The sequence below is a fragment of the Ranitomeya imitator genome, chromosome 3, assembly GCF_032444005.1.
Source record: "Ranitomeya imitator isolate aRanImi1 chromosome 3, aRanImi1.pri, whole genome shotgun sequence".
NCBI lineage: Eukaryota > Metazoa > Chordata > Amphibia > Anura > Dendrobatidae > Ranitomeya > Ranitomeya imitator.
In genome coordinates this window covers 478,699,232-478,753,376 of record NC_091284.1, presented here as the reverse complement: position 1 = coordinate 478,753,376, position 54,145 = coordinate 478,699,232, and the positions used below count along the sequence as shown (strand labels likewise).

Genomic DNA, 54,145 nt, shown 5'->3' with positions numbered 1-54,145 from the left:
GCGCTTGCGCCTGCGCAGTCTATAAAGGCTTCGGACAGAGTGACACTCCCAGCGTTATATTATAGATACATGTGTGTCATCTCCCCTGTATATAGTATATATGTGTGTGCGTCATCTCCCCCTGTATATAGTATATGCCTGTGTCATCCCCTCCTGTATATAGTATATACCTGTGTGTCATCTCCTCCTGTATATAGTATATACCTGTGTGTCATCTCTCCTGTATATAGTATATACCTATGTGTCATCTCCCCTGTATATAGTATATATCTGTATGTCATCTCCTCCTGTATTAGACCTCGTTCACACGTTATTTGCTCAGTATTTTTACCTCAGAATTTGTAAGCTAAATTGGCAGCCTGATAAATCCCCAGCCAACAGGAAGCCCTCCCCCCTGGCAGTATATATTAGCTCACACATACACATAATAGACAAGTCATGTGACTGACAGCTGCCGTATTTCCTATATGGTACATTTGTTCCTCTTGTAGTTTGTCTGCTTATTAATCAGATTTTTATTTTTGAACGATAATACCCGACTTGTGTGTGTTTTAGGGCGAGTTTCATGTGTCAAGTTGTGTGTGTTGAGTTGCATGTGGCTACATGCATGTAGCGACATTTGTGAGATGAGTTTTCTGTGGCGACATGCGTGTAGCGACTTTTTGTGTCGAGTTGCATGTGACAGGTTAGTGTAGCAAGTTGTGTGCAGCAAGTTTTGCGCATGGTGAGTTTTGCGCGTGGCGAGTTTTATGTGTGGTGCGTTTTGAGTATGTGCAAGTTTTGTGTGAGGCAACTTTTGCATGTGTTGCAACTTTTGTGCATGTGGCAATTTTTCTGCGTGTGCAAATTTTGCGTGTGGCGAGTTTTCAATTAGGTGAGTTTTGCACGTGTGGTGAGTTTTGCATGAGCCTAGTTTTGCATGTGGCAAGTTTTGCGTGTGGCGAGTTTTGAGCGGCGACTTTTGTGTTTCGACTTTTATGTGGCGAGGTTGGTGTATGTGTGGTGAAATGTGTGCTGAGGGTGGTATATGTGTTCAAGCACGTGGTAGTGTGTGGCGCATTATGTGTGTGTGTTCATATCCCGGTATGTGGTGAGTATCCCATGTCGGGGCCCCACCTTAGCAACTGTACAGTATATACTCTTTGGCGCCATCGCTCTCACTCTTTAAGTCCCCCTTGTTCACATCTCGCAGCTGTCAATTTGCCTCCAACACTTTTCCTTTCACTTTTTCCCCATTATGTAGATAGGGGCAAAATTGTTTGGTGAATTGGAACGCGCGGGGTTAAAATTTCGCCTCACAACATAGCCTATGACGCTCTCGGGGTCCACACGTGTGCAGATGCCAATCCCGGACATACACACATACACACACACACATTCAGCTTTATATATTAGATGGTGTATCTCTGAATTTATAAACATCCAAGTAAATATGCAAATTGCCTTTTCTGAGGAAAAGAGGACTTAAACTCTATAGCGCCATCTGTTGGAAGTAGCGATTCTACAAGTCACAATCAACTCTTTAACGAGTCGTGCGACTCCAGCCTCATGCACACGTATGTGTGCACAACATACAATACAGTGTGTAAATAGTGTGTGCCTCCTAATCAATTTGGCACAATTTTCAGCTTATATGCACAACCAACAGATGTCCTACGCACAGAACTACACAGAGAGCAGTGCTGTGAAGTCATGGGGTTCATCAGCTATGAACTGCGGTGGCCTTTCTCATAGGAGCTCAGCGCTACACACTTCAGGAGTGTGCTTACGTTCCTGTCACAGTGTGAGTCAGCTGGCATCGCATCGCTGAGTGCTATCCAAATCATCTGGATCTTCGTGGGACTGATATGGATTATTTTCACATCGGACAGGTGAGGGATATGTTGTTTATTTTTCTTCTTTTCCAGGGGACATGGGCATCGGTGGATTAGGCGTAAAGGTGAGTGTTATGGTTGTTTATTATTTTCTATCTTTTACTAGTGACATGGGCTTCAGTGGATTAGATGTAAAGGTGAGTATAACTGCTTTTTTATTTCAAATAAAGGAGTCTGTGTCATAATTTCAGTTAAAGGATTTTAATCTGGCTGTGTGTCTTTTTTTCTTACAATCTAACTATGGGGTTAGTAATGGGGGCGTCTTATAGACGCCTCTCCATTACTAACCTCTGGACTTGATGTCAGCCGCCATAAAACAGCTGACATCAACTCCAATTGCCACCACACCAGAGCAAGTGGGAAGAGCCGGTCAAAGTGCCAGAATTGGCGCATCAAATAGATGCATCTTTTCTGGGGCGACTGCGAGCTGCTATCTTTTGGTTGGGGTGGCAATATCCATGGCCCCTTACCAGTCTGAGAATACCAGCTCCCAGCTGTCTGGTTTAGCTTGGCTGGTTGTAAAAAAAAAAAAAAAAATCGGGGGAACCCCACGCATTGTTTAAATAAATTAAATAATTTTTAAAAAGTGCCCTGGGACACCTCTATTCTTTATAGCCAACATGATAAAGCTGATAGCTGAGAGTTGCAACCTGCAGCTGGCGGTTTTGCCTGCGTGAGAATCGCAGCCCTCTGGCGGTAACTAACCCCAATCAGAGCCATCGGTGTTTCTTGCGCTGTCACACAGATGGCAGCATGGGAAACAGCTGATATTCGGAGTGACAAACTCTATCAGTACCGCAGACTTTGTGGAGAAGTCCATGTTAGGGGTCCGTGCACGGACACTAGGGTTCGCCCATCTCTACTTAGCAGCAATTTTCATTTTTCCCCAAAAATTTACTAAATCTTTTATTTCCCAATCTGTCAGAAAAAAACAAAAGTGATATAATTTTTAAAACTGCACCCCTTGCAATATTCAAAACCGCTTTCAGGAAATTTGTTAACCATTCAGGTGCTTCACAAAAATGCAAATTTGAATGAAAAAATGACATTCTTTCTACTAAAATGTTATTTTAGCCCCACTTTTTTTTAACCCTCACAACCAGTAATTAGAGAGAAAGCAGTGGTGAATGTGTGAGGCTTTTTTTTACATTTGCGGTTGAGTCCGCAACCGCATGCAAACGCAACGTTTTTTATCCGCATCAGCTTACGCATGCTGGGAAAAAATGCTGCTTTTGCGCTTTTTATGCACATGCGTTCGATAGGAAAAAGATTTTCCAGGAGAATTTTGACACAAGCCTTGCCAAATAGGCGTGTCTCATGGGATTTCCTGTTTAATCAGAAAACGCATGCGTACGCAAGCGAATGCATGTCCTTGCGTTCCTATGTGTTCCCATAGATTGTAAGGCATTTTGACGCACTCCTTGCGCAAGCGTCCGCATGCGTATGGCGGCGGAAGTTTGACGCCTCAAAAATTGCAATCGGATGTATGCATCAGTAATGCTGCGGACACAACCGCAAATGTGAAACCGGCCTAAAGCAATTTCTACTGAACGTGCTAATACCTATTATGTGATGAAAATATACTGTTTGGGCACACTGCATTGCACTGATGGGAAGGATCACTATTTGGCTGCAATTGATTCTGGACAATATGTCAAATTTGCTGAGATCCGAAGGTGCCAAAGTTCCTTAGTTGATGTAAAAAGAGATAAATCCATGCGACACATTTACATCAACTAAGGACTTGCCCCTCAGACTATGAAGGGTCATCACAATAGAACCAGACCCAAATAAAACAATCCTTATCTAAGAACTGGCCCAATATTTATGGACTTAACTGTTTATCACTCATGGTAATTCTGCTTCATGTCACCTGTCTTATCCATGGTTTTTCCCTTTTTTTCTATGCTATGTTGTGCATAAATATGTGATTCTTCAGAATTTCTTCTAGTTTTTGCCTGATGAAGAGACCTGTGTAGTCTCGAAAGCTTGCAATTTGTTACCATCTTTTCAGTTAGCCATTAAAAGGTATCAACCACTGAGGACTCTCAATTCTAAATATTTTTCTTGCACACTCTTGGCATTCTCTTGATGAGCTTCAAGAGGTAGTCACCAAGAATGGTTTTCACTTCACAGTTGTGCCCTGTCAGGTTTAATAAGTTTCATTTTATGCCTTATAAATGGTGTTGGGACCATCAGTTGTGTTGTGTAGAAGTCTGGTGGCTACACAGCTGATAGTCCTACTGAATAGACTGTTAGAATTTTTATTACGGCAAGAAAAAAGCAGCTAAGTAAATAAAAACGAGTGGCCATCATTACTTTAAGAAATGAAGGGCAGTCAGTCCGAAAAATTGGGCAAACTTTGAAAGTGTCCCCAAGTGCACTGGCAAAAACCATCAAGCAAAGAAACTGGCTCACATGAGGACCGCCCCAGGAAAGGAAGACCAAGAGTCACCTCTGCTTCTGATGATAAGTTTATCCGAGTCACCAGCCTCAGAAATCGCAGGTTAACAGCAGCTCAGATTAGAGACCAGGTCAATGCCACACAGAGTTCTAGCAGCAGACCATGATTTTCTGGTGGGTCCAAGGTGCTCCAATCCGACGCTGGATATGCTTTACCTTCCAATTAGCAGTGCAAGTTTTTCCTTTTTTTTTTTTAATCTTGCTCTGTTATTGCAAGGGTTAATTAGTTCTGTTTATCTCCTGTAGCTTTCATCCTGAATTGTCCTAGCTGTTCTGTGTTTGCCACTCCCCACTGGTATACATGCTCACTACTTGCACTAGGGAGCTGCCAGTGATAGCTTACACTACCTGGTTTGGAGATGAAGGAAAGTTCTGAATTAGTAGCAGTCAGTTGGAGTTGTTTTCAGGAGATTTCTGTGTGGATTTAGTTTGTGTGTTTCTCCTTATCCTCTTCCTATTTGGTTTGTCCCTCTTACTGTTCCTTTAATTTCCACTTGGTTGTTTTCTGAGTGTATTTGTATGATTGTGGTTTTCTTTTATCCTTGTCTGTTTCCCGTGTCAGCTTTGTGCTATTCTATACACTTCAGTCCCATACTTCCCTGGGTGGGGGAGGGGAAGTTAAGAGTGCATATAGGAGCATAGTGAGGTACATGACCCCTGCATCCCCACTATCAAGGGTAATCTGGGGAACAGAATAAGCCTAGGGTACTCCTAGCTTGAGGGATATGGAAGGAACCAATTGCCTCAGGAATTCCTTCTACAGTATCGTGACATTATCACTGGCCCATGCCATTCTGCATCAACTACTGATCCTCTGGCTGCTCTGCCTGTACAGTTTCAAACACTTAGCCTTTAAATGGCAGACTTACACACAGTTGCCTTGCAGTGCCCATTGACTTCAGGTTTGGGCTCCGCTGCTTTCGGGCAACTCCTTTTTGAACCCAAGACAGCCTTGATGGATAGGTTTTCTGGGTGTTGGGATAAGTTTGTGGTTTTAAGGGAGACCTGCAAACTATATTTTAGGTTACGTCCCAATTTCTCAAGTACCAAGGAACAGCGGGTGAGGATTGTAATCTCTCTTCTCCAGGGTGCCCCCCAAACTTTGGGCATTTTCTTTCCCGCTTGATTGCCAGTCAGTTCAGATGGTCAAGAAATTTTTAATGCTCTGGGTCTAATTCATGACTATTTCTCTCTGGCTCAGTCTAAATTACGTTGGCTTCAGAAGGGAGACCGGCAAGCGGATGAGTATTGCTACGAATTCTGTAGGTGATTAACCGATACTAGGTGGAACCATCCGGCGCTCCTTAGCCAGTTTTGTCAGGGCCTCTATGAGAAGGTGAAAGATCCCTTTGTTCTATATGTGACCCCTGTCTCTCTGGAGGCTGCCATGTCTCTAGCAATCCGAGAAGACTGTGAGGGAGAAAAAATGAGACACCTCATTCTTGAGAGGGTGTGGGTTAGGTATCAATGGAATCTAGAACTGAGTCAACAGAGAAACCTATGTAGTTGGGTGGGACGACCCATTGCACTGGTCCTCCTGCAGTTGACGCAAAAAGGGAATATGTTCCTTTTGTGGCAAGAAGGGTAATTTTGTGGGCACCTGTCCATCCTTACATAGTCGCAAACAGCAGCTGGAAGACTAAGAGGCCTGGGTGGTGGGGAGGTTGCCAACCTGGGTGTACATATTTCCTCTGAGGGCAGGTTACAAATCTTTTTACTGACTAAGATCCATTTAGGCGAAAGGTCATTATTTCAGGCTTTTTGGATAGTGGGGCGAGGTTTAATTTGGTTGATGCTCAGTTCGTCCAGGACCAGGGTCTCAATCCTCATAAATTGTCTAGGCCTACAACCTATAATAGCTATTGATTCTGCACCCTTAAGCCAGAGGTGTTTTACTCAGTTTATTCGAGATATAGGTTTGCAGGTAGGGGCCATGCACTCGGAATCTATCGATTGTTATGTGCTAGAGGGCTTGCCCTCCCATGTGGTTCTTAGACTACCTTGGCTGACTTTACGCAATCCCGTGGTGGACTTGAGAAGTAAGGTGAAGCGAGTACTGTCAAAGACACTGCATGTGTATGCAGCGCCCCAGAGACCTGGTCGTTGCAGTATGGCACTCTGCCGCTAAGGGGAGTAACGGTACGTCTGATAGCACTAAGGAGTTCTCCTGACCAGGTATCACCAGAACACATTACACTTCACACTCCGGCCACTAGGGGGAGAAAAAGGCTTTATTTATTGGGCCACTCCTCACACTGGTAAAACTAGGGGCTGGGGAGGAAGTTAGTCAGAAGCTGACTGGGTTGGATCCAGGTAACATCCCGTGGCAGGCGGTGTTGCAGGGAGAAGGCACAGGGGGGTCCCTGTCAGGCGTGGGAACCTGGCAGGTGCCTAGCGAACAGAACGTTACGGAACCACGCCTGCACACCCTGCGGCGGTATCCTAAGAAAGAGACACGAAGGGAAGGATATTGTGGAACCGTGTAAACGAGATCAAGCACAAAGGAGAGCCAGTAAGAGTCGTGCCGAGAGAGAGGCAACATCTTACTGAGGCGCGTAGTCGGTGGCCGGAACACCGTAGGAGTAACTGACTTCAGGCCTTACTTCAAACTCCGCTGGACAGTTAATCATAGGTTGGCTGTCTACCTTACTACACCTACGAAGACATAGGAGGCAACATTGGGAGAGGGGCGTCTCTAGGGTCCCGGAAGACCTCCAAGCCTTCCCGTCACACGGGTGGCATCCTAGCCATAATATACCTGGGGGACGTTAGAAACTAGTAACATCTGGAACCAAAGAACGAGAGAGAGCTGTAGAGAACGAACGAACGAGAACAGCAGTTGTGAGGACTATTCCGAATGCTCAGCAGGGTAGGACTACAACACACAGGCGCTAGTGGTAGGCAACGATTTCCATCTGCGAAGGAAACTCTGAATGTGCCCATCGGACCGGCCGGTCTCTGAGAGCCCTGCTAAACGTACTCTGGATTGAGGATCCTGAAGTCTTCAGTAAAGAGGTAAAGAGACTGCAACCTTGTGTCCTCATTATTGACTGTACCTCACACCATCACCATCTACCTTACTGGGAAGCCCTGGGGACATACTTCACCTGTGGGAAGGTATACCATCCAGCTGCCATTCCATCACCCCACTGGACCCCACAGCAGCGTCGGTCACCCTGACCGAACACCACAGGTGGCGTCACGAACCACTGACAGACTGTTTCACCACTTTCATTGGACGCCCCTTAGCAGGGTCGCGGACCGGGTCTAGCCACCGTGACAGCCTCAGAACCGAACCAGAGAGGCCCGGTACCGAAACGCGTGGCCCTGTGTCTTTGGGCGATCCAACTTGGCGTCACGAACAGGATCGTACTTAAGCCTGAAGAATTGGGTCATGTGTGCCTTGGAACTGTGATTGAAAAGTGTTGGACTGTGATTTATTGCAATGACTGTGAATTGCTATCTACCGCAAGATTCCCGCCAAAACCGCCGCCATTGTAGCGCCACGAGGGGTGCAGGAGAAGAAGAAGGGCGTGGAAGTGGGCATGAGTAAGCTGGAGAGCGCGAAAGATAATGGCCGCCCAGTCTAAATATTTCTGCACCTTGAGGACGTGTCCGTCAGCAGCAGAGATCCGCCTCCTGATCCTCAATGGGGGTCGGAGGAACAAGAGACGAAACCGCCCACGAAGGAGAGAGCGGGAAAGAGACCAGGAAGCGACCCACGTGGAGGACGTCATGGCTGACCGCTCAGACCCAGACTGCGGGGTCGAAGCAGAGGGCTCCCCCAGCTACCCGGATGAGCATCACAGCCAAGGCCTCACCTCCGGGACCGGTCTCCTACAGGGCGAGATGGAGGATCTTGTGGAGCAGCTTCTCCAGTGGCGGCTTGAGACCGAGGCCTCATGCAAAGAGATACCCACAGAGGAACTCCTGACTCTGGAATCTTCATCACCGTTGAAGTCGGCCGCACCGGAGGAAGCCGCATTGACTGGTGAGTCCACCGATCCCACCCCGGCCGCGAAAGACCTGCTGATAGGCCCGGTCGCGGCGCCCCCTCTCCCTGGGACCCATAAACTCCAGCGCCTTCCACAATGGGACCAAACCACGGGCATGGAGCACTTCCTCAAGGCCCCGATCTCGCCGCTTACCATGCCAGGTGAGGTCTACGCAGAGCGTACGGTGTGCCGCTGGGTGAACCCGGAGTCGAACATCATGGGGTTCCCCGGGGTGCAGACACAGGAGGGAGAGATGGTGGAGGCCCTTAGCTGGGAGCAGTACCAGGCCCAGCTGGATCGGCAGTGGGAGGAGACTGAGAGACAGCACCAGGCCCAGCGGGAAGCCCACTACCGGCGTGACCTTAAAGTGAAGGACCGGGCCCGCAAAGACCGTTCCACCCACCAGGCCCCGCGCAGGCAGGGCACCGTTGTTGAGTTCCGGCTCCGTGGAGGATGGGGCTTCATCAAGGAGCCGGATCTATATTCCGAGGTTTTCGTAAACCGGAGGGATGTGGAGTCCCATCTCAAGTAAGGCCACCCGGACCGGGATCTGTACAAGGGCGACGAAGTCACCTACACCCGGCACTTCGGGGAGAGGGGTTGGTTCACCCTGAATGTGCGCAAGCGACCAGCCTCCATGACATCATCGACCAAAGCGGCGGCGAAGCCGTCCCCCATAGCGAGGGTGCCCCCTTGTGACCGGACCACGACCGTCACCAAGACCACGGTGGTGACCCCTACATGCACTGTTGTGAAAACCACCACTTGTACTGTGGACACTGTTACTACGGTGGTGGCGGAGAGCTCGACCTCGGGAGTGGTTGGCGCCTCGGTTGTTGCGAGGTCCAGGACAATCGCCACACAGACCCCTGACTGGAGCCCGGGGTCTCCTGTGACCACACCGAGTGCCCGCGAGTACCCGGCGGGGTGGCCCCGCCCACTGCTGCCGGTGGAGTTGTCGCAGCCACTAACGCCAAGGAAATAAACCTCAGAGAACCGAATATGTACATAGTTATTTAACGATTTCCTGCTGCTTTAAACCCGACCAGGGTTAACTCCTAGGGATCCCTTTGCTTACCCGGGATCCCTAATGTTTTCTATTTCTTTTCTACGTTTGCACAAGTTATCACTGTTTAAAAGACTGCCAGATCATGGACGGTGAATGAATCCAAAACTGTTTTTGTATATAGTTTGCACCTTCTTAAAGGTGCTCCCTACTGGTTTTACAAGCGAGAGAAGACTTTGCGAAGATGATGCTTCCAGATATGACGCAGAGGGTCTTGCTTTCGGTGGACTGGCAGAGATAGAATCTGCACTAGAGACTTGGGTCCCTCTTAAAGGGAATGTTTACATGATGGCTTTAATAAAAGTTGAAACGTTAATAATGTTAAAATTTAGAAAGTTTGATAATGTTAATAAAGATTGAGGACAGGAAAGCTTGAAGTGAACCCGTAGGGGTTAGAGAGAGAGTCCTCCTGAGAGATGTAGAAAGATGGTCGGCACAATGGCAGTAGGCCCAGCCAAGGAGCTAGGCGGTCCTGCATTGAAGTTAGAACGGAAAGAGAAGTTGAGTTATATAGCATTTTATGGTAGGCCTTTAGTAGGTTCAGCGTATACGCCCTTAAAGGAAAAGTTAACTTATTGTTCAGAGTTTGCACTTAGTAGAATACCCGGCTGGGTACTGAGAGTTATTTATAGTCAAAAATGTTATTTAAAAGTATTAATCCTGTTTTTGTTTGTAACATTCAAGTGTCCTTACCTCCCATAAAGGGAAGCACCTTTCCTATTTACTTGTTCTAAGCATTTCAAAAATTTGTATGTCTTTTGCTGTATTATATTGTTGTTCTTCTTCCCAGTCCAGGAGTACTGGATTTAACCGGGGGGGAGTGCAGCGCCCCAGAGACCTGGTCGTTGCAGTATGGCACTCTGCCGCTAAGGGGAGTAACGGTACGTCTGATGGCACTAAGGAGTTCTCCTGACCAGGTATCACCAGAACACATTACACTTCACACTCCGGCCACTAGGGGGAGAAAAAGGCTTTATTTATTGGGCCACTCCTCACACTGGTAAAACTAGGGGCTGGGGAGGAAGTTAGTCAGAAGCTGACTGGGTTGGATCCAGGCAACATCCCGTGGCAGGGGGTGTTCCAGGGAGAAGGCACAGGGGGGTCCCTGTCAGGCGTGGGAACCTGGCAGGTGCCTAGCGAACAGAACAGAACGTTACGGAACCGCGCCTGCACACCCTGCGGCGGTATCCTAAGAAAGAGACACGAAGGGAAGGATATTGTGGAACCGTGTAAACGAGATCAAGCACAAAGGAGAGCCAGTAAGAGTCGTGCCGAGAGAGAGGCAACATCTTACTGAGGCGCGTAGTCGGTGGCCGGAACACCGTAGGAGTAACTGACTTCAGGCCTTACTTCAAACTCCGCTGGACAGTTAATCATAGGTTGGCTGTCTACCTTACTACACCTACGAAGACATAGGAGGCAACATTGGGAGAGGGGCGTCTCTAGGGTCCCGGAAGACCTCCAAGCCTTCCCGTCACACGGGTGGCATCCTAGCCATAATATACCTGGGGGACGTTAGAAACTAGTAACATCTGGAACCAAAGAACGAGAGAGAGCTGTAGAGAACGAACGAACGAGAACAGCAGTTGTGAGGACTATTCCGAATGCTCAGCAGGGTAGGACTACAACACACAGGCGCTAGTGGTAGGCAACGATTTCCATCTGCAAAGGAAACTCTGAATGTGCCCATCGGACTGGCCGGTCTCTGAGAGCCCTGTTAAACGTACTCTGGATTGAGAATCCTGAAGTCTTCAGTAAAGAGACTGCAACCTTGTGTCCTCATTATTGACTGTACCTCACACCATCACCATCCACCTTACTGGGAAGCCCTGGGGACATACTTCACCTGTGGGAAGGTATACCATCCAGCTGCCATTCCATCACCCCACTGGACCCCACAGCAGCGTCGGTCACCCTGACCGAACACCACAGGTGGCGTCACGAACCACTGACAGACTGTTTCACCACTTTCATTGGACGCCCCTTAGCAGGGTCGCAGACCGGGTCTAGCCACCATGACAGCCTCAGAACCGAACCAGAGAGGCCCGGTACCGAAACGCGTGGCCCTGTGTCTGGGGGCGATCCATGTACTCACCCGGTCTCTGCTGGAACACCTGTCTGATTTTGAGGATGTGTTCTTAGAACAGGGGTGTCAAGAACTTCCACATCATTGACCATATGATTGATCCATTAATTTAATTTCTGGGACCAAGTGTCCTAAGGGCAGGTTATATAATGTTTCAGGTCCGGAGAGGCAGGCCAGGAAGGACTGTATCAGAGAGTCTGCCTAAGGGTCATATCAGATCCTCCTCATCTTCCGTTCCAACAGGTTTTCTTTGTTAGGAAAAAAGATGGGGGAGGGGTTACGCCACTGCTTAGATTTCCGAGAACTAAATAGAATCACGGCTCCATACCCTCTCTCTGTGAGGAGCTGGCCACGGACTAAAGACTATTGGATCAATGTATGTAGAGCGGAGTCCACAGCTCTAAGGGACACAGACTTTTTCCAGCATGAAGCACCAGTTATGTCAATCTTCTTGTTGTGTTTTATTACAGATTTGCTTGCTTGTCAGTTTAAAGTGCAGAAATCTCTCCTGTAAATTGTTCAGCCTCAGGAATCAATGTTTCCATTAAGTGACAGTAAGCAGAGGAAGATGGGCAGGCTGGATCGCATGTATTCATTAGGAATACATTTGGATTTCTGTCCTGCATCTGGTGGGGGTATGTGTGTCTTTGTTCCTCTCTGCAGTTGGCATCCCTAATACACAACCTTATAGGCGGGAGACCGTGCTTCTGGAACAATCTTCTTCTTTTAAGCTACCAGTAGCAAATATTTAAGGGGGTGAGGGGTTTATATCTCAGCCCAACAGAGGGCGAATCCGAGGAGAGGTAGAACAATAAGCCACATTTTTAGTGAGTTGGTGTACTGATGTCGAGGGCAGAGGATCTGTTGCAGAGGCTAGGTCCGGGTACTCGTGTATGGATGGACTATGGAGATTAGAGGTCAGTTGCCGTTTGGAGCTGGATACACATGCTACAGTTGTGGTGTCTGTCGTATGTATGTATTTGATCAACTATCCTAAGGACTGTTGTTGCTGGCTGAAGCTGGATACATGTGCTACGGTCAGGGTATCTGTCGCCTGGATTTAAGGAACTATCCTAAGAACTGTTGTTACTGGCTGGTGCTGGATACATGTGCTACGGTTGTGGCATCTGTCGCCTGGATTTGAGGAACTATCCTAAGGACTGTTGTTGTCGGTGAGAGCTGGATATACGTGCTACGGTTGTGGTGTTTATCATCTGGATGTGAAGAACTATGCAAGAACTGTTTTCGGCTGGAGCTGACTACACGTGCTACGGTGCTATTGGATGAGCATAGGTTGTGACTGCAGACTATACTGGTGGGAGAAACAAAAGCTGTGGCCCACGGCTGGCAACCTGCCTGAAGAATGCAGCGCAGGTGCTACGGCTGCCACCTGACTGAAGAACGGGTTTGTTCATTATGTAAACTAGGGGGCAGGTCACTGAGGGATCAGAAGCCATACTGGTGAATACCTAAGCAGAGCACCACATAAAGACCCCCACACACAGGCCACCCTGGAGTATGGGCATATCATTCATTCAAAACTGAAAATAAAGATTAAACAACAACCACAAGACAGATTTCATCAACCAAGTTATCATTTTTTCAGTATAACAGCGCCGACCTGACACTGTCTGTAAGTTACTGTGCACAATCCTGCTCACAGGTTCCCTTTAATACTGTAGTGCCATTTGGGGGTACATGAAATTTTTTTAGTAGCAATAAACTTGGCACTCAGGATAGTTTGAACGTAAAACAGATTTATTTGGTAATCCACAAATTTCTGTTTAGACCTTCATCAGAACTGATTGCCGTGTGGGAACTGTCAGAGAACAGCGCTGAAAAGGGCGATCCCATTTGCTGTAGAAAGGTGCTGTACAGCATGTACTGTAGTAACAGCTGAATATAGTGTTATGGACAATGATGCTAAGAGGCACGCATCTGCCTTCTCGCTGATCACATTATTCAAGTATCTTGTGAGACAAGGCTTAGGATCAATATCAATTACATTTATCAGGCAATGCAGTTAGGTTATTTCTCACAGAGAGGGCATCCAGCACTCTATATTTCACACAGATGGAGGAAATGATACTCTCATACATGGTAAATATTAATATATAGTAGAATTGTGACGTAGGGCTAGTGAGAGCGATTTAGAAGGATTCTTTCATATTAAATGGAGTGGTATTTCAGACATTGATCCAAATTTTATTGAAATACATACTTAACATAATTGTATCCTTTGCTCCATTTACTGTAGTTCAACTTAAAAACTATAATAGTAGCACAAATTTCAGATCTTGTTAGAAGGTGCCATGGATCTCAATGGGCTGTATAATGTATGCAAGTCATACATGACAATTCAGCAAAGGTTGAAATCCCCTTCCTTCATTTATGGTCGCAGCCTGTAGACAGTGATATGACAGGTGGTCATCTGAACTTTGCATCCTGTAGTGGCCTGCTGCCACTCTGGAGGTCAGATTTCAGCTATTGATAGTAGCAAATGACTCAATGGCTGGTGTACATATACTGTATCACATGGGAAATCAGTTCATCTTACCTTACAAAAATGCCAGTTAGACGGGTACAGATGACCCATAACTGGTGCATTAAAAACGCTCACATTGTCCTGGTTTCTTATTCCGACACACGCAGGCTGTCACAGACAATTGTTCTGCGAGTTTTAAAGAAACTAGACTACTCAGGATTTGCAGTCTTTACGGGACAATGTCCTTTCTTATTTTATTCATCGATAACAATTCCTGTACAACGTGACTCGATATTTGAGGTTCCTCTAATGTGTGACAGCTTGGAGTCTGGTGCTTGAGTCTTCATATGGTATTCCTAAGTGGTTTGGAACTTTTTTTTTTTTTTGAGTGTGTATTTTTTATTGTCATACTCTCCATTCCCTCTATATCAATTTTGCCAAAAACAGGCCCTGAAAGATCTGCTTTGGAAATATTTTTTTTCCAGTTTGAAAGTATCTTAAGTCTTCCTTTGCCTTCAGTGGAGCCAAGGTCGATCTTAAAGAGCTGTCTCTGTGGATTTGTTCACGTTCAGTATTTGGTGAGTTTTTTTTTACCCCAGCATTTGTAAGCGAAAACCAGGAGTGGGTGATAAATACAGAAGTGGTGCATATGTTTCTAATAAACTTTTCCTCTGATTGTTCCACTCCTGGTTTTGGCTTACAAATACTGATGTAAAAAACTCACCAAATGCTGAACGTGTGAATGTCGCCTTACATAGATGGCCATTTGTGTGAATGGCAGTCATGCAATACTACATTTCTCTCCTTTAGTAACTCCTGCAGAGGAAATATGCCACTAGCCTTTGCTTCTCCATGCAAAAAGGTGCTGTTTGACAGGAGTGCTTAGGAGAAAGCCCTTTTAAAGGTACCTAACATCTGTAATTCTAATATAATATTCCAACTATATGATAAGAAACCAAGAGATAAAATCACTCTAAACACACATGAACGACTTCATTACCTTTTTTCTTTCAATTTTACAATTTTTGCCCTAAAATGCAAGATAAAAAAATACATAAAAGGCTCAGTCATTGTACAAAACATTTATTTGTACAAATAAGACGTTTTCATAGTGTTAGTCTCATTGTATTTTTCCACGAACAGATGATGTGTTGCACAAATAAGCCATAGAAAACCCTCTGAAGGACTAAAATCCATCAAATATACAAAAATAAAATAATGCATAGGAAATTAAGGTACAAAACTCTTATTAGCAATTGATTACTTCTGACAGAATTAAACATATTAGTTAACACATATACATTATAATAAGACTACATGAGTCTAAGGATACATTATAACGACAAGCACTACAATTTCTCATATACCGTCACATATTACAAAACCAAATGTAGAAACAAATTAACATCACATTTGTAACCTTACAGAATTTGTATTCAAATGATTGTACAACGAATACCTGTATCCTCCATATGTGAAGATGTAAGGAGAGGTCACTACTGCAGCGCTCACCCCGATATAGGAGTGGGTGTCACTAAAATGAATGACCCTCACATGTAATGTACAGCTCAGAAGAACACGGTTATTTAATGCCAACGTATAAATTCATAGTACTTCTTTAGACACAGAAATTTGGGGAACATAATTCTGATGTGAAAATATAATAGGACTCCACCTAATAAATGGGATTTGATGTTACCAATATACCGTATGATACTTTGTGGAAGGTACTGCTAATTCCACCATTGGTAAAGCTGCCTATATCATTAAATGTTAAACTACAATTTACTGTAATTCACATCTGTAAAAAAGAAAAAAATATAAGGCATTTTTTACAGCTTGGTGTACAGTAGGTAATTGAGTCATGTGTCATTTGACCTGGTATAGTGGCAACATAGTTAGGTCTTCACTATGCATCTAAGGCATGGGTTATACTTCTTAGGGCTCATTTCCACTTGCGATCCATTTGGATGAGTGCAATCTGATTAAAAAAAAAAAAATCGGATTGTACTCGCCCCAATCTTCCTCTATGGGGCAGTTCACATCTGAAATTATTTTCTCATGCCAATTCAGCATGCAGAAACAATTGGAGCATGCTCTGATTGCACCTGAGAATCAGATTGCACACACCCAGATAATTCAATGTGTGATTGTGAAACATCGCCCTGCAATCGGACAACACCCGGGCGCCGTGCAACTCCCGATGATGCCGGCAGCAGAGGAGATGAAGAAATTACTTTTCTCCATCTCCTCCGCACATGTGCCGGCATTCTCTCATGTGAGAGGATCAGAGCACAGGGCACTGACACTTGGCTCACACTCGCGGCAGATCGCATCCAATACGCTAATGCAGAGGTCCCCAACGTTTCTGACCTTCAGAGCCACATTCAGCTCAGAGAGGGTCGCGAGCCACATTTAGTTCCTGCCCCCTAACAATAGTGGCAACCAAACCCCCATTACAGGCATAATGGTTAGACCAAAGCTTTTCCACAAAAATCACGCCAAAGTAGTATACTAAAATCCAGGGGTTCTCACAATACCCCCATTCAGTATTCTCCTATAAGCACTCCCAAGACACTGCCACATCCAGCTTCATACCTCTGACAGGTGGTGTCATCTTGTCTCCAGCGTACCATACTTAAATCATCTCAAAACCCCTGAGACCAGTATATGTGCGTCCAAATCTGCTCTTCTGTGCAGGGCTGCTCACAAAATTCACCATTTTCAGATTTGCTCTTCATACCCGTTTGCTAGAACTGGAGCTAATTCACCAAGCTGGCAGACAGCCGCGAGCCACAATTCATGGGACCGCGAGCCACATGTGGCTCCTGAGCTACAGGTTGGGGACCCCTGCGCTAATGGGACCATGGCCTTAGGATATGTGCAAATAGCATCCTTTTAAAGCAGAATCTGCCTAGAATCTACCTGATAAAGTAAAAATAATGAATATATGCACAATAGTGATGAGTGAGTGTGCTCAGATAACGTCTTTTCTGAGCATGCTTGGGTGTTATACGAGTACCCCCAAGATACTTGGATATTATGTTCGAGTCCACACGGCTGCATGATTTGCGGCTGTTCGACAGCCTCAACACATGTGGGGATTGTACGTTTGTTAGGGAATACCCATGTGTTCAGGTTGTCTAACAAACATGCAATCCCCACATTTGTTGAGCCGCAAATCATGAAGCCGCAGGGACTCGAACATAATATATGAGCACTCCCAAGATACTCAGATAACACCCAAGCATGCTCGGATTAGACGTCGTCCGAGAACGTTGGCTCATCACTAATGCACAATAATGTATCAATATCAAAATGACTTGATTTGCATATGTTATGTCTTTTCTAAAAGAAGAGACCTTACCATTCTGCATACTAGCCGCCACTATCTTAAATATTAAAAAAAAAAAAAAAAAACAAGATGCGGACGGCTGCAAAAATGTCAAAAGATGCCAAAGAAGAAGTTTCAGGATAAAAAAGCCAGCATTCTCCTGAAGCATTTTCTGCTGGTGGGTACACTGAGGTCTATAAGATGCCATGTGCACTTACTCTTAGGTTGCGTTCAGGAGGCTAAAAGGGGTACACAAAGTCCTTGCAGCACCATATTGTGTTCTGTGGAATGCAAATTATGGGGTTACTCCCTCTTCCGTAAATGCAAGTCTTTTTGAGGAAAATTCCATGGTGGATCAGTGGTTAGCACTGTTGCTTTGCAGTGCTCTGGTTCTGAGTTCAAATCCCACCAATGACAACATCAGCAAGGAGTTTGTATGTTCTCCCTGTGTCTGCGTGGGTTTCCTCCCACACTCCAAAGACATACTGATAGGGAATCTACAGTATATTGTGAGCCCCAATGGGGACAGTACTGATAATGTCTGTAAAGTGCTGTGGAACTAATGGCGCTATATAAGTAAGTAAAATAAATACCATCATCTATGAAAAAAAATTACTTATATCTCTGTATGAAATCAAAATGACTCTGAGGAATGGCATGGCCCTTACAGATGTCAAGTCAGAGGCAGACATAGCATTGGTGAAACAGGTACAGGTAGGTATATTATTGTGGTTTTTTATTGTACATTGTATATTTTTTTATTTTACTGTTTTCCTCTGGGGCAAGAGAGTACTGAAAAGTACTAGGATAACATGATCTATGTTATTCCAAAATCCCTCTGTTTAGTAATCATATATAACTATGATCTATCAACATGATTACCATTAAATCATTCTTACTAGTGAATTACATATCGAGTAATGCTTGGAGGATACAGATGATATTCTCCCAGCCTCCTGCTTTCCACCATCTTACAGTTGGATGCATCATGACATTATACTCTAGTGTCTCATGATTTCACAGGAACAGTACAGACTCCCTGAGCTCTCTGCCTAATGGTAAGCTAAATCACTGATGAAACGTATTGCCTGATTATAGAAAGGACTGTGCAGTTACAGCAGCACAGTTATAGCTCCACAGTCCCTTTCCATCAGCTCAGTTCACTCATTTTTATCATTAGTGCAGAGGAAAAATATGAAGCTGAACAATTCTCTTTCTTCTCTAGTGTTAGCTATCCCTCGTAGATTTGCAACACCTGCAACTTAGATTTGTTTACCTTTAGTTCCCTTATCTAGATCATTTATAAAAATGTTGAACAGCACTGGAGCCAGGACAGAGCCTTGTGGTACCCCATGTGAAACACTCTTCCAATTGGATGTGCAACCATTTATTACCACACTTTGAATACGATCACTGAACCAGTTATGAATCCATCTAACTGTAACCTTGTGAATCCCATACTTAGTCATTTTTTCAATAAGGATAGTATGAGATACTTTATCAAATGCTTCGCTGAAGTCATGATCTACCGCATGTCCCTGATCCACCCAGTCAGTGATTCCATCATAGAAGAAAATTAGGTTAGTCTTGCATGACTTGTTTTCTACACACCCATGCTGGCTCTGGTTAATTACTGTGTTCTTATCCAAGTAGTTACAAACATGCTGTTGAATATTTTGTTCAAAGATCTTTCCTTGTATAGCAGTAGAGTGCAGGCGGGCTATGGGGGCCTCATACTGTGTGGGAAGACTGTCTGGGCAATATTACTTTGTGGATGACTGTATCAGGGTTATCCTATTGTGTGTGGAAGACTTAGTGGGCCATCATACTATGTGTGGGAAACTGTGAGGAAGTCACTGGGGGTATCATACTTTGTGAGTAGTACTGCAGGGTCATCATACTGTGAGTGTGGAGTGTATTGTGGAGAAATTCACTGTGGAGCTATCATACTGTGTTAGGTGGGCACTTTTGTTAGCATATTTTATGGGGGTCATGAAAGGGGTGTTATTATTTGGGAAGACTAAGGGGCTTCAAAAGAAGATAAAGTACAAAGTAAGGTCTGCAAAGATGCGAGTTATGCTCTTCTTTGAGCATTTTGTGTGAGAGAGGGTGCAGGTTAGAGAAGAGGGCCTATGTAAGCATTCTGTGAGAGAGAAGTTTGTATAATAGACTGCCTCCCATGATCTCTCTGTGTGAAAAGGGGAGCAGTCTGTGTGATAGAGGACGGTATAGTAAGACGTTTATGTGAGAAAAGGCAAGAGAATGTACATGTAAAGACCCTGTTGTAATCTACAGCTTTTGTACCTGCACCATTCACCCTAAATACCTGCCCTGTTCAGTAGGGACATAACAGGAGAGGAGAGTTCTAGTAAAGACAGAACAGAGATTTGGAAAATGCAATGCAGGATGGAAAATCTAGTCCTTTCATGAAGCTTTGAGGACAGCAATGTGAACAAACAGTATGCAAGAGTATGCTTAGTTATTGGTAATTATCTTCTCTTTTTGGGGAGGGGCAGGGGTGGGGGAATGTAGTTCCTATTAATAGGAATACAACGTATTGCACATTTACATAAGTGATGTAATGTTTGACATCAATAAAAACAAATTGTTCCAGGATTGAAGATCATCAGGATTGTATGTGTAGTGATCCATATATCAGTGGGAACAAAAGTCTCTAAAATAGCTCACCACACCAGCCATTAGCCATCCACAGGATAAGAGAAAATGCCAGAGAAGAAATCTTTTACTGTATTGAAAGAGATAATTTAACCACCAGAGGAGGGAATTGTAAAATACTGCTTTTACCAGTGTCAGAATGAATCCTTGCTGTTCAAGGGACTCTTTCACTAGGTTTTTGCTATGTTACCAGAGACCAACATAATGTAGGGAAAGAGACCCTGATTCCAGCAATGTGTCACTTGCTGGTTTGCTCCGAATGTTGAACCTCGTATAACCCAGCCACCGGCACTGATTGGAAGCTTCCTGTGTACACTGTGCATAGGCAGAAAGCTGCTAATCAATGGTGGGGCAGGGTTTCAACAGAGCAGGAGGACCTGGAGGCACCAATCACCTAATATTGTAGTGATTATCTGCTGATAAAACACTGATAATATTGGTAAAACACCACACAGTCCAGTAAGTGACACAACCCAGGAATCAGGGTATCTGTCCTACATCATGCTTCTCTTGGAATACATTGCAAAAAACGGCTGACAGATTCTCTAACAAAAATGGAAGGTGAAATACATGTGAACCAGGCTCGGACTGGCCCATATGGGAACAGATGAATCCCCTAATGGGTCCTTGTGCAGGAATGGGATCGACCACTTACCCTTTATGTGAGGAGTATTTGGTGCAATACACTTGATTCACCATGTACAGACAGAAGCACACTGCCCAGTGTATCTATAATATAACGCTGGGAGCGTCACTCTGTCCGAAGCCTTTATAGACTGCGCAAGCGCCGGCGCAGTCTGGGCCTCATAGAGTGACGCTCCCAGGAGATCGCGGTATGCGTAAACACTGAACGCACAACGCGATCTCCAACAGAGAAGCAGGGACCGCCAGAAGGGTAAGTATGAGCTATATTCACCTGGCCCCGTTCCACCGCTGCGCGCCGCCATCTTCCCGGTCCTCGGCCTGTGACCTTCAGTTCAGAGGGCGCGATGACGCGCTTAATGCGCGCCGGCGCCGCCCTCTGACTGACCAGTCACAGCCAGAGGACCGGGAAGATGGCGGCGCAGAGCGGTGGAACGGGGCCAGGTGAATATAGTAAGTGCTGGGGGGCCTGAGCTGGCGGCGATACCGGCACCTGACCCCCACAGCGCGCCGGTATCTCCGCCTGCTCAGGCCCCCCAGCACTCGGTGCCCAGCGACCATAGGTGAGTATGGTATTTTTTTTATATATATATTGCAGCAGCATACGGGGCATATACAATGGAGCATATTATGGGGCCATAAACCATAATGGAGCATCTTATGGGGCCATAAACCATAATGGAGCAGTGTACGGGGCATATAGTATGGAGCATCTTATGGGGGCCATAAACCATAATGGAGCAGTGTACGGGGGCATATACAATGGAGCATCTTATGGGTCCATAAACCATAATGGAGCAGTGTACGGGGCATATCCTATGGAGCATCTTATGGGGGCCATCAACCTTTATGGAACAGCGTACGGGGCATACACTATGGAGCATCTTATGGGGGCCATAAACCATAATGGAGCAGTGTACGGGGCATATACCATGGAGAATCTTATGGGGGCCATAAACCTTTATGGAACAGCGTACGGGGCATACACTATGGAGCATCTTATGGGGGCCATAAACCATAATGGAGCAGTGTACGGGGCATATCCTATGGAGCATCTTATGGGGGCCATAAACCATAATGGAACAGCGTACGGGGCATACACTATGGAGCATCTTATGGGGGCCATCAACCTTTATGGAGCAGTGTACGGGGCATATACTATGGAGCATTGTATGGGGCCATAAACCTTTATGGAGCAGCGTATGGGGCATATGGATGGGAGCAGCAAATTAAAGAACGGTGGCGCAGGATGGGAGCAGCACATGACAGAACGGGGGCGCAGGATGGGAGCAGCACATGACAGAATGGGGAAGCAGGATGGGAGCAGCACATGACAGGATGGGGACGCAGGATGGGTGCAGCACATGTCAGAATGGAGGCGCAGGATGGGAGCAGCACATGTCAGAATGGGGGCGCCGGATGGGAGCAGTGTTATAATACGGTGGTTTAGGAGCAACATGGAGCGAGCTCTGAAGGAAGTGGTAACTGTACTGACCGCAGTCCCTAAGCTCAACACAACACTAGAAGTAGCCGTGGGATGCTCCTAACTCTCCCTAGGCACCTCGTCACCGCCTAAGAGCTAACTACCCCTAAAGATAGAAGCAGGAAAACTATCTTGCCTCAGAGAAAATCCCCAAAGGATAGATTAGCCCCCCACAAATAATGACTGTGAGTGGAGAGGGAAAAGACATACACAGAATGAAACCAGGATGAGCACAGGAGGCCAGTCTAGCTTGATAGATAGGACAGGATGGAATACTGTGCGGTCAGTATAAAACACTACAAAAATCCACGCAGAGTTTACTAAAAATCTCCACACCTGACTAAAGGTGTGGAGGGTAAATCTGCTTAAGAGAGCAAACAAAGGGGAGAAGCCAGCGCAGCCTAAGGTTAAGACGCAATACATAAAGTGCAAATGCACATATTAATTTCTAACTGTATTTTCAAAATGAGACATTTAGCAAACAATTGATCAATTCTTTGAGCCACCCCGCCTCTTCACTGCAATCTCATATTGGGGCAGTCCACCACTGTTGCCGTGCGCCGCGCCTGGTTATGGGGAGGTTAAAGCAGTTGTCTGGCGTAAAAGTCTGCGATCACTCTATGTGACTTGCGGTCACTTGTGATATGCATACTCCTGGCCACATTCCGACTAGATAAGCGGGGCCTCGCTCAATGGAAGTGTATTGAGAAAGGCCGGAAACAGTGAGTCAGAACGTGGCCAGGAGTATGCCGTACATAACAGTGCTAAAACCAGAGAATCCACACAGCACACAGCAACACCTTTAAATTCCCATGTTGAATTTTTGAGAACATAGCTGTCCAGAAAACAACCTTCATAGGACATCAACTCCATATAGTCATACAGCCTTGTGCATAAGCTGTGCAGCAACAGTTGGTACTTTATTATGAGCACCAACTAGTTCTTTGTCTCATTCTCATTTTGTCCATTCCGATAAGGCTTCTTTTGCACTTGCCGTGATATTGCAGCCCCAATAGATTTCTATGGGGCCGCAAAAACGGGCCGCAATAATTTCATAGTGCGCCATATTTACGGCCGTGAAAAAAGATCGCGCCTGCTCTATATTTATCATGGCTTACAGACATGACCCCCATTGTAAATCAATGGGGCCGCAAAAACAATGGAGGTTGTTTTTGCAGTGCACCGTGACTTCCAGTTTTGCGGACCGCCATTTTTTCCCCAATACTTTTGCTATAGTATTGGGAACATGAAAAACGGCAATCCGCAAGTTTTTTGCGGTCCGTTATTGTGGCAGACCGTAACAATTGTGGCAATACAGCCTGCAAAAAACACGTTAAGTGTAAAAGAAGCCTAAGGCTACGTAATTTTGGCCCATGTACATTCCGTATGGAAAACGGACACCACAAGGACCCAATCTTGGCTCATGTGCCCATGCACATGGGCTGTTTTCATGTGATTTACAGACCAGAGTAGGGCAGGTAAATAGCAAGCAGCTCCAGTATACATATATATATATACATATACACACACACTAATGAAAATGAGTCATTTCTCTTGAATTGTGGTTCAGTAGAAACATTTAAAAAACAAACTAATATTGATGGCCTGGAAAAAATGATGCGCAGTTCCAGCGTTGTTGGCACTCGCGTTCCCAGGACTCACATGAGGTAGTCATGTCACATGAGTGCTGCGCCCAATCAGCGCCGGCTTCACTGTGCCGGCCTTCGGATGTATTGAACATCAACAGAAAGTTAGGGCTGCGGCTGCTCTCTTACTTCCTCTTGATGTTTTATTTGTCAGAAGGCCGGCACAGTGACGCGAGCGCTGATAGGGCATAGGGCTCACATCACAAAACCTCACCTGATCCCCAGGAACGCGAGTACTGACACCACCGGAACAGCGCTGGCACTGGAAGTGAGTATAGATGTTTTTACATTAACATAAGGAATGAGATGGGGTTGTCTAAATAGTGGACAACCCCTTTAACTCTTTTTTTTGCACAACCATTTCAGGAAATCACTTCAAACAAATGATTTCTGTAACTCTGAAAGAGACTTCATCTGTTGGAGGAGCACATTTCACTCCAGAATGTCTTGATAGCCTTGAGATTTGACTGTACCCTGCACAGCTTCACGATACCCTGTGCCAGATGCAGCAAAGTAAATTCCAGTTTAGCTTTTTTTCGGATTTGCTTTCAACAGTGGCTTCCTCATCGATCATCTTCCATGAAATACACTTTGGCCAGATGGTGCAATCTGACATGGATGTACCTTGATCTTGGAGTTTACCTCTAATATCTTTGCAAGTTGTTCTGGACTATTTCGTTATGTGTCCCTTCAATTAGGCATCAATTTTCCTGTTGCAGCCACATCCAGGGAGGTTGGCTACAGTCCCATAGACCCTAAACTTCCGAATAATATGGGAAACTGTAGTACCAGAAACATCAAGGTGTTTGGTGATGGCCTTATAGCCTTTATCTTTAACATGTTTTTCTACAATGTTCTTTCGAATCTCCTGAGACAACTCTCTCCTTTCTTGCTTTCTTTGATCCATGTTCAGTGTGGTACATACCATGATTCCAAACAGAACAGTGACTACTTTTCAGCCTTTAAAGTTGCAGACTTGTTGATTACAAGTTTGGAGACATCAGAGATGCTAATTACGGGACACACCTTAGTTGACCATGTACCTATAGTCAAATTATTTTCAATCTATTCTAATGATACCATCATTTTTGTCCAAGCCATTTTTGAATAGTTTGTTCTTATTATTTTAAACTTTCTGTTGAACCATATTTCAAAAGCAATGTCTGATTTTCATTAGGTGATATTCAGCAATTTTATATTAAAAATTACTGTAGTACTCAAGTTACCTCGGTGACTGTCGTGGGTTGTTTTTACTTGAACAGGTTGAACAGAATCGTACCAAAAATTTTGTCCACATCTGTATGTGTGTGTATGAATTTAGCCCAAGGTTATATATATATATATATATATATATATATATATATATGTTTCAAAGTACATGTCTGGACCACTGCAGATCTTCTAACCTGAGCTTTACAGCTCATTTATGACTGCAAGGCTGTAATGTTCTGGTCATGCGACCTGCTTCCAGTCTGTGCATTGTGGTCTATATGTGGGCCGCAAACATGGAAGTGTGAATACGTCCTTAGTTGTAATTTCCAGCACTGTGCTACATGTTAGGAAACGGAGATCTGACTTGTTTCCCAATTCTAATTATCTAATATTTTATACACTGTCCCATGTCTGTTACTCACTACAGGCCTAACAACCCTCAGCTCCAACTTGTAATACCATTTACTAAATGATTTCTCATTCGCCTCCTTAGGTTACACAAAGCAGTTGCTGCACAAAGTTACGTGACTATTCCACTTCTATGAATTGGGTCTCGCAGAACTGCATGTGCTGTCTGTCAAAACAGCCCGATTTATATGAATGTAGCCAAGGTGCAGTGGCAGAAATGTTTGCTTGAAATCCTGCTTTATGTGAATGTATTCTTATCCATCCCAATGATCGGAAATCAGCAACGTCTGCATAACAAACGCTTAACTTAAAATATCCTACTGCTCATTAGAGATTGTATTGGTGTTATATGCTGACCTGAATTATTAAGACAACATGAAATATATACCCAATATATTTATTTAATACAGTTATAGATCTAATTATACATGATGGTCTATGACTATACTGCATTTCTGTCCCACTGAAGACTTAGCTCATTTGTTCCATGTTTCTTTAGTTTAGTTCTGGTCTTTGGTTTGTGTGTCCATGTGCCATTTCAGAGACTGTACCTACAACTTAAAGATTAATTGTTGCTTTAATTTTCATTTACTAAATCAATAGTACACATGAAAATAAGCAACTTTGCAACATATCTTTAAAGAAAAATGTGCTTCTTTCATTTGTGCATCTCTTGGCAGGAAAAGTGCAATGGCAAAATTGTGCGCACATTTTTGCAGTGTTTTTGGTGCAGATTTTTCCCCACTCATTAGTATGGGTGAAATCTGCAGTAAAAACGCTGAAAGGATTGACATTCTGCAGATTTAAATCCATCACAAATAAACAACGTGTGCACGAGACTTCAAGATACTCACTCACTTATCGGGCATAAGGAAACTCTTCAGGTTTTGTGACAAATCTGCATTGAAAAAAAATGCAGCAAAAACGCAAAGTGTGCACACAACCAAAAAGTTAAGTTTTATTTAAAGTCTCTGAAATAAACATATTGCTGAAGGTAAAAAAAAAAAAACTTATGTCAATTGTTCATCCACACAGACTGTAGAATAGTGTTTTGCTAGTATGCATGTGCTATTTAACCCCTCATATGTCTAGTGTTATTGGGGCACTTATTGCTCTCTTATACTTTGTGATTGTCTTGACTGCAGTTATGAAGTTAATAAAATATAGGTAAATGTTTGTTGAGTGAGTCTTTTTTATTTACCATACTGGTCCATTATTTTATGGAATGAAATAATGCCATCGTGTTGTATGTCAGGACAATAGCTTTTACACAGTATATTCACAAAAGTGGACGACCTTCTTTGATTTTCAGCACATAGACTCCCTTGGAAATATAAATGCTAATGTAATTTAGGAGAACCTGAATAACACTTCTGCAAGGACTTACACAAAGACACTGAAAAGTGGAAACTCTGCCTGGTTTGGCTGCAGTAAATCAACCAGAAAGCAGACTGTCCCTGACAAACCTTCATAGAGACTGTAAAGGCTTTCAATAGTGCATGATCCCATTCTGAATTCCTCTGAAGACAGAAATTCTGCAAATCTAGAGAGAGAAATATACAGAATTACTAAGCCTAAATAGGAACAATTTCTTATACTGGTGTAGAGTTTAGTATCTGAGCATTAGTGTAGCATGCACTGCGAGCCTGACCATATAATACAGGAACAGCCAGAGAATTAAAGCCCCTTATACATTAGATAACTGTCAGCCAGACAGTTGTTCAGCCGACTGCTTTCTCTTTCAACTCTCTGTTACATAAGAACCTTCAGCTCGGCCAAATATTAATTTGTGTTCAAAGAGTAGAGTGAAGAAAACCTCCGCCAAACAGCTCTGGGAGCAGCTTATTTCATGAATAGCAAAAAGGGTCAGGTATTAAATTTCAAACTGTTGGTCACTTACCGTATCTCCCACCCACCATTTTGCAGGAGAGGGTCAGGAGGCTGATTAGACTTTTTTTTTTTGGCCGTATAAGAGTCTTAACCTATCCTGTGAATTGCAGGGTTAAAAAAATTCAAACTAAGCCTACAGTTGTGCTCAAAAGTTTCCATACCCCGGCAGAATTTTTGCTCTCTTGGCCCTTTCAGAGAATATGAATGATACAGTGCCTTGCGAAAGTATTCGGCCCCTTGGAACTTTTCAACCTTTTCCCACGTATCATGCCTCAAACATGAAGATACCAAATGTAAATTTTTGGTGAAGAATCAACAACAAGCGGAACACAATTGTGATGTTGAACGACATTTATTGGTTATTTTAAATTTTTGTGGAAATTCAAAAACTGAAAAGTGGGGCGTGCAATATTATTCGGCCCCTTTAACTTACTACTTTGTTGCGCCACCATTTGCTGCGATTACAGCTGCAAGTCGTTTGGGGTAAGTCTCTATCAGTTTTGTACATCGAGAGACTGAAATTCTTGCCCATTCTACCTTCTTAAACAGCTCGAGCTCAGTGAGGTTTGATGGAGATCATTTGTGATTCTTGATTGGATTGAGGTCTGGACTTTGACTTGGCCAATCTAACACCTGGATACGTTTATTTGTGAACCATTCCATTGTCGATTTTGCTTTATGTTTGGAATCGTTGTCTTGTTGGAAGACAAATATCCGTCCCAGTCTCAGGTCTTTTGCAGACCAAACAGGTTTTCTTCAAGAATGGTCCAGTATTTGGCTTTATCCATGTTCCCGTCAATTTTAAATCGTTTGGCATAGTTGCCAAAAAGTTCAATTTTGGTTTCATCTGACCAGAGCACCTTCTTCCACATGTTTGGTGTGTCTCCCAGGTGGCTTGTTGCAAACTTTAAACAACACTTTTTATGGATATCTTTGAGAAATGTCTTTCTTTATGACACTCTCCATAAAGGCCAGATTTGTGCAGTGATTGCTGTCCTATGGACAGACTGTCCCACCTCAGCCATAGATCTCTGCAGTTCATCCAAAGTGATTATGGGCCTCTTGGCTGCATCTCTGATCAGTCCTCTCCTTGTTTGAGATGAAAGTTTAGAGGGACGGCCGGGTCTTGGTAGATTTGCAGTGGTATGATACTTCTTCCATTTCAATATGATCGCTTGCACAGTGCTCCTTGGGATGTTTAAAGTTTTGGAAATCATTTTGTATCCAAATCCGGCTTTAAACATCTCCACAACAGTATCACGGACCTGCCTGTTGTGTTCCTTGGTCTTCATGATGCTCTCTGTGCTTCAAACAGAACCCTGAGACTATCACAGAGCAGGTGCATATATACGGAGACTTGATTACACACAGGTGGATTATATTTATCATCATTAGGCATTTAGGACAACATTGGATCATTCAGAGATCCACAATGAACTTCTGGAGTGAGTTTGCTGCACTGAAAGTAAAGGGGCCGAATAATATTGCACGCCCCACTTTTCAGTTTTTGAATTTCCACAAAAATTTAAAATAACTGATAAATTTCGTTCAACTTCACAATTGTGTTCCACTTGTTGATTCTTCACCAAAAATTTACGTTTGGTATCTTTATGTTTGAAGCATGGTATGTGGGAAAAGGTTGAAAAGTTCCAGGGGGGCGAATACTTTTGCAAGGCACTGTAACACCAAAACTTTTTCTAAACTCATGGTTAGTGGTTTGATGAAGTCCTTTATTATCAATCTACTGTGTTTTCTCTTTTTAAATCATAATGACAACCCAAAACATCCAAATGACCCTGATCAAAAGTTCATATACCCCATTTCTTAATACCGTGTATTGCCCCCTCTAACATTAATGACAGCTTGAAGTCTTTTGTGGTAGTTGTGGGTGAGGTTCTTTATTTTCTCCAATGGTTTCCTGTGCTTTTGTAGCTCACACATCCCCAAAACATCAGCGATTCGCCTCTGTACTTTACCGTAGGAATGGTATTCCTTTCATCATAGGTCTTGTTGACCCCTTTCCAAATGTAACATTTATGGTTGTGGCCAAAAAGTTCAATTTTGGTCTCTTCACTCCAAATTACCTTGTTCCAGAAGTTTTGAGGCTGGTCTGTGTGCTGTTTTGTGTATTGTAGAGATACTTTGTGGCAATTGCGCAGTAATGGCTTTCTTCTGGCGACTCGACCATGCAGCCCATTTTTTCTTCAAGTGCCTCTTTTATTGTGCATATTGAAACAACCACATTGCTAGTTTTCAGAGAGTCCTGTATTTCAGCTGATGTCATTTGTGGGTTTTTCTTTACATCCCAAACAGTTTTCCTGGCATTTATGGATGACATTTTTGTTGGTCTACCTGACCGTGGTTTTGTTTTTACAGAGCCCCTGATTTTCCATTTGTTAATCACAGTTTGATCGCTGCTGACTGGCATTATCAATTCCTTGGATATCTTTTTGTATCCCTTTCCTGTTTTATACAGTTCAACTAGCTTTTCCCGTAGATCCTTTGACAAGCATTTTGCTTTCCCCAGGACTCACAATCCAGAAACGTCAATGGCTGGATGAATGATGCAAGAGTCTGTCTGGATCCCAGAAACTTACTCAGATTTTATACACGCACACGGATTACAAGCAAACAGGTCACAGGTGAGGATGTTACCTTTAGTAGCCATTCAAACCCATTTGTGTCAACTTCTGTGCATGTTTTCAGGCCAAAATCACCAGGGCATATGAACTTTTGAACAGGGTCATTTGGATGTTTTGGGTTGTCATTATGATTTAAACAGAGAAAACACAGTAGTTTGACAATAAATGGCTTCACCCAACCACTAGCCATGAGTGGAGAAAAAATTTTGGTGTTATCATTGCTATTCTCTAAAAAAGGCCAAGAAAGCAAAAATTCTGCCTTGTATGTAAACTTTTGAACACAACTGTATTTTTTGACCTAATACAAGGCCTTCTTATATACCTAATTATAGCAATAAAGAGCATAGAGGGATCTATATACTCTATGGATTAAATATATCTCTATTCCCTTTCATGCCTTCTGCCCCAAATTCAAATAAATCGAATTTCCAAAATGATTAATTTCACACAAAGTCAAGGAAATCACAAAAATGAACTGCCATGTCACTAACCTCTGGGCTCTGTAGATGTACGTGGAGTTGCCTGTAAGTCTGTAAAGTAGGAGAAACACATAGGCACTGCCAGCAACTCCATGACAGATCCCAGGTCCTTTCTTCAGCAGGCCCTTCTGCCAGGTCAGCTCTCCACAGCGGATACAAGTGTCCAGGTAGCATGGCTTCTTTGACAGTAAATATGCTTTTGCAAAAAGATAGGCAATACCTGTAAATATAAGGACATAACATTGTAGATGGAGTATCAGACGGAAAGCGAACAGATGTATAACGAACACAGAGCGATATATCAGAGATTGCTGCATATGGGAAGGAACTCTTAAGGTTCTTTTGTAAACTATAAAAAAATCTAAACACTGCAAGGCATTTTAGGTCTGATCACAAGAAAAAGCCATGTAACATTTAGTTCATGTTCCCAGGATGGGTTTTTGGTGAGTTTTTGACACTGCGTATCTTCCCTGCACCCAAAACTCAGCATCTTAGGGTATGTTTCCACATTCAGGAAACGCTGCGTGTTTGACGCTGCATAGAAACGCAGCATCAAACACGCAGCGTCCAGATGTTACAGCATAGTGGAGGGGATTTAATGAAATCCTGTCTCCACTATGCGTGGTAACACGCATCCGGCAGCCCTGTGATTCCGGACATGCGGCGCGTCTTTTTAGATCGCAGCATGCGCTGCGCCGCCGCAAGGTATAACACAGGGCCCTATGTGTGGGGTGTGATGATACCGGATGTGTGCAATGAACACATCCGGAATCATCGCGTCCCCAGAAGGGGGCGGAGCGATTTTGCCGCTCTGTCCAAACCGTCGGCCATCCTGAACGTAGACACGTACCCTAACTGTTCCAGAAAAGTGAATGGGATTTATAGACATCTCCTGTACACTGGTATGATGAGTTATGGGCAGATGGTCTCCATGCCAGATTTTTATTAATGACTCATTATGGATCTATACACGGATTTACGTTACTGCTTTGTAAATGAGCCTTAGCAGAGAGTCACACGAGAGTATAACTTGGACGAGGATCACAACACAATGCTCGGACTGGCTGTCAGTTGCATAGAAATACATGCTGTTATGCTCCTGTTTGGAGAGCCATCGGCCAGTCCGAGCATTGTGCTGCGATCCTCATCTGAGCTATACGGACTCTTCCATTAATAAGGGACCGAAAACTTTCAGATGATACATTGCATCATCGAGGGCTGTATTCACTAGGATTTTTGATAAATGCTTTCGTGTATCCCCTTATGGCAGACCTGGGCAAGATGCGGCCCGCGGGCCGCATCCGGCCCGCCTGACGATTGTAAACGGCCCGCCGCCCCCGCTCAGCCAGCCGCCAGAGACAGTGCAGCAGCTGCTGCGCGTCGCTGGTTCCCCTTCCCTTCAGCCACTTCTGCGCCTGTGCACCCTGCATTCCAACCCCTGTCCGTGCGCCTGCGCCTGTGCGCCCTGCATTCTAACACGCTGACCGCCGCTGGCACTTCCGCATCAGGGAAGCGCCAGCAGCGGTGGCGTCACTCAGCGTGACGCGTGCATACATCATCCCCTCACAGGAGAGATTCTATTCTAGCCTCTACCTCACAGCACATCAACAAAATGGCGCTGATCCCCCTCCCACAGCTGTGACCTGGAGAATCCAGGGGCTGCGTCCTGGTCATAGCTGGAGCACAGCTACTCTGGCAGCCAGGGCTGATGAGCCGCCATCAGTGACACTTTGGGAAGAGATCTCCCCTCCAGTCTCCGCTTCCTTTCTGATTTATTCCCCCGATGGCAGAGAAGGGGAGGGAGGATGAGGAGGGTAAGTCACAAGGGAGGAGAGGGGGGAGGCTTCTGCACTCAGCACAGGCTGCTGCTGCCGGAAAGTTAAGTGCACTGTCTGCGCTCCATCACAGCTGGCAGCTCACTATGCCATGGCCGAGACGACAGCACAACAGCAACTTTACTGCTCAGATAGCAGTGTCCGTGTGCCAGTGTGCCCGGGCTCACACACTGCAGCCTCGGCTCCTGCATTACCGTAACTACACTGGTGCTGCAGCAGATCTATTGTCTCCAATTACCAACATATCTATCTATATCTAGCAATAAGCGCCACTTCCTGCCATGCTCATCTACATCAGCCAGCATCCTGGGCTACACCCTGGGCATCACAGACCCCCCTATCCCCCCCCCCAGAGCATCACAGACTCCCCAGAGCAGACCTTGGTCTGTGGTAAGTGCTCCATGCCGCGGGGACCGGGTGATGGAGGTGCCTGCCTGCCTGCATGCATGATAGGGAGGGGGAGGGAGCAGCGGCCAGCCCTGGGGGGAATGCGGATGGGGGCAGCACAAACAGCACATTATGGGCCTGTGGGGCACATTTATCAGGAGTCAGGACAGTATGATAGGGGCACAAGTGACAAATCAGGACAGTATGGGCCCTATACTGTCCTTATTTGTCACTTGTGCCCCCATAGTAAGATAGCATATGTATACTACAGTATTGGGCAAAAATGAGTTAATTATATTAGTCTGGCCCTCTAAAACCATCCAAATTTCTCATGCGGCCCCATGGCAAAATTAATTGCCCACCCCTGCCTTATGGGATCTAATAAAAACCTAAATCCGCAGCTTACTATTCTTAACCTTTTCTAAATTATCAAATACCGTAACTTGTCTGTCTTTTTGTATGTGCAAAAAAAAAATGAGTCTATACATATAGAACTTTGCCAACTTTCATTCATTTATCTTTTGATTTTACATAGGCTGAAGATGCAGATTTAAGTAGTGGACACAATGAAACTCCACATGTAGGATGTCCAGTCATTTCCCTGATACTATTACTAAAGCATTTATAATAATAATAATAATTTTATTAATATAGCACCAACATATTCCACAGCACTTTGCATTATAGATGGGATTTGTACAGACAATAGGAACTACACCATAACAGTAATTACAGTTCAAAGCAGATACCAAGAGGAATGAGGGCCCTGCTCGCAAGCTTCCAGACTATGAGGGAAAAGCATTTAGATTTTTCTTGCAGTGGTATTTAAGAGGGGCATCTGTCGTGAAAGGAATGACCCCAATACTGAAGGAAGCTTATTACTATTAGCCCCATGGTATATATTCAGAAGTACAGGGCATGCCCTTGATTTGGGGCCCAGCTATTGCTCCCTGCCATGTGTATGAGGCTTTACAATTACGTTCATTTACAGAATATTATCTTGTCTTACTGGCAAGAAACAGGTTCATTGGGAAACAGAGCGTAACGACACATCTAATTGTTCTACTGTTGAGCCTCAATAGGGCTTAATTGGCACAATATTCGGGTTGGAAATGTAATCAGATTAACTCCTTCATTGCTAGTAATCATATCTGTAATTTCATTTAATTCAAAGCAGAAGCTTTTAGGCCAAAACAGATTATTTTATGATAACGTTAACCAATGAGATAGTGGTTACTGTACTTTCATAGCTGACAATAATTACAATGTTGCTAATTTGCATATTTTAATTTTCAGTGCGGATAAGAAATCTTCTGGAAATCCATGGAAGGGTTCACTTCTGCCCTAAAATCACCATTGTATACTACACTCCTTACTGATTACTTTACAATTCTGATTTGACTTTACAAAAAAAAAAAAGAAATATCCAAATTGCAGCCAGGACACGTGCCTCATGTGAGATGCCAATAGCTTAGGCCTCATTCAGACAGTGTTTTTTTTTTCAAACAATTATAATGGACCACATTTCAGCAGGGCGTGGTCCATTTTCCATTTTTTACCATGAGATTTTCATCATTTTTTTCCATATGTGAATTTTTCTCAAGCTTCTATCAAAGGACACGCTTCGCTTTGTTGTGCCATTCAATATTTTTCACGGACCGGTACACCTGAATCGGTGCGTTTGATCCATGACATTTGCAGCCGGTCATAACAACTAAAAGGGTGCTCTAAATACCAAAGAAGTTTGTTATGAAGGGGTGGAATTATTCTGAAACTGCAGTAGTCATTAAAAAAAGGCAATTTGTTGAATGTGAAGAATTTGTTGATCTATTTAATTTTTTTTTACTTTATTGGTTTATTTGCTCACGGGATAATAATGTGGAGCCACCTGAAGTTGTGCCCCCAGAGAATTCTGGGAGTAATACCCCCTTGGTAAACACCATAAAGATCAGCACTGAATAAAAATTCCCATATTTCTGGAATTGTAAGACAGATTTAAAAAAAAATTGAAAAAAAAAGACAGCTTACTCAAATAACAGCAAAAATTGGTCACTTTTCACCTTGTGAGGCCGGCGTCACACTACCTTGTGTAGTGTGCCTTTTCTGGGGTGGCTGGGGGAAGATGTTTTTAGCCGGGGGGGCCAATAACCATGGACCCTCTCCAGGCTATTAATATCTGCCCTCAGTCACTGGCTTTACCACTCTGGCGGAGAAAATTGCGCGGGAGCCCACGCCAATTTTTTCCGCTATTTAACCCTTTAATTTAATAGCTAGACAGCCCAAATTTTGCACATACACACTGCAAACATTAGTAGTGTGGATTATGCAAAAAAATGGGGATATGAGATGGTTTACTGTATGTAAACCATGTCTCATATCATGTCGGGGTTAGGAAGGAGATAGCAAAGCCGGCAATTGAATTACCGGCTTTTAAGCTATCTTGCGCTGGATGAAATATTGATATATATATATATATATATATATATATATATATATATATATATACAGTACATATGTTTTTATGTTTTTGGGAGCACATGGATCCATTGTATGTCCGTATGTCAGTTTTGCAAGCCTGCGAGAAAATCTCGCAGTACGGATGCCATACGGATTACATACGGAGGATGCCATGCGCAAAGTACGTTGACACACCCTGCCTACGGAGGAGCTACGGACCACTATTTTGGGGACTTTTCTGCGTATTACGGCCGTAAATTACAGACCGTATTTTTATACGCTGAGTGTGACGCCGGCCTGACTGGTCCTCTGTAAAACTAACATAGTAACATAGTAACATAGTTAGTAAGGCCGAAAAAAGACATTTGTCCATCCAGTTCAGCCTATATTCCATCATAATAAATACCCAGATCTACGTCCTTCTACAGAACCTAATAATTGTATGATACAATATTGTTCTGCTCCAGGAAGACAACCAGGCCTCTCTTGAACCCCTCGACTGAGTTCGCCATCACCACCTCCTCAGGCAAGCAATTCCAGATTCTCACTGCCCTAACAGTAAAGAATCCTCTTCTATGTTGGTGGAAAAACCTTCTCTCCTCCAGACGCAAAGAATGCCCCCTTGTGCCCGTCACCTTCCTTGGTATAAACAGATCCTCAGCGAGATATTTGTATTGTCCCCTTATATACTTATACATGGTTATTAGATCGCCCCTCAGTCGTCTTTTTTCTAGACTAAATAATCCTAATTTCGCTAATCTATCTGGGTATTGTAGTTCTCCCATCCCCTTTATTAATTTTGTTGCCCTCCTTTGTACTCTCTCTAGTTCCATTAAAACTAAAATGGTTCCACCTTAATAGGAAATAGGATTTGACCATCACTGCTCCTCCTTACACTGCACTGTATCACGTGCCAGTCCCCATGTTTTCTCTTCTGGAAGGGGCCTCACATGAACACTGCAGCTAATCAGCAGTTGCTGATAGACTGCAGCCTTTACATCCTTCCAAGCAAAGTCACAAATGGTTTATTTCAGCTCGCACCAAATGTGAAGGTTTCAGCTGATCAGTACCACTGATTAACAGCAGTGGTGAATTTTTTTCTTATTTTCTCATCACCCTGAGCCTATTTAGATGTAATAGTGGTGAAACCCTACTGAGAGCACTACAGAAGACATGAGTAAACAAGCTCTAGGATAGATTTTCGGCAAGTCCAGACAAGCATAATGTCGATCTATATGACATCCTTGTGGGCAACGCACATGACAGCACATACACCACTGTAAGTGAATGGGCCAGATCACGTGATGGTTTTCCGGGTGGACTAAGGGTTCTAACTGTGTCAAACAGCACCTTGCATGTGTGTCCTGAGACTTCATACTTTTCACTATTACTGCCCCCTACTCCAAGGTCTGATACTACATGCTTATATATTATACAATCTCATTGCTGGAGGACCTTTTTTACACTCCGTCCACCTCAGTATAACAGATTATGATTAGGCATTACCAAAAGAAATGACCAACCTGGGGCTCCGTGACACCAGTGGACAAGTTCATTTTCACGTTCTATTACTTCTCCAAGCTCTGGTGGCCAATTACAATTTTGTTCTTGGTTCACAAGAAAGTCTACACTTTGCCATACGAGGTCCCGGTCAGCTGGTTGTAGGTAATCCTGGCAAGACAGTAGTATTTGCAGTATGGAAGAAAGTCCATGTGCTGCCCCTGCAGCAAGAAGAAACTACATGATCAGGACTGTGTAAGTGGCTTAAAAATCATCTGAAAATGTCTTCATTTGCTGTGAGTACCTGGCACAGTCTAGTTTGTATAGATTGGACTGCATGAAATGAATCATACTGCATCGATGTATCATACAACAATGTATCACACTGCAACGACGTACACATTTTGCATTGTGTATGAAAGTAAACTTATTTTTTCACTGCTTCTATAAAATGCATACATCCAAAAAGTTCCAACATACCATGTATAATTTTATTGTAAGCTTCTGATACCATATAGCGGTCTCTGCTCGTGCTCCTTCACATACCAGTCTTTCTCGTATGACTGAGCTTTTCATAGTGGGGAAGTTCACGACCGATTTTTTTTCTCCCAGGACAGAGTTGTCCACACAAAAGCACAGACTTGTCCGACATTGATCCAAGTGTCAAACTTGCCCATGCAAGTCTATGGCCATGTTCACAGTTCACTATATAGTTACTACTTTACCTCAGTATTTCTAAGCTAAAACTAGGAGAGGAACAATCAGAGGAAAAGTATAATAGAAACATATGCACCACTTCTGTATTTATCACCCACTCCTGGTTTTAGCTACAAATACTGAGGTAAAAAACTCATCAAATACTGAACGTGTGCATGTGACCTATGGGTAAGTGAAAAAAAAAATCAACACTCAGACTAAGGCCACGTTCACACATTCAGTACTTGGTCAGTACTTTATCTCTGTATTTATAAGCCAAAACCAGGAGTGGAACAGTCAGTAAAAAAGTATAATAGAAACACGTCACCACTTCTGTATTTATCACCCGCTCCTGGTTTTGGCTTACACATACTGAGATAAAATACTGAGCGTGTGAACGTGGCCTATGTATTATTAAAAAAATTGAGAAAACTCATTTTTATTTCATCTGAGAAAAACTGATGAAACTCTAACAAAAACTGATGGTAAAAATTGACATACGGGCTGAACTCTGAAAACATTGTAATCCAAAACACTGATGAAACGTGGACCATTTTTTGCATATAAGCAAAATCGCTGAAGTGTGAAGGAGCGCTTACCCATAGATTTCCATTGTTAAAAAAACACGGGCGAATTAAAGATTGGGTTAATTGGATGCTTTTGTAAAAAGTAGTGCTGAACTATTCCATACAAGATTAAAAACAAAAAAACAAAAATAACTAAGTAAACAAAAGGACATTCTAAAGAAATGGAGGTTTATGGATTTTCTTTACATACAATCATGGCCAAAAGTGTTGGCACCATTGAAATTTTTCCCGAAAATGAAGAATTTCACCTAGAACATTATTGCAATTACACGTTTTCTTATACACGTGTTTATTTCCTTTTGGTGTATTGGAACACAAAAAAAAAGAGAAAAAAAAAGGCAAACTGAAGCTATTTTCATACAAAACCCCCAAAATGTACCTAGGTATTCTGTCCCATAGTAAGAATACATAAGTGGAAATGGTTTCCTCTTCTTCTTTGAATACTGTTTCCCAGACTCCAGGATGGCGACACAGATTGACTTGATCTGTGCTGCTGTTAATACCTGTAGATAGAGGAAACATTATATATCAGTATATATATATATATATATATATATATATATATATATATATATGTTACTGTAAAAGTCAGAAGGACGGTAAAACTTTTACAGTAACATATATATATATATATGTATATATATATATATATATATATACACACAGTTATATGAAAAAGTTTGTGCACCCCTATTAATCTTAAGCTTAATGTTTTATAAAAATTGTTTTTTTTTTGCAACAGCTATTTCAGTTTCATATATCTAACAGAAAATGTGCAATCTGCATTCAAACGAAATTTGACAGGTGCATGAGTATGGGCACCCCACCAGAAAAGTAAAGTAAAAAAAAAAAAAAGTAAAGCTTTTCCTTCAGCCTTTTCTGTGTCTCTAAGGGCAGTCCCACACGTCCAGATAATTCCAGTACCGGAAAAATCGGTACCGGTGCGTTTCTGTGGTACATCAGTGTGGCACACGTGTGCCGCCCGTGTGCCCACTGGGTACCACACGCACCGTGCCGGAGACAGCGCTAAAGTTTAGCGCCGTCCCCGGCATCGTACTGAAGCCCCATTCATATGTTCCCTGCAGCAGCGTTTGCTGCGGGGAAGATATGAATAATAGTGTTTAAAATGCAGATCCAGGTCCCCCCCCCCCCCGCTGTGATTAAAATACTCACCCAGCTCCCTCGCTGCTTCCTGTTCTTGCCGCACCATGTACTGTATGCGGTCACGTGGGGCCGCCGATTACAATCATGAATATGCGGCTCCACCTCCGAAAGGGTTGGAGCCGCATATTCAGTACTGTAAATGAGCGGCCCCACGTGACCGCATACAGGAGAAGATATTCATATCTTCTCTACAGCAAACGCTGCTGGAGAGAAGATATGAATGGCGGCTTCAGCACCAGTGGGGGGACAGCGCTTAATGTAGCGCTGTCTCCTGCACGGCACATGGACTGCACATGGACGTCCGTGTGCGGTATGTGTTTTACACGGACCCATTGACTTTAATGGGTCCGTGTAATCCGTGCGCTCCCACGAACACTGACATGTCTCCATGTTTGACACACGGAGACACGGTCCGCAAAAAATCAATGACATCTGAAAAGATGCATTGATTTTTATGTGTCTACGTGTGTCAGTGGCTCCGGTACGTGAGGAAACTGACACCTCACGTACTGGAGCCACTGACGTGTGAAACCGGCCTAATGATACGACCTCTCTCAGCTGAAGTGGCTAAGCCTCTAGCAAAACCCGTACTAGAGCGGGAGTGGGAGTGATGAGTCCCACCACTAAATCCTCCTCATCATTCCAATGAAACCCGCCCTGGAACTATCACAAAGGTGCTGCACCAACAAGTACTACCTGATGTTAAAATCTTGCCCAGCTTAACTTTCTGGTAGAGATCTACGCTCCGTCCAGTATCTTCCCTGTCAGATGCCTACAATGGGTACAGCGAAAACCATACATACTGTGTCTTCACAACCAATGGGAGGATGACACCTACTAATCAAATTATTGATACATGTTATATTGGAAGAATAGTGACTTTATGGCTACAATCCAAAATGTATGAAATCTACATTAGAAAGCAATAAGAGCAAGAACCAGGCAGTTATAACACAGGAGTAAATGAAAGGCAACCATTATATAAATACCTTTCCTCCTAGAAATACCTTCCTATGTCATCACGGCCAAAGGTAATTACTTAAAAGCTTTTTAAGTGACATATAAACAACTTAAGGGCTACCAAGCAATCTTTGTGATTAAATATCAATCTAAAGATGTCTAGAAAACATAAGATATTGATTTACAGGCAGGCACTACGGTAATTAGAAGGATTTCTGTTGGGGGGCCCTGACTGTTACTAAACATATTGCACATTTCCCTATTAACCTAATACAATGTTTTATCTTTTTTGTGATTCTACATTATTTGTGTGTGTAGTAACGTTAACCAGTTGAAGACAGAACCATTTATCTCTGTTCGTCACCAGGCATATTTTTTTTTTCCATACACGCAGATTAAAGAGCTATAAAGAATTTAAAAAAAAATCTCATTCGGATATTCAAATAAATTTTAAATTTTTCTTTTAGAGATCCATAGGGCTTCATTTTTATGTCACTGTCATATTCATTATTTCTTTTTTTTCCTAATATCGGGCGATATCAGTGGAAAAATTAGGGAAACAATGACCAAACAAGACAACTAAAATTGTAAAATTTGTTCCCTATTCTGCAAAAAATATTTTCATATATTGGACAAGTTCTTTTTTTTTTTTTACAGTGGTGGGACTAATTTCATCGATTTGGATTGATAGTGGCTTTTTTTACAATTACGTATTGTGCCGCCATAAGGTCATAAAAAACCTTTGGAGGCATTTAAACCTTTTTTATTCTCCCCTTATTTCCCCTGTATCTGGGGCTGGTATTTTAGCCCTAGTTACAGCAGAAATGTAACCTCCTCCTACATAGCAGAGATATCCGAGTCTCCTACCACCTAGCAGCTGCTGCTTCTTCCCTTCCTTCTGCTGTCAGCGCTTCCTACTACTGTGCACACAGAACTTCTTTAGAGATGTGAATGTAAGCGGTTGAAGAGGAAGAAGAGCGTAAAGGAGGTTGCTTTCCCTGCTCCTTACCTGGGACCACTTAGTCTGACAGCTGGGTTGTTGGGGGGGAGGACTTTCTGCCCTGGACAGAGGGGACCATGTGACTGCTGGGGGCGGAGAGGAAGAGAAAGGAGTGTGGTCAAAAAAGAGCGGGAAAGCAGAGCGCGCAGAGGAGACCATGTGACTGCTGGGGGCGGAGAGGAAGAGAGCGGAGTGTGGTCAGAAAAGAGTGGGAAAGCAGAGCGCGCGGGACAGTGCACCAGAGAGAAAGCAGGCTGCAGCGCCGCACTCCCCACGAGAGAGTGCTCCCCGTGAGGGCACTGAGGCTGAGATACCCACCATAGTGAAGGCTGTATGTGAGGGTGTGGACTCGGAAGCCTCCGTAATCAGAAAAGACTTTTCCCCTGACAGTGCAGAGACAGTGACCCGAGCGCGCATCCCTGGGGACCGCAGTGACAAGCCAAGACTCCCTGAGTGTGATAAGTAAACTGCCCAGTGTGTGTGTAGCATTGCTACTGCAGACAGACTGCCAGCCCAACATACAGAGACTCCTGCAGCAGTGTGACTGTGCTACTTCCTGCTTCCAGTTTCACTCTGAGAAAAAGACTGCAAAGATTTAACCCCGGAGTCTCCAGTTCCCATGAGACAGAGGAGACACTTCAGAATCTTCAAGTGCTGGTGGTGACTGTACCCACGTTGGAATAAGGACCTTCCAGTCAGGACCGCCCTGGACTGATAAGTTACAAGAACACTCGTTAACCATTTCTATTCCGCTTAACTACTTCATAGCTTCAGTTAGCTTGCTGTGTACTGTTATACTGTTTGCTTTATCTCTACTAACCCCATTTTCTCCCTGCGAGGAGATTCTTACTCCTGTTAATAAATCCCTCTCAACAGTTGGTCTGTCTATTCCGTGGTGACATACTCAACCCTGCACCCTATTAGATGTATGTAATAAACCATCTGACCCTTCTTTATGGGGACTCTGTTTCTGACAGTTGGATCCACCCTTCCACATATTTATGTTCGTGTGTAGCTGTGTTTCCTACACAGTGATGTTTTAGAATGGATGTTTAAAGTCTATTGACCGTCTGGAAGTAGTTAACCCCTTCATGACCCAGCCTATTTTGACCTTAAAGACCTTGCTGTTTTTTGCAATTCTGACCAGTGTCCCTTTATTGGACCCCAGTAATTGTTGCGCAGTTAATCCTGAGTACACTGATACCCCATATGTGGGGGTAAACCACTGTTTGGGCACACGTCGGGGCTCGGAATTGAGGGAGCACCATTTGACTTTTTGAATACGAGATTGGCTGGAATCAATGGTGGCGCCATGTTGCGTTTGGAGACCCCTGATGTGCCTAAACAGTGGTAACCCCTCAATTCTACCTCCAACACTAACCCCAACACACCCCTAACCCTAATCCCAACTGTAGCCATAACCCTAATCACAACCCTAACCGCAACACACCCCTAACCACAACCCTAACCTCAACACACCCCTAACCCTAACCACAACCCTAATTCCAGCCCTAACCCTAAGGCTATGTGCCCACGTTGCGGAGATTTTTCAGCATCATTTTTGAAAAATCCGCGGGTAAAAGGCACTGTGTTTTACCTGCGGATTTTCCGCGGATTTCCAGTGTTTTTTGTGCGGATTTCACCTGCGGATTCCTATTGAGGAACAGGTGTAAAACGCTGCGGAATCCGCACAAAGAATTGACATGCTGCGGAAAATACAACGCAGCGTTTCCGCGCGGTATTTTCCGCACCATGGGCACAGCGGTTTTGGTTTTCCATAGGTTTACATGGTACTGTAAACCTGATGGAACACTGCTGCGAATCCGCAGCGGATCCGCAGCCAAATCCGCACCGTGTGCACATAGCCTAATTCTAAAGGTATGTGCACACGCTGCAGAAAACGCTGCGGATCCGCAGCAGTTTCCCATGAGTTTACAGTTCAATGTAAACCTATGGCAAACAAAAATCGCTGTACACATGCTGCGGAAAAACTGCACGGAAACGCAGCGGTTTACATTCCGCAGCATGTCACTTCTTTGTGCGGATTCCGCAGCGGTTTTACAACTGCTCAAATAGAAAATCGCAGTTGTAAAACCGCAGTGAAATGCGCAGAAAAAACGCGGTAAATCCGCCATAAATCCGCAGCGGTTTAGCACTGCGGATTTATCAAATCCGCAGCGGATAAATCCGCAGAGGACCAGAATACGTGTGCACATACCGAAACCCTAACCCTAGCCCTAAGCCTACCCCTAACCCTATTCTAACATTAGTGGGGAAAAAAAATTCTTTATTTTTTTATTGTCCCTACCTATGGGGGTGACAAAGGGGGGGGGGGTCATTTATTATTTTTATTTTGATCACTGAGATATAATCTATCTCAGTGATCAAAATGCACTTTGGAACGGGGGGGGTGGAACGGAGCACGGGGGGGTGGAACGGAGCACGGGGAGGTGGATCGGAGTGCAGGGGGGGTGGATCGGAGTGCAGGGGGGGTGATTGGCGCACGGGGAGGGTGATTGGAGCACGGGGGGAGCGGACAAGAGCACGGGGGGAGCGGAGCACAGGACGGAGGGGAGCTGGAGCAGTGTACCGGACAGATCGGAGGGCTGGGGGGGTGATCGGTGGGGGCACATTAGTGTTTCCAGCCATGGCCGATGATATTGCAGCATCGGCCATGGCTGGATTGTAATATTTCACCAGTTTTAATAGGTGAAATATTACAAATCGCTCTGATTGGCTGTTGAAAGTGAAACTGCCAATCAGAGCGATCGTAGCCACGGGGGGGTGAAGCCACCCCACCTGGGCTAAACTACCACTCCCCCTGTCCCTGCAGATCGGGTGAAATGGGAGTTAACCCTTTCACCCGATCTGCATGGACGCGATCTTTCCATGACGCCACATAGGCGTCATGGGTCGGATTGGCACCGACTTTCATGACGCCTACGTGGCGTCATGGGTCGGGAAGGGGTTAAAGGGAATCTCAGCAGGTTTTTGCAATTTAATTTGACAGTAGCATAATATAGGGCCAGTGAGCCTGATTCCAGTGATGTATCACTTAGTTTACTGGGTACAGCAGTTGTGACATAATCAGAGTTTTTAGATGCAACACGTAGCAGAGCTCAGAAAGCTAACCCCACCCACACCATAGCTTTCGATGTACATTGTCTACTGACAGTGAGCTGCTTATCAGAGGAGGGGGTGTGGTCAAGCCAGTGCTCGTGTGCACTGTGGTCAGGGCAATGATAATCTCCTGGTGATAAAACACTTATTGTAAGTAAACAACAGCACACAGCCTAATAAGTGACACATCACTGAATTCAGTGTCTCAGCTGCTACCTCGTGCTGTCCTCAGATTACGTAGCAAAAACCTGATGACAAATTCCCTTTAGGTTATGTGCACACGTAGAAAGGAGCTCTGCGGATTTTTCCAGAGTGGATTTGAGAAATCCGTAGGTTAAAGGCACTGTGTTTTACCTGCGGGTTTACCACGGTTTTTATGCGGATTTTGTGCAGATTCCACCTGCGGTTTTACGCATGCGGATTCCTATTATGGAACAGGTGTAAACCGCTGCGGAATCCGCAAAAAGAATTGACATGCTGCAGAATTTAACCCGCAGCGTTTCCGCACGTTTTTTTCCGCAACATGGGCACTGCGGATTGCGTTTTCCATAGGTTCACATTGTACTGTAAACGCATGGAAAGCTGCTGCAGACCCGCAGCTGCAGATCCGCAGCAAAATCCGCAACGTGTGCACATAGCCTTAATATACGTAATGTTTCCTCTGCTGTGACACTGGCTTCACAGTATTAAGCTGCCCATGTGTTTATGACCGAAGAGCTTATGACTAAAATGCAGGCTCTCTGCTGCAAGGAGTCATTTCATATGCAACAAAAATATGTAACCACATGACCGGACACTGAACAACAAATGGGGATTGTGGTAATGAAATGTTACTGTACTTGCCACAAAAATATCCTGCACATAAAAATAGCTGTGCTCTGAAAACCTAAATGTCATCGCGGACACTTCACTGGTGTAAGAATTACTATTCATATACAATGTGTTCATAATTATTATGCAAATTGGATTTAAGTGTCATAAAAATGTAATTGTTTTGTTTTTCAAATAAACTCGTGGATGGTATTGTGTCTCAGGGTTCAATGGATCACTGAAATCAGTCTAAGGGTATGTTCACACGTTCAGGATTTCCATCCTTTTTTTTTCCTGACTGTTTTTTAAAAAACTGCAGCTCTTGGCAGAAAACGCAGGTCCTTTTTTTGGTCCTTTTTTGGTCCGTTTTTGATGCGTTTTTTTGATGCAGTTTTCTAGCCAGAGTCTGTGTGTTTTCTAGGAATTTTTTTAGGGTTAAAATGGCTGAAAATACCCTAACCCTACCCCTAACCCTACCCCTAACCCTAACCCTACCCCTAACCCTACCCCTAACCCTACCCCTAACCCTACCCCTAACCCTAACCCTACCCCTAACCCTACCCCTAACCCTACCCCTAACCCTAACCCTACCCCTAACCCTACCCCTACCCCTATTCTAACCTTAGTGAAAAAAAAAAAAAAAAAAATTCTTTATTTTTTTATTGTCCCTACCTATGGGGGTGACAAAGGGGGGGGGTGTCATTTACTATTTTTTTATTTTGATCACTGAGATAGGTTATATCTCAGTGATCAAAATGCACTTTGGAACGAATCTGCCGGCTGGCAGATTCGGCGGGCGCACTGCGCATGCGCCCGCCATTTTGCAAGATGGCAGCGCCCAGGGAGAAGACGGCCGGACGGACACCGGGACGCCGGGTGAGTATAAGGGGGGGAGATTAGGGCACGGGGGGGGCATCAGAGCACTGGGGGGGGGCATCGGAGCACGGGGGGGCGGGATCGGAGCACGGGGGGGCAGCCACACTCCGCCCACGCACTTCCGCCCGCTCCCCGCACTTCCTGCTGCAGCGGTTCTGCACATCAAACCGCAGTAAAACCCGCAGATATATTTTTGATCTGCGGGTTTTACTGCGGTTTGGACCTCACAATGGAGGTCTATGGGTGCAGAACCGCTGCGGCTCCGGAAAAAGAATTGACATGCTCCTTCTTTTTTCCGGGAGCTATTCAGCGCGTCTTTTTTTTTACAATTTCCGGACCATGTGCACAGTGTGTCCTGTTTTCCATAGGGTACAGTGTACTGTACCCTGCATGGAAAACAGCTGCGGAACCGCAGCGGCAAAACCGCCGCGGTTCCGCGGTAAAAAACGCACTGTGTGAACATGGCCTTAAACACATGTGATAATTAGTTTTCCACGTGATTCTAATTAAAGGAAAACTACTTAAAAATGATGTTCCACATTATTAAGCAGGCCACAGGTTTCAAGCAATATGGGAAATAAAAAGGATCTCTCTGCTGCTGAAAAGCGTTAAATAGTGCAATGCCTTGGACAAAGTATGAAAAAATTAGATATTTCATGAAAACTTAAGAGTGATCATCGTACTGTAAAGAGATTTGTGACTGAAACAGAGCACAGACAGAGTTCATGCAGATAAAGGCATAATGAGGAAGGTTTCTGCCAAATTCATTGGGTTAAGAGAGCAGCTGCCAAAATACTATTATAAAGCAGCAAAGTTATTTGAAGCTGCTGGTACCTCTGGAGTCCCTCGAACCACAAGGTGTATGATCCTTCAAAGGCTTGCTGTGGTGCATAAACCTACTATTCGGCCACCCCTAAACAGTGTTCACAAGCATAAATGGTTGTAGTGGTCCCAGACATACATGAAGACTGATTTTCAAACAGTCTTGTTTACTGATGAGTGTCGAGCAACACTGGATGGTCCAGATGGATGGAGTAGTGGATGGTTGGTGGATGGCCACCATGTCCCAGCAAGGATGTGACGTCAGCAGGGAGGTGGAGGAGTCATGTTTTAGGCCAGAATCATGGGGAAACAGCTGGTAGGGCCCTTTGAGGTTCCTGAGGGTGTGAAAATGACCTCTGCAAAGTATTTAGAGTTTCTGACTGACAATTTTCTTCCAAACATGCCTTCAGGAGCAAAATCATCTTCATGCATGACAATGCACCATCTCATGCTGCAAAGAATACCTGAGTCATTGGCTGCTATGGGCATAAAAGAAGATAAACTCATGGTGTGGCCACCATCTTCCCCTGACCTCAACCCTATAGAAAACCTTTGGAGTATCATCAAGCAAAAGATCTATGAGGGTGTGAGGCAGTTCACATCAAAACAGCGGCTCTGGGAGGCTATTCTGACTTCATGCAAAGAAATACAAGCAGAAACTCTCCAAAAACCCACAAGTTTAATGGATGCAAGAATTGTGAAGATGATATCAAAGAAGGGTTCCTGTGTTAACATGTAACTTGGCCTGTTAGGATGTTTTGGAGTTAAGTAGCTTTTTTGTTCAGTGAATGTGACCTCCTAATGCTGCAAATTCCACAAATGAGCATTTTCAGTTCTTTAAAACAAATCAAATGTTTATAAATTCTACTGTGCCTAATAATTTGGAACAGTGCATTTTGAGTTTTTATTCATTTTGGATATTATACTATATATATATATAGATGCTCATGAGGAGAACATAATTTTACCTCTATACAAGTCACTAGTTCGGCCACACTTAGAATACTGTGCACAAGAACTGTGTACGGTCTCCGATGTATAAGAAAGACATAGCTGAACTAGAGCGGGTGAGGAAGAGCGACCAAGGTTATTAGAGGACTGGGGGGCCTGCAATACCAAGATAGGTTATTACACTTGGGGCTATTTAGTTTGGAAAAACGAAGGCTAATGGGTGATCTTATTTTAATGTATAAATATATGAGGGGACAGTACAAAGACCTTTCTGATGATCTTTTTAATCATAGACCTGAGACAGGGACAAGGGGGCATCCTCTACGTCTGGAAGAAAGAAGGTTTAAGCATAATAACAGACGCGGATTCTTTACTGTAAGAGCAGTGAGACTATGGAACTCTCTGCCGTATGACGTTGTAATGAGTGATTCATTACTTAAATTTAAGAGGGGACTGGATACATTTCTGGAAAAGTATAATGTTACAGGTTATATATTAGATTCCTTGATAGGGCGTTGATCCAGGGAACTAGTCTGATTGCCGTATGTGGTGTCGGGAAGGAATTTTTTTCCTCAATGTGGAGTTTACTCTTTGCCACGTTTTTTTTTTTGCCTTCCTCTGGATCAACATGTTAGGGCATGTTCGGTTAGGCTATGGGTTGAACTAGATGGACTTAAAGTCTTCCTTCAACCTTAATAACTATGTTACTATGTTACTGTTATCACTGGGAGGTTTCTTCAATAAAATTCGATGTATACTCTAACGGGTGATGACTTTTATTAGACTGACTGTCATTTGCACCGACCATTTAGGAAAATCCAAGAAAAATATAATTTGCATAATAATTTGGAACATGGTGTACTTGTGGGCAGAAGAAATGATGAATAATATATATAATGATGAATATATAATATATATATACTGTATATATATATATATTCACCTGCAAATATATATTTTTTACTCTATATAGATAGATATCCATGTATGTAAACGTTAAATAAAGACAGTGCAGGAAACAGTATAATGCTATATTTGCTTATGGTGTGTAATAAGAGATGCTGCAACACCCAAGAGAGCATACTCTTATTTAATATGCTAGTGCTTATTTCTAGAATATTAATGCATGTTCATGTGACATTTTTTCTTGGCAGGTTTGGAATAGATTTGCTCCAAGTGACGCCTGAAAGGTCACTGATAAAATACTTGACAGAATCTTCATATTCATTTCTAAGGTAAAATGACATTGCATTCAAACAGGCTTTTAGGTTCCTATATTCAGGCTTTTCAGCATCTTGCTGGTTTTACATTGCATAAATACGCAGCTTCAAACCCGCAGCAATTCCTGATCATGGGCACCGACCCTAACACATCAAGCAGTTAAAAGTGAGCAGACCATTCTTTAGGTGTTTTCCGCTAAGAAGCAGCTCCATACTTTACAATAGAAGTCAATGAGAAGGTAAAAGGATGCGTCGGCATCGCTTTCTAAGCATTTTTGCCTAAAAAAAAGCTAGCGTTTTATTCATTGCTTAATGTATTTAAAACAAAAAAAAAACATTTGAAAATCATTGCACTCCTGAAAAATGCTTAAAGCACCACTCCAGCTGTTTTTTTTATTGGTGCTTTCAATGTACCAATTCCCCTGCCTCATACTCACTTGCCGCCTCCTTCATCATTTTCCAGCATCGCCGGTGAAAAGTGACCTGCCGGCAGCTCCAGTGTTTCATGGAGAGGTGCAGAGGTCTCGTTCTGGCTCTCGCAGACTTGTATTGACAGCTTGTGACGTAGCGTCTGGCCTTCCGACGGCAGTAGTTGCACCCACAAGTTGGCGCCGGGGGACTAGAGCGATGTTGAAAAATGATGAAGACACCAGAGGGTGAGTAGATGATCGGGGCAGGGAACTTACATATAAAGCACCACTCCAGCACTGGAAGAAAAAACGCCAAAGTGGTGCTTAAAAAGAAGCAGAAAAAATATTAATTTAACTGAAGGGAACTTGCTGGTAGCTTCCACCTGCCCAGACCACGGGCACCATAAAATTCAGATGGCCTCCCTCATTGCAGACAGTCATCTTCTGAAATGATGAGGTTAATAAACAAGTGGGGCACAAAGAGAAAAGTCCTGTAAGTAAGGAGGGAGACACTTGTCAATCAAGATGAGCCAGGGTGGAGAAGCTGAAGCTGTGCAGATCCATCTCCTTGTCCATGGCTCCTCATACTAACGATGCGTCCGCTAACGTGCAGCAGTGTTTCCTAACACGTAATTTTCTGTAATAAGGGAGCGCGGCCATGCAGGCAACGGTGAAGAAAACCTCAACTCCAGGGAACACAGGTGATTGGGACTTTATAAGAGCCGTGCCATAGATTCTCTAGCACAAGTAAGGGTTGCCTTTATGGCACAGTACTTGGCGCTGGAATAAAGGGATTTCCCGATAATGTGATACCAATGGTGGCATCAGGACATTTCAGAGTAGATTGCGCTGCTGTATAGAGGAAGCAGTCCAGAGTGGGATAGTAATTTCATAGTTTTTATTTTTACGCCCTTTGTGTTCACACCGAGCTCTTTTACAAGAACGTAGATGGATCCTGCTGGCATGATAGGACAGCTCCTCACTATCAGATCCAAAGCGGTCAGCTGTTATTAGGAGAAATGAGCGAATTTCATCGGGTCAGGGCTTATTCGGTACGCGCTATAGCGATCAGATTCGCTCATCTCTAGTTATTAGCTCTGACCGGATCTAAGCATGGAGCTCATCTGCATGACTCAGCAGCGCCCCCTAAACACAGCTGTACAATGTGTTCATCTGCCGGTGACAGCTGATCGGTGGGAGAGCCAGGTATGAGACCACCCATCTGATGATATTGGTGACCTATGGTGGAGAACAATGTTATGGGCACAGGTAACAGCCCGCACCACGGGCAGATGTGTATCATGTCTGTCTATATAGGAGGTCGGGTCTACAGAAACTGAAAAATAAAGTTACATCAATAATAACATCAGACACTGACAGGGCCCGAACATTTAACACATCGGTGACTGAACATTCAGCTCAGCCATACTATCCTCCACTAGGAACACCGGACCTCTGATACATGTATGTATGTATGTATGTATGTATGTATGTATGTATGTATGTATGTATGTATGTATGTGTATATATATATATATATATATATACATACATATATATATATATATACTAGATGGTGGCCCGATTCTAACGCATCGGGTATTCTAGAATATGTATGTATATTGCAGCGACATACTATATAGCACAGGCCACGTAGTATATAGGAGCCATGTATTATATAGCATACAAATAGTACGTGGCCTGTGCTATATAGTATGTGGCTGCTATATACATACATAAATATTGTAGAATACCCGATGCGTTGTATATAACGCAGCCCACGCAGTATGTAACACAGGCCACGTAGTATATAGCAGCCATGTAGTATATAACACTGCCCACGTAGTATATAGCAGCCATGTAGTATATAGTACTGGCCACGTAGTATATAGCAGCCATGTAGTATATAGTACTGCTCACGTACTATAAAGCAGCCATGTAGTATATAGTACTGTCCACGTAGTATATAGCAGCCATGTAGTATATAACACTGCCCACGTAGTATATAGCAGCCATGTAGTATATAGTACTGGCCACGTAGTATATAGCAGCCATGTAGTATATAGTACTGCCCACGTACTATAAAGCAGCCATGTAGTATATAGTACTGTCCACGTAGTATATAGCAGCCATGTTGTATATAGTACTGCCCACATAGTATATAGCAGCCATGTAGTATATAGTACTGCTCACGTACTATAAAGCAGCCATGTAGTATATAGTACTGTCCACGTAGTATATAGCAGCCATGTAGTATATAGTACTGCCCACGTACTATAAAGCAGCCATGTAGTATATAGTACTGTCCACGTAGTATATAGCAGCCATGTAGTATATAGTACTGGCCACGTAGTATATAGCAGCCATGTAGTATATAGTACTGCCCACGTACTATAAAGCAGCCATGTAGTATATAGTACTGCCCACGTAGTATATAGCAGCCATGTAGTATATAGTACTGCCCACGTACTATAAAGCAGCCATGTAGTATATAGTCACGAGACCGCTAAGTCTTCTGGATAATTTCACAATGCATCTCTGGGACCGGAAGCTAGTGGAAGGAGCGAGCGCATCCGCGGACTACGGAGGGTGAGTATAGCAGGTTTTTTTTATTATTATTATTATTTTTAACATTAGATTCTTTTACTATTGACGCTGCATATGCAGCATCAACAATAAAACGTTGGGGACACACAGGGTTAATAGCAGCGGTAACAGAGTGCGTAACCTGCGGCATAACGCGGTCCGTCACCGCTGGCATTAACCCTGTGTGAGCGGTGACCAGAGGGGAGTATGGAGCGGGCACTGACTGCAGGGGAGTAGGAGAGGGACTAATCGGACTGTGGCCGTCGCTGATTGGTCGCGGCAGCCATGACAGGCAGCTGACGAGATCAATCAGCGACTTGGATTCCATGACAAACAGAGGCCGCGACCATTGAATATCCGTGACAGACAGAAGGACAGACAGAAAGACTGAAGTGACCCTTAGACAATTATATAGTAGATATATATATGTCCAATGTATAAAGTGCACCCTCCCTCCTGACACCATCGGGGCTCGTTCACACCACCGTATTTTTGGTGCGAGTGCTATATGTTAGAAAAACAGAGCGCACTTGGGCCAATGTTAACCAATGGGGCGGGGCAGAGGAAGGATTTTTTTCACTGACCGAATCTACATGTGAAGAAACCAGCAGCGTGCCCTAGTATCTTCCGAGAATCGAAAATTGGCTTGACACGAAGTTGGCTGCCATTACAGCGTGTACCTGGCCATGCCCCATCCTCCGTTCTGCAGGTGCCACTGTATGGGCGGGGCTAGGGGCGAGCCTACAGATGGCACCTACAATCACTACTCATCCTCTGTGGGCACCGCAGCCTGGCACTAGGACATCACCACCTTTACTTGCCCCATGTGTAACACTCTGTGGCATCTTGTGTGACCTTCACAGTAACCCTGCACACAATGGTGGATGAGCCCAGCTCACCTGGGGGGCAGGCTGGCACCACCTGCGGGGCATCCTCTTACCTCCATGCCCAGCTTCTGCTTCAGCACCAGCGCGGCGCACAGGTACCCGCTCCTGCCCACGAACAGCTCGTCCGAGCCGCACTCCAGGAAGCCGAGCGGCACACACAGGTCGCTCAGCGCCCGGAACTTGTCCGGCGCCTGGCAGAAGTCCGCCCGTCCCTGCGCCCGGTGGATGAGCGCGGCCGCGGCGTACACCCCGGCGCCACCCAGCAGGAAGGAGGCGCGGGTCTCCCGGTCATAGTGCAGCACACACGCCGCGATGATGGAGCCCGCACGGTGCAGGTAGCTGTCCCGGTGGGCACTGGGAGACGTGGTACAGCATGTATGCCACCCCGGCCAGCCCGCCTTCCTCGCCGCCGTGTGCCGGTAGCTTCCCCAGGATGCGCTCCACCGTCCTGAGGACGAGCGGTGCCCCCAGCTCCCTGCTCTGCCCCGGCACCAGGCTGCCCTTGTAGTCAGAGAAGCGGTTGGTGAAGCAGCGCTTGTTCTCCATCTGCAGATGTGCCCGCACTGGCCGGTGGCAGAGCTGTCAGTGTGTGACTGTACATGCCGGAGCGGGGCGGCGCTGCAGCCACACGGGAGGCGGAGGGAGACCGTGCGCATGTGACCCGTCCTCCGGAGCTCCCTGAGGAGCCCACACTGGCCAACAGAAGAGTCATGTCACCGCAGTACTGTACATCCTTCATAGGACAGTGATTGGCTGCAGTGGTCACGTAAATTATATATGGCAGGTAAGTGCCGCTTTTCATTTTACGTTCATAAATCAGTAGCACACATATTATAAAGTTACTTATTTTCATATCTTATCAACTGTTCTCTCCAATCTCAGTAATGGCACAAATCTATTCAATAAAGACAGATTTTGCCCATGAGAACTGATAATTTTGGGAATGATCAGTCCAGGAGAAGAAAGAAGCAGATTTCCTCTGACATAATAGAAAGTCTCTTATTTTCACTTGTAATATTGATTTATGGAGGGGGGTAACATTGACCCAACGGTTATTCTTCAGCTGGTCAGCAATGGTTATTTCTTTATAACAAGTCACGCTTTACAAGAACCTTGAAAAACTGATGGAGACCGCACTTGTATATGAAGACTGCCCAACTATCGCTGGAGAATCAAAGGTCAGGCGTGGTCGACCTCCACACATAAAATATTGAGGCTCTATCTTTAGAAACCCAATCTGCCTTTTTTAGCGCTACCACTGGATGTTATCAGCTTCAATTATGAGCACTATGCACAAAAAGAAATGCACGCACTTACTTTTCCATGGGATCAGTTCCGTTATTAGGGTATGTGCACACGTAGATTTGACCTCTGCGGATTTTTACACAGCGGATTTTAGAAATCCGCCGGTAAAAGGCACTGCGTTTTACCTGTGGATTTACCACGGTTTTTATGCAGATTTTGTGCGGATTCCACCTGCGGTTTTACGCATGCGG

General features: G+C 44.3%; 1 protein-coding gene across 1 annotated transcript; it reads right to left on the bottom strand.

The window, feature by feature from the left end:
* Positions 1-26,622: 26,622 nt before the first annotated feature.
* Positions 26,623-53,254, bottom strand: LANCL3 (LanC like family member 3). Its single transcript, XM_069757540.1, is given in 6 exon segments — positions 26,623-26,913; positions 30,394-30,601; positions 36,584-36,781; positions 38,223-38,346; positions 52,703-53,000; positions 53,002-53,254. Coding segments are annotated over 6 exon segments (1,182 nt in total). The 5' UTR covers positions 53,196-53,254; the 3' UTR covers positions 26,623-26,753.
* Positions 53,255-54,145: the final 891 nt, after the last annotated feature.